At 50.6% G+C, this 70,317-nt stretch overlaps 2 protein-coding genes across 4 annotated transcripts; one reads left to right on the forward strand and one right to left on the reverse strand.

Annotated features, from left to right (window-relative positions):
• Positions 1–4,151: 4,151 nt before the first annotated feature.
• PRODH (proline dehydrogenase 1) lies at positions 4,152–28,085 on the forward strand. 3 transcript variants are annotated; one of them, XM_031656489.1, is made up of 14 exons: positions 4,152–4,458; positions 9,200–9,408; positions 14,731–14,765; positions 15,275–15,424; positions 17,406–17,470; positions 17,652–17,768; positions 18,182–18,261; positions 19,251–19,332; positions 20,879–20,971; positions 21,093–21,239; positions 22,189–22,364; positions 23,734–23,832; positions 27,333–27,421; positions 27,497–28,085. In XM_031656489.1, the coding sequence occupies exons 1-14, from the start codon at positions 4,186–4,188 to the stop codon at positions 27,682–27,684; spliced, it is 1,803 nt and encodes a 600-aa protein (XP_031512349.1). In that variant the 5' UTR covers positions 4,152–4,185; the 3' UTR covers positions 27,685–28,085. The 3 variants fall into 3 exon arrangements, with proteins under 3 accessions (XP_031512349.1, XP_031512351.1, XP_031512350.1); XM_031656491.1 differs by lacking the exon at positions 4,152–4,458 and adding an exon at positions 4,907–5,398; XM_031656490.1 differs by lacking the exon at positions 4,152–4,458 and adding an exon at positions 7,584–7,746.
• A 670-nt stretch (positions 28,086–28,755) lies between these two features.
• On the reverse strand, positions 28,756–34,484 carry DGCR6 (DiGeorge syndrome critical region gene 6). Its single transcript, XM_003905203.4, has 5 exons — positions 34,231–34,484; positions 33,991–34,151; positions 30,502–30,602; positions 29,754–29,894; positions 28,756–29,300 (listed from the first exon to the last, which is right to left on the reverse strand). Exons 1-5 carry the CDS (start codon positions 34,338–34,340, stop codon positions 29,151–29,153), a joined length of 663 nt encoding a protein of 220 aa, XP_003905252.1. The 5' UTR covers positions 34,341–34,484; the 3' UTR covers positions 28,756–29,150.
• Positions 34,485–70,317: the final 35,833 nt, after the last annotated feature.

The raw sequence follows: 70,317 nt of genomic DNA on the forward strand, positions 1-70,317 counted from the left end.
GCCACTCGGGAGGCTGAGGCAAGAGAATGGTGTGAACCCGGGAGGCAGAGCTGCAGTGAACGGAGATCACACCACTGCACTCCAGCCTGGGTGACAGAGCAAAACTGTCTCAAAAAAGAAAAAAAGAAAAAGAAAAAGAAACAATGCTTATCACTGGCTTGCTGTCAATAAATATGTGGGTAAATCTCTGTTAGAAGCTCTCAGCTCTGAAGAGTGTGAGACCCCTGATTTCCCATTCCACACCCCTATATTTCTGTGTGTGTCTTTTTTTTTTTTTTTTTTTTTTTTTTTGAGACGGAGTCTCGCTCTGTTGCCCAGGCTGGAGTGCAGTGGCACGATCTCGGCTCACTGCAAGCTCCACCTCGAGGGTTCACGCCATTCTCCTGTCTCAGCCTCCCAAGTGGCTGGGACTACAGGCCCCCGCCACCACGCCCGGCTAATTTTTTTTGTATTTTTAGTAGAGACGGGGTTTCACTGTGTTAACCAGGATAGTCTCGATCTCCTGGCCTCGTGATCCACCTGCCTCGGCCTCCCAAAGTGCTAGGATTACAGGCATGAGCCACTGTGCCCAGCCGTGTGTGTGTCTTTAATTTCTCTAGCACCACTGGGTTAGAGTCTCCCCAACTGAGCTGGTCTCAGCAGGAAACAATCTGGTAGGGATGGGGGTGGTGTCTAAATACCTTTCCTCACACGTGCATTGAAAATGATTATATAAAGTGGTGAAGTGTTATTGCTTTCACATAAACAGTGGCGTGTTCTGGGATCTAGCAGACAATCTTAACTTCAGGAACTGCAATCACATTTTACTAGCTTTGAGAAAAATGAATAAACTGACATAGCTAAATAGAACTCAAGTAGGATCTGTGAACGGCAGTGTGGAGTGGTTAAGGGGAGAAAGTACCGATGAGGGAATTTATATACCCAGCGGCCCAGGTTTGGTGCAGCAGATAACGGAAGAACAAGCCCCAAATTAAACAAATGGGAATGAATTCCTTTGCCTGCAGACAGAGCAAATATATCAGTAAAAGTGGCCACAGGGCAAGCAGCAAAAATGCAACAAATCAGAATGAATGCAGGGAGCCCCGTTTCCGGCAGAGAAACAAATATTTCAGGAGTCCAGGTAAGACGCACATGGCAGAAAAAAAAAAAAAAAAAAAAGACTTTGCCAGAGCTCCTATGTCATGCTCACGGCTGAGGAGAAACAATGATCTTACTGGGAATGAGTGCAAGTGGCAAGTGGGGGAACAGAAGGAGTCCTGAGCGGGGCTGACTGCAGTGTCCCCAGGGGGCCGAATGGGCAGCACAGCAGCCTCTCTACCCTCAAAAGTCTGTTTCTTGTCTGCTTTCTCATTGGGAGTGGCAGGCCCTGGTGACCGGCCCAACCTCGGGGGCGCCCAGCAGCTGGGTCCCCACCACATGCCCAAGACTGGCCCCTCAGATCTGCCCATCTCCTGAGCTGGAGAACAGAGCCCACCCCTCTGTCCCCGGCGCTCACCTCCCACCCAGCCCATCTCCCTGAGGACCCCCCGCCACCGACTCCCACCTGGATCCTCTGGCCCTGGTGGGGCATCATTCTTTCAAAATAATCCACGACTGGGCGCAGTGGCTCACGCCCGAATCCCAGCACTTTGAGACGCCAAGGTGGGAGGACTACTTGAGCCCAAGAGTTTAGATCAGTCTGGATAACACAGCCACACCCTGTCTCCACAAAAAAATATTTTAAAAAAATTAGTTAGGTGCAGTCCAGCTCGTAGTCCCAGCTATTTGGGAGGCTGAGGCAGGGGGATCACTTAAGCCCAGGAGTTCAAGACTACAGTGAGCTGTGATCACACCACTGCACTCCAGCTTGGGCAACAGACAGAAAGACCCTGTCTCTTAAAAAAAAAAAAAAAAGCCATCAGCTGGCTCAGGGTAGCCACCTGCCAGGAGTCCCCAGCTGAGCATAAGACTTGCTTCCTAGTTGTCTCACATGTCTCCATATGATGAGACCACCAAACAGGCTTTGTGTGAGCAACATGGCTGTTTATTTCACCTGAGTGCAGGCTGGTTGAGTCTGAAAAGAGAGTCAGCAAAGGGTGGTGGGATTGTCATTAGTTCTTATAGGTTTTGGGATAGGCAGTGGAGATAGGAGCAATGTTTTGTGGGCAGGGGGTGGATCTCACAAAGTACATTCTCAAGGGTGGGGAGAATTACAAAGTACCTTCTTAAGGGTGGGGGAGATTATAAATAATCTTCTTAGGGATGGGGGAGATTACAAAGTACATTGATCAGTTACGGTGGGGCAGAAACAAATCACCATGGTGGAATGTCATCAGTTAAGGCTATTTTCACTTCTTTTGTGGATCTTCAGTTGCTTCAGGCCATCTGGATGTATATGTGCAGGTGACTGGGGATATGATGGCTTAGCTTGGGCTCAGAGGCCTGACACTAGTGTTTACAGAGCTCCTGTGAATCTCAGTTGTTTCACTGATTGTCATACGCAACCAGTGACTTTCAGGCCAGCCTTGTTCCCACAGGCGCCCTCACAGGTGGGCTCTCCCATGGGCCTGGGCACCCGGCGCTAGGCCTGCCCTGCTATGGTCTGGACATGAGTGGCAAGCTCTGTGATCCCTGCACCCCTCACCTCTCCCGCTGCCCTCTCTGCAGCCCGGCCCCTGGCAGCCCCTGGCAGCCCCTGCCCACCTTTGCCTCTGTGCAGGGCCACAGGCTTCCTTGAAGCAAATGCTACAACTTTGCTTTGTAAAAAAATATAACAGCTTTATTGAGATATAATTCATTGTACGATTCATGTATTACCTTTTGCACTATACCACGGAATTTTTCCCATTTCAATGGCACAATTGAATGGTTTTTCAGTGAATACACAAGGATGAGCAAACATCACCACTCTCTAGTCCCAGAGTATTTCCAGACCCCAAAGAAACTCCGCAGGCCTTGACAGCCCCTCCTACTCCTCCAGTCCCCCACCTCCAGGCACTCACCAGGCTACCCTATGGGCTTGTCTTCGTGTGACTTCTGTCTGTATGGGTTTGTCTACTCTGAACTCTTCATATAAACCGAACCATACAACTTGTGGCCATTTGTGTCTGGAATCTCTCTGTCTTTAAAAAAAACAAAATTCACTGGGCGCGGTGGCTCACGCTTGTAATCCCAGCACTTTGGGAGGCTGAGGCGGGCGGATCAGGAGGTCAGGAGTTCAAGACCATCCTGGCTAACACAGTGAAACCCTGTCTCTACTAAAAGCGTAAAAAATTAGCCAGGCATGGTGGCGGGCGCCTGTAGTCCCAGCTACTGGGGAGGCTGAGACAGGAGAATGGCGTGAATCCGGGTGGCGGAGGTTGCAGTGAGCCGAGATCTCGCCACTGCAGTCTAGCCTGGGCGACAGAGCAAGACTCTGTCTCAAAACAAAACAAAACAAAAATCATTTTTATTTTTGAGACAGGGTCTCCTTCCATTGCCCAGGCTGGAGTGTGGTGGCATGATCATAGCTCACTGTAGCTTCGACCTCCTGGGCTCAAGCAATCCCCTCACTTCAGCCTCCTGAGTAGCTGGGATTACAGATACACACCACCATGCCTGATTAATTTTGTATTTTTTTGTAGAGATGAGGTCTTATTATGTTGCCCAGACTGGTCTGGCCCCTCCTGGGCTCAAGTGATCCTCCTGCCTTGGCCTCCCAAAGTGCTGGGATTACAGGCGTGAGCCACCACACTCGGATATTTTTATTTTTTAGTTGACACATAATAATTGTACATATTTGTGGGGTATGTAGTGGTGTTTCTATACATGCAATGTGCAGTGATCAGATGAGGGTAATTAGCATAGCTGTCATCTTAAACATTTATCATTTCTTTGCATTACGAACACTCAATAATCTTCTAGCTATATGAAAATACATGATTTTTCTTTTGTTTTGTTTTGAGACAGGGTCTCACTCTGTTGTTGTCTTCATGGAGAGCAGGAGCAGAGGCTTTGGGAAGCCAGTGGGCCTTGGCCTCAGCCCTGCCGGCAGAGGGTCCCCACCATGTAAATGAAGTGCCGGCGTGCTTGTCAAGTCTAAGCCTTTGGCATTTGTGGGGAATATCGGGCGAGGCCTCCGGGGGCGGGGCGGGGCGGGGCGGGGCGGGGCGGGGCGGGACCAACAGCGCATACTTAAGCGGCCCGGGCCGGTACCGGCCTCCCGCCATGGCTCTGAGGCGAGTCCTGCCGGTGCTGCGCCCCTACATTCCCCGCTTCGCCCCATTGTCCACGGCGCCGGCCGTCCGCGAGCAGCCCGCCGCGGGCCCAGGAGCCCTGCCGGGACGTGGGTCGGCCAAGGCAGTGCGGGCACCGGTGCCCGCCGTGGACTTCGGCAACACGCAGGAGGCGTACCGCAGCCGGCGAACCTGGGAGCTGGCGCGCAGCCTGCTGGTGCTGCGCTTGTGCGCCTGGCCCGCGCTGCTGGCGCGCCATGAGCAGGTGCGCGGGGTGCAGGCGGGGGCGCGGGGCTTCTGCCGGTCCCGGGAGCCTTTATGGAGCTTCCTGGCGTGAAAGGGGTGCCTCCCAAGCATCTCCTGGAGCGAGGGAAGCCAGGAAGGGAGGCGTTTCCTGCAGTGCCTTTCGAACCTCGCAAATTTTCCTACTTGTCGATGTCTACCAACTAAAAACAATTATCGTTTTAATATTTACGATATATACCACTTGTGGAAATACAAAGTTATCACTTGGAATTTAAAATGGAGTATTCTTCATGTTGCCACAAGAGAAGCCTGGTGTAGGACTCCAGAGTTAAATCCACGGGACCCAGCCGCTTCCCAGACAGGGCCACTCTGAGCACACTGTTGGGGAAAAAGGGAAGCCCCTCAAACGCCCAGCTTTGAACTCACCCATGGTAACTTTAAAAAGTGTGAGGACTTTTGGTGGGGGTGGGGGCGGGGGCAACAAGCAGAACGCTGTTGTAGCCGCATCGGCCTAGGGGTATTAGAGATGAGGATTATCTCCAAGTGACCCTGGGAAGAGGTTGCAAGTTTCGTTCCCTTTGTTGGCGCTGGGGTTCTGGTGGTGTTGATTTCTCAGATGAGACTCGGAGGTCGGGGGCTGCACCCCTGGCCTCACCAGGAGGCGGGGGAAGGCGGGGAGTGGTGTGAGATGAGAAGCACTGAGCCACACTTGAGCTTAGGTGAGGCCTCGGCGGGTGCGAGGTGAGGGCAGAGGTTCACGAAATCAGAGTCAGATGCTGTTGGCCCAAATCCCATGGGGAGCGCCACGGTCAGCCGAGGACCAGTGGTGGCAGGGGTGCGGAGGATGGTGGAGGAAGAAGGAGCTGAACTGGACAGACAGTGGCCTCTGAGAGGCCGTTTCTGTGCTTGTGTGCATAAAGATGCCTTAAGGTCAAGCCGTGGCCGTGGAGAGCAGGAAGGTGAGAAGGGACATCCCAGGTAGAGGAACGGGCAGGGGGAGGGACGGTGATGTGGAGGCTTTGGGGAGTGCCCACATCTAAGGGGCATCCAGAAAGAGCAGCCAGTGCTGGTGGTGCTGCAGTAGGAGGAGGAGGCAGCAGGGCAGGAATGCCAGGGGAGGGAGTGGCCAGTTACAGGTCCCTGCCCAGGGCAAGGATGGGCATCCTAGGTGGCAGCTGGGGCCAGCTGTACAGAAGCCGTGCCCACCTTGTGGCCGAGATGGAGAGAGGGCTAGGAAGGCACCAGGTCAGGTTTCTCTAGGCACAGCCCTAAGCTTTTTTGTCTAGACCAGTTGTTGCACAGAGAAGCCAGAAGAGCTGGGTGTGGGGTTTGGTGCCCAGTCCGCTGAGGGGAATGCCAGGTGCTGTTCCGTGACCGTGGGAGGAACGTGTCGGCTCTGCCGTCTCTTGGGTGCCTTCTTAAGGCAAGTGCCAGGGCTCAGGGATGGTGCTGTGGGTACCTGGAAGAGGCAGGGCATCCAGAGGCGACCTCTCCCAGGCTCCCCTAGGGTCCTGCCTGTGCTCTGGGAAGCCCCTCGGTGGGGTCTGTGCTGTTGTCTTGTTAGTGGTCCCGTGGGTGTTGGCAGCCTCAGCACTGGAAGAAGGCAGAGGCCAGGTCCTGGGCTTGTGAGCTGCTCACTAGAACCTGGTCCTGCGGGTAGGCCAGAGCAGGGGGGCCTGCCCTCACCCTCTGGGCTGTGGCTGTGGGGAGATTCCTTCTGCTGAGCCAGCACAGGTCTGTGAGGCGCCGGGGCAGTGGGGCCATCACACCTGCCACAGGAGTGTCAGGTTGCAGGAATTGATCTTTGAGCTGCTGCCTTGGATGCGGACGGCGTTGGGGCCCGCCCTTGCCTGAAAGCAGGGCTTTTTGAGGAGGGTTTAGGAAAGTCCCGGGATTTCCATGACAACAGCACTGAGGTTAGGTGTGCCCTCACAGAAGGGACAGGACCCATGGTGACGGTGGTTCCCTGAGGAGGGGGAGGGGAGAGAACTGGCTCTGCCAGTGTTGCTCTGCACACATCTGATCGAGTCTTTCACAGGGGGTACAAGTGTATATGTTACTGGTGCAGGTTTCTAAATCCTCGAAGGCCCTCCTCACCTGAAGGGGCTGCCCTGGTCTCAGGTAGTGCCATACGGGGGCATCAGTGACACCAGGATAGTGTTACAGTGGTTGCTTTGCTCTGCTCATACCAGCCCTAGGCTGGGCATGGTGGCTCATGCCTATAATTCCAGCACTTCAGGAGGTCAAGGCAGGAGGACCACTTAAGGCCAGGAGTTCAAGACCAGCCTGAGCAACATTGTGAAACCCTGTCTCTACAAAATATTTTTAAAAGTTAGCAGGGGCCGGGCGCGGTGGCTCACACCTGTAATTCCAGCACTTTGGGAGGCCGAGACAGGTGGATCACCTGAAGTTAGGAGTTCAAGACCAGCCTGGTCAACATGGAGAAACCCCAATCTCTACTAAAAATATAAAAATTAGCCGGGTGTGGTGGTGGGCACCTGTAATCTCTGCTACTTGGGAGGCTGAGGCGGGAGAATCGCTTGAACCTGGGAGGTGGAGGTTTCAGTGAGCCGAGACTGTGCTACTGCACTCCAGCCTGGGCAACAGAGCAAAACTCTGCCTCAAAAAAAAAAAAAAAAAGTTAGTTGAGCTGGTGGTGCGTGCCTTTAGTCCCAACTACTCTGGAGGCTGAGACAGGAGGGTCACTTAAGCCCAGGAGTGAGACCCTGCCTCTAAAAATAAATAAATAAATAAATAAACTTGCCGGCCCTGCCTGTGCTTCTGTAGCCCTGTGCAGGGAGCTTTCAGCCTCAGCCCGGACCCAGTCCCTCAGCCCCCCGATCTTTTGAAGAAGCATCCCTGGAACCAGTGCAGCCTGGAACCAGCTCCCGCCTCTTCATTTAGTGCTGGCTGTGCAGAGGCGAGCGGTTAGGTAGAGGGAGACCGCGTGGCCCTGTGAGGCAATCGTGCCAGCCCCTGCAGCAGACAGTTGCCCACCCTCCCTCCTGTTGGGTTTCTGATGGTTCTCTCAGAGCGGATGTGGATGAGCTCAGTGATGGTTTTCAGGTCCCCAGTTCTGCCCCGCCTGCCACTTGGGTGTTCTTTGATATGTTTCAGACCCATCCTGTTCTCCCAGCTATCCCTGGGTGCTGCCGGCAGGAATGAGGCCTGGCTCCCAGCTCAGGCTCAGGCTCAGTGGGAGACGGAGAACATGTCAGCATGTTCATTTTCCAGTTTCTAATCCTCTTTATGAAAGAACAAAACGCAGTAAAGTCAGATTCTGTGTGGAGGCTGCAGGAAGGCAGGGGTGAGTGCCTGGGAAACCCTGGTCCTTGGGGCTGCCCCATGGCGTGCCCAGGGGTGATGGTCAGGAGGCATCTCCATGGGGCACCAATGTTCAGGGTAAGGCTGTGGGGCCATGTCTGCCTGTGGGCAGGTGTGTGGGTGCTCAGGGCTGGCTTGGGTATAAGTGTTTGACTCGCTAATGCTTTTGTTTAGACTAGAAGTTGTTCCTGAAACTATGGTTTCAAGAGATGCTTCCCACAAAAAAGGAGTTCTAGTTTCCATCGGGTTTGAGAAATCTCAGGCTCTTCCTGTGTCGGTGCTGAGACGGCAGGGGTGGCAGACACGGGGCAGAGGTGTGCTTCTGAGTATCACACTCGGCCCTCCTCTCCCAGTAGCCTCTTGTTGTCCCTGTCTTTTCTGCCCTGGCTGTCCCCCGTGCTGGAGCTCCCCCAGTTCTCCATGCCGTCTCCTTGCCTTGGCAAGCCCCACTCCTGGGTCTAGGTTAGTAAACACCTCTGCCCCACCGTGCAGGCACTGCCCCATCCCCTGTCCTGAGTGACAGGCAGAGTCCCTCCTTCCCCTTTGGGGTTCGTTTACCACCAGGATGTGAGATCCTTGTCAGTTTCCTTTGGTTGTTTCCAGTCTATAAAAGGTGCTTGGTGCATGGGAGCTTGGGACATGTGAATGAGCGATGTGGTGAAATATGATTGGAGGAGACAGCCGAGCAGTTCCCGGGCAGCGTCCGTCAGAGTGACTGGTCAGCCCCAGATGACCCTGCAGAGCCTATGGGTCATGGGGAGGGAGTCATCTCACAGGCCTCTGTGGACTGTCACCTAGCTCATTGTCCTTGTCGCCAGGGCATGCTTCCCTCCAGCTGGACACAGACTCAGCCTGAGTTTCACACGTTTGTTATTTAGCATCCGTTCAGGGGCCGGCCTCGTGCCAGTCACACTGTTTTAGGGACTTGGGATAAGAGGGAACAAAACATTGAAAAATCTGGGCAGTCAAGTACTAGAAAGTCAAGTTAGATCCTCCTCTTCCCCCGCAGAACTGCCAAGATGTGGGTACAGAGGATGGTCTCACAATGCCCGCTGCTGTCCCCACAGAGGCCGGCCATTCTCCTTTTTCTCCACCAAGCAGTGGTCAGGCACCCACCGTGTGCCACTGGAGTGACTCATGGGTGGGGCCCTGAAGGGGCAGAGTCCAGGTGGGAACAGTGTGCCCAGGCCAAGCAGGCGGCACCTCCTGTGGTCTCTTTGTTCTGGATGGGAACTGGAGTGATGGACAGAGTGGAGAAGCAAGCGGCTTCGGCTGGTCTTCACCATGAAATCGACACTGGAAGCCCAGTCACCAAGAGACCATATCAGGGACCCACGGCTGGGGTTAAGTGTTGTGGTCGGGGATGAGCAGCGGGGCCCTGCTTGGGGAAGGGGAGTTCGGGCAGCCCAGGACAGCGGCTTCCCTTTGCCTTTCAGCTGCTGTATGTTGCCAGGAAACTTCTAGGGCAGAGGCTATTCAACAAGCTCATGAAGATGACCTTCTATGGGCATTTTGTAGCCGGCGAGGACCAGGAGTCCATCCAGCCCCTGCTTCGGCACAACAGGGCCTTCGGTGTCGGCGCCATTCTGGACTATGGAGTGGAGGAGGACCTGAGCCCCGAGGAGGCAGAGCACAAGGAGATGGAGTAAGGCCTGCCCGGTGTCTGCGGGCATTCTGATCATGACCCGGGAGCACCCAGTGGGAGCAGGTGGGACGTGTCCAGCTGCTGGGCTTCAGCCTCAGCTGGGCGGAGGCCAAGCCTAGGAGAGCTTGGTCAGCCCAACTACCGACGACCCTCCTGGGTTCTGCCTGGAGTTCTTGCATTTTTGCTTCATGTAGATGACAGCTCTCAGCTTTCGTGGGAGGCCTGGTGTGTGTGAGGCCTGAGGAAGCCGAGCACAGAGTGGCCCTTGGCCCTATCTAGGCCACTGCCTGGAGGGGCACAGGCACCAGCATATGGACCAAGCACTCTGCAAAGAGTGGTTGGTCTTGCCTGGATCTCCCATGAGCCAGGGACTGCTCCAGGAAGTGGAGAGAAACATGGTCTTGTTCTGTCCTGATGCCCAGGAGGGCGGGTCAGGGTGGTACCAACTGCCCTCTACACTCACTGCCCAGGGAAGGGGCTCTGTGTCGGGTTAGTGACCTCCAGGAGCCGACTCCAGGCCGGCCTGCCACTCTGCTCCTGGCTTCAATTCCCTTCTCCACTGACACTGGGGCAGGGGCCAGGCCTGGGAGGTTCCACACCTGCAGGGCAGGCTGAGGCCAGGCAAGGGTCAGGCAGTGGGACCCGCCTGTGGGTCAGGAATCCCTGCAGAAGAGAGGCTGTAGCAGAGCCTCCCCCATCAGGTCAGCAAATGTTTGTGTAAACAGCCAGGTGGCACAGACTCTCAGTCTTGGGCCAGACCCTCCCTGCTACAGCGGCTTCACTCTGCCTCAGTAGAGCCATGGTAATTAGAATTTCATATAATTTTCTTGTGTCACAAAATATTATTCTTGTTTTGATTTCTTTCAACCATTTTTTTAAAAGTAGGGTCTTGCTGTGTTGCCCAGGCTGCAGTGCAGTGGTGCCATGGTTCACTACAGCCTCAACCTTCTGGGCTCAAGTGATCCTCCCATCTGAGCCCCTAAGTAGCTGGGACCATAGGCATGCACCATCATATCTGGTTAATTTTTAAATTTTTTTTTTGTAAAGATGGGATCTCCCTGTGTCTCCTTATGTATTTGGGTCCCCTGCACCCAGACAGCAGCTGAGCCTGGCCCACATGAGGCTTGGGACAATCCCTCTGTGGACCTTGTCAGGTCTTGTTTGCTATGCCCCTCCCTGGTGGCTGGCCTGGGAAGGGGAGGGAAAGGCAGTCACATGAGGCCTCCAGCCCTGGGAACGGAATGTCTGTGCCTTGCCTTAGCATGCCGGCTGCCAGTTGCCCGGAGAGAGAAGCCCAGCCCCTGCCTTGTGATTGGCTGTTTTGAAGGTGGGGTGCTCCAGCCCCAGCACCCCACTGTGTTCCTAGCAGGCCCTGTGGGCCTCACAGCTGCCTGAGCCCTTGGCTGCAACCTTTGCTGAGCTGCCTGTTGAATAACCAATGGCCTGTGTGTTCTCAGAAGGAGTCTGGGTGGGGACTTGGTTTCACAATGGGGTTTTCTTCTCAGGCACCTCTGGTATGAAAAGACTCCTTTCCCTGGGTGGTCCTGCCTCGCTTCCTCCCTGCCCTGCAGGCTGTGTGTCTGGAGGTGGGCTGGCCTGCACTCTGCCAGGGAGCTGGGCACCCGTCCCCTTAGGAGCCTGAGTCCCTTGCCCTGCAAGGGCTGCGCCTCTCTTGCTGCTGGTGGCTGCTGTCTGCAGGGGCCCTGCTCCAGCTCTGGGAAGTGAACAGGGTTCCCTCCTGTCCTCACGGGGGTGCATGGTGAGGACACCTACCCAGCTCAGCTGCTCTGTGCCTTCAGAGGGGCCTGAGCCATGGGGATAGGGCTGGGTCTGCAAGCACTGATCTGATGTCCACACGGCAGCATGGCCTGCCTGGCCGGGAATGACCAGTTATGCAGACCCTAGTGCAGGGAACTGCTGAAAGATCTGTATTCCTAACCTACCTTCCTGTCACAAGGGCCATGAGCTCTACTCTGGGGAGAGACGCTGAGGCCACCGCCCCACATGAAGGCCATGGCGGGTGGTGCTGGCCTAACCGTGAGAGGCCCAGGGAGGATGGAGGCGTCTGAGTGCATGGCGAAGCGAGTCCCAGCAGTGCTCTGGAGCACGAAGGAGGAGGTGGGAGGCTGGAGGTGCAGGACAGCAGCGCCCACACAGAGGAGGGGTGGGACCATGCTTCCCAGAGGCCAGGGCCCCACCTGATCCCAGGAGAGAAGTCCCAGGGATCCCCTAAGCAGGCTGAGGTCTTAGGGATGGGGAAGGGGCCAAGCATCTTCCTGACGATTGGGCTGTGAGGGGACACCTAGCGGATGGATGGGGGCATCAGTCGGGCTGTGCAGGCCCAGGGCTGGCTGGAGGCGGGGTCTGGGCCTTGGTCTCCAGGCTGGGGCAGCTCACCTGGGATATGTGTGCAGTGTGTGTCCTGAGCGAGGGGCTGGGGAGGCAGGGGCTGGGGGAGCTGGGGAAGGGGGTACAGGTAGGAAGGGGCTTGCCAGGCTTCCCTCCAGGGGAGAGTTGGGCAAGGGCAGGGCGTGGACCCCTATGCTCTGCTTGTTTCAAACAGGCATCACGTCCCCAGGAACAGCTACCCAGAGCTGAGCTCGGTAGAGGCTGAAGGGGTGGTCAGGGTCTTCCTGCTGTCTCGGAAGACCCCCTGGGGACTCGTGCTTGTCCTCCTCTGCCCCATGTCCCCTTGTTGCTCTTCCCTTCTCTGTGTCCCGGGCCGTGCCCATGTGTGTGATCATGTGCCCTTCCATAGACTATGCCCTGGGCATGATGAGGGGTGGGGCTGGGGGAGCACAAGGCGGGTCCCGGCTTTAAGCAGTCATTGGGATGTGGTCCCCACCCTGATCAGGGCCTCACATCCACCAGTTCACCCTTCCTCCTCTAACACCCCACAGTTGCCAGTGCCACGTGCCCCCCTCTTCCCTGTGGTGCCTTGAGCCATGATGTGGCAGCGTCCCAAGTGGGGAAAGCCAGATTTCCCATGTGGCACCGGCAGTTCTGAATCAGCTGCTCTGAGGGTGCGTTCTTCCTCCCCTCCAGTGGAAACAGGACCCTGACCTGCCTGGGAACCACCATTTGTGTCTCCTTGTGACTAACCCATGATGCCTGTTGGAGAGTGTGGCCCTGTCCTTGCCATGTAGCTGTCCACTCTGAGACCTGGTTGCCCCTCTGGCCACTGCACATGCTATGCGGTCATCTTGGCCACTGTGCTTGGCTGTGTCAGCCTGGTCTGTGCTCTGGAGGTTCACGGAGGGAAACAGGGGCATTCTGTCTATGGTGTTCTGCCTCTGAGCGTGTCAGAGCAGGAGAGGGAGCGGCCCTGGCTTCCCCAGCCTCTCCTGCCGGGCCCACCTCGGAGGATGAACACAACAGCTGTGGGAATGCTTAGCCGGAACTCGTCTGCCCGGGGACCTGTCAGATAACGATCCTGTTTCATGAAGGCAGGCTGCCTCACAGGCAGACACCTGTCTGGTTAAGTCTCATGTTATCCAAACTGTGGGCTGTGTGGTTTCAAGATGGGATCTTCTCATCAGGGTCATGGAGGCCCCTGAGGCCCCATCCCCACTGTCTGCTGTTCCTTGCCATGAGGGTTTCTACCCTGGGCGGGGCTCTGGCTGCCGCCCCAGCCTTGGCAGAGTGAGTCCCCCTTGGAGATGGCTTTTGCCTGGTTGTACCCGAACCTCGGCGTGAAAGTCCTGGGATTGACCTCATGACTGGTCTTGAGGTTCCCAACCCAGGGACCCGGGAGCTCCCTGTCGAAGGCAGGGGGTCACATGCTGCCTGCCTGTTCCCTAGTCACAAGATGACATTCCACCTTCTTCTGTCACATCTCTGTCAGCACAAGGCGGCCAGTGCATATCTGCCTGCCAGCTCCCATCCCTGGGCTGCAGCCTTAGAGGACCTGGAGGCACATGAGGAGTCCCTGGCCCATGTGGGGCAGCCCAGGAGTGGGTGGGAGGGAAGGCCTCCTGGTGGGGGCTCCTGGCCCAGGGCTTGCTCCTTGAGCAGGTGGAAGGTAGAAAGCAGTCAGCTGAGGCTCCTTGATGTGGAGGCCTGTGGGATGTGGCTCACTGACCACTGCTCTGCCTTTACCCTTCCCGGCACCTGAGGGGGACCCTGTCCTTTCCTGTGAGTGTGGACAGAGCTGCCCCCCGAGGGTCCGAGCGCCGCCTCTGGGGAGCTTCAGGAAGGCTCTGGATGCTGTTGGTTATGCAGCCAACCTCTCCCCATGGTCACTGACTTAATCAGGCTTTGAATATAAAGTCAGATGACCACAGAGCTGCTCCCGGGGCCAGGGAGAGACCATGGTCACTTTGTCACAGTAGACTTCACAGCCACAGCAACTCTTGCTAGCCCTAATGACACAGCACCGAAACCACGTGCCAGGAAGCAGACTGTGGCGTGAGGAGGAGGAAGAGGAGGGTGTTCACAGTGGCTCTGGCAGGGGTGCAGGGCTGGTGGGGGAGGGGAGCCAGGTACCCTAGAGGACGGAGGGGCCAGTGGGAATGGGGGTGCAGGCCAGACGGGGATGGAGAGGCACCTGCAGGAAGGACAGGGGCTTGGCTGGGCAGAGTGTGGCCAGCCTAGCGGGGGACAGCCAGCATCCTGGCCTCACTGGTCTTGAGGTTCCCATGCCAGAGGCCCAGGATTTTGGGTATTACTGGGAAATGATGGGAACCTGGAGCGGGGTGGCATTAAACAAGATGAGATGGTAAGATCTGCTTTCACTTTAAAGGAACATTTTTGGTTGTTGCTTGGAAAAGAAGTGTCGGGGCAAGAATGCTGCAGGAGGGCCGGCCTGGAGGACAGGGTGGGACTGCGGGCTGGCTGCAGGACTGCGGGTTGGCTGCGTGGGGGCAGGAGCCTGCACTTGCATCAGGTGCCTGGGAGACCCTGGCTCTGGGACAGAGGCCTGAGTAAGGGGGCCTCGTTGGGGATTTAGGGATCTCTGTGTGCTTGTGCCTTCCCACCTCCATTCTTCTCAGCCCTGACTTGGAACCAGGTAACTACCTTTATTCAAGAACTTGCTGCAAGGCCTGGGCTGTTCTGAGAACTCAGGCATATCGTTCTGATTTCTCCACCCACAAGGAGCCCCGGGCTTCCTGAGCCCTTGGGACACAAAGGCCCCATAAAGTGTTGCCCCTCCCAGGCCCAGGTGTTCTCCCCAGGCTGGGGCGGGGCTGGGGCTGCACCTTGGAATCTACCCTCCACCGGGGTTGTGGTGGGGCCCTCTGTGCAGCCTCAGTGGGAACTTGGCTGTCACCTGAGGCTCAGGTGGTGTGACAATGACCTTTGCCTTCTCCCTCCTTCCCACAGGTCCTGCACCTCAGCTGCGGAGAGGGATGGCAGTGGTGAGTGAGAGGCCGCCGCATGTGAACAGACGCCCTCCCCACTCCACGCACCCCCTGGTTTCTAGGAGAGTCTAGGCTGGAGCACAAGTGGGCCTTGGGGTGATGTCGGAGTCCGGGATCCTCCCTATGTCCAGGGCCCTTGCTGTATCCAGGGCACCTGCTCTGTCGCTCTGGGCTCTGACATACTCGCAAGCGTCTGGGGAAAGCGATTCTTTGCTTCTTTTTCACGGCCTCCTGGTGGACCCAGGCTTTTGTTGAGGAGGCTCTGCGTCCTGGCCTCATGAGGAGGTTTCGCCAGGGGGATGCAGCACTGCAGGTGGAAGAGCTGCAGTGCAGACAGGAGGGTGGGTTTGGGGATGGGAACCATGGGGCAGCACAGTGCCCAGGCCAGGCTGGCATGGCCACTACGCTTGGAGCCCTCCTGAGGGTAGGGGCCCTGGGGCCTTGGCGTGTGGGTGGTGGGAGTGGGTGTTTGGAGCTGTGCTCAGGCCGTGCATTCACCATTCCAGGGACAAATAAGCGAGATAAGCAATACCAGGCCCACCGGGCCTTCGGGGACCGCAGGAGTGGCGTCATCAGTGCCCGCACCTACTTCTATGCCAACGAGGCCAAGTGCGACAGCCACATGGAGACATTCTTGCGCTGCATCGAAGCCTCAGGTGGGGCCCCCTCTTTGCTAGCTATACCCCCGCCATGTCCCAGTGGACCCCTGGGCTCATGGAGGTGCTGGTGGGTGAACGCCAAGCTGGGGCAGGAGCCAGAGGGCTGGGTTCTGGTCACACTTGGGTGCCTCACTGTTCGGGCCCTTCCTGAGGGGTCCCACTGCCTCCCAGAAGGCATCTCCTGCCCCCGCCCCAGCCCCCTGTTCCCTGATCCCACCTCATGCTCCCCACCCTTCTCCCTGGCTTGGGGCCAGGACCAGGAGCTGCAGGAAGTTGGTCCATGTCAGCTGCTGAGCCACCCTTAGCCCAGGGTGGAGGTTCCATTCAGGGAGCTGGTGTCGCATCTTCTGCCTGGGAATCCCTCCCTGACACAGCCTCTGGGGGCCAGAGGTGGGGGGAGCAGGTGCTTCCAGGGCTAGAGAAGCCGGAGGTCACCAAGGCCCAGTGTCCTTCAGTGTTAGAAACACCCGAACCTGCAGCAGGTCCCAAGCCTGTTCATATTTTTGTTTGTTTGTTTCAAATGAGACTGGATCTTACTCTGTTGCCCACGCTGGAGTGCAGTGGTGTGATCATAGCTCACTGCAGCCTAGACCTCCTGGGCTCAAGCCATCCTCCCACCTCAGCCTCTTGAGTAGCTGGGTCTACAGGTGCACGCCGCCACACCTGGCCAAGTTTTTGTTTTTGTTATTATTTTTGTAAAGAGGAGGTCTTACACCCAGGCACAGTGGCCCACGCCTGTAATCCCAGCACTTTGGGAGGCCGAGGCGGGTGGATTGCCTGAGGTCAGGAGTTAAAGACCAGCCTGGGCAACATGGTGAAACCCTGTCTCTACTAAAATACAAAACATTAGCCAGGAATGGCAGCAGGTGCCTGTAATCCCAGCTACTTGGGAGGCTGAGACAGGAGAATCACTTGAATCCAGGAGGCAGAGGTTGCAGTGAGCCGAGATTGTGTCACTGCACTCCAGCCTGGGCGACAGAGTGACTCCATCTCAAAAAAAAAAAAGAGAGATCTCACTATGTTGCCCTGGCTAGCCTGGAACTCCTCCTGGGCTCAAGTGATCCCCCCACCTTGGCCTCCCAAAGTGCTGGGATTACAGGTGCACACTACCACACCCAGCTACTTTTCGTATTTTTTTGTAGAGATGGTGTTTCACCATGTTGCCCAGGGTGGTCTCAAACTCCTGGGCTCAAGCGAACCTTCCACTTTGGCCTCCCAAAGGGCCAGGACCACTGCACCTGGCCCTTCCAAGCAGTGCTTGGAAGCCGCCTCCTGACTAGGGCTGGGGGTCAGAGTGGCCAGCTGAATGCTGGGCCATCAGGGTGAGGGGCGTCTTCTCGCCCATTGCCTGTTCTCCCGGGGCAGATGGAAGGGGAAGGCCCTGCATTGGGGTGACATTAAACAAGATGAGATGGTAAGATCTGCTTTCACTTTAAAGGAACATTTCTGGTTGCTGCTTGGAAAGAAGTGTCAGGGGGAAGAATGCTGCAGGAGGGTCGGCCTGGAGGACCGGGTGGGACTGCGGGCTGGCTGTGTGGGGGCAGGAACATCAGAGGTGCCTGGGAGACCCTGGCTCCGGGGCAGAGGCCTGAGCAAGGGGGCCTTGCTAGGGTGTCTCTGCCTTAGCCATGCTCGGTGTTTCTGGATTCTGTGACCCACGGGTGAGCAGCCTATGGTGCTGGTGGCACAGGGGAGGAAACTGAGGCAGGGAGCCTGTGGGGGCTGCTTGGCAGGGGACAGGCAGCTCCTGTGCCCACTGCTGTCCCGCACCTGCATGGCAAACACAGACCCCGCCACGGAGCCCCCTTCCATCTCTACAGGACCTCCAGAGCGCCATGTGCGGGGACTTCATGGGTGGGGGGGGGTGGGGTCAGGAGCCTGCTGTAGGCTGGTGAGGTCCCAGCCCTCCCTGTCCCACCCTGCACTGCCTCCATGCACCTCTCAGGGCCGTCATGGCTTTTCCTGTGGCTTCTGACAGGTAGAGTCAGCGATGACGGCTTCATAGCCATTAAGCTCACGGCATTGGGGAGACCCCAGTTTCTGGTAAGTGCTAGAACCTTCCACCTGCAGAGTCTGGTGCTGTGCGAGTCCTCAGGACAGCTGTGGGCATCCACTGAAAGCACAGGTGCCTGTGCCTTAGAGGCCTGAGCTGGCCACAGGGGCTGCATGGGGGACTGGGGCGGGCAGGGGCATGTGCAGATGGCATTCAGGCCTGTGTTTGCAGCTGCAGTTCTCAGAGGTGCTGACCAAGTGGAGACGCTTCTTTCACCAAATGGCTGCGGAGCAAGGGCAGGCGGGCCTGGCTGCCATGGACACCAAGCTGGAGGTGGCTGCGCTGCAGGTGGGGCAGCCCTCCCCTTCCCCACTCCCGGGGCTTGTGAGGGGGTGGGCACCGTGGGGGCGCACAAGGGGCGTGGTGGGCAGTGGTCTGAGGCGGTTTGGGGAACTCATCCAGGGCATGTGGCTCACTCTGCAGCTGCTGGGGTTGGCCTTGTGGGGAGGAGGAGGTCAGAGGGACGCTGAACAGAGGAGGGAGATGCTGGTGGGAGGGCTGGGGACCAGCCCTGCAGGGCATGGGTGAGCATCAGCAGCAGGGTGGGAATAGACCTGTCTATGCAGTAGAAACAAACCAGAAATGGATCCCGTTTCTCGCTAATGATGTAATAAAGCCAGAAACAGCACCAGAGGCCAATGGGTGGGGGAAGGATAAAATGTGAACGAATGGGGCTGATCCAGGCCTTCTCACTTCTCAAGGAAAGTGTTGCAAAGATGGGCATCACATCCAAGGCTGAGATTGAGGACTGGTTCACGGCGGAGACCCTGGGAGTGTCTGGGTGAGAACAGCCCCCAGGCTGAGAGGACACGAGCATCAGCCATGGTTCCAGCCAAGCCCCAGCGGTGTCTCCCAGTCCTGGCTGCCCTGCCTGAGAGGGTGGGCCTTGGGATGACAGTGCTGAAGGACCTGCTTTTCACACAGCAGGACTTGATGGCCTCAGGTCCCTGAGGCCCCCATAGAGGGCTCTTTATAGAATTATCTGGGTCCAGAGCAAAGGTGGCACTCTCAGCCCCCCTGGAGCCCACGCTGGCAGGTGAAGGATCAGAGCCCCACGCCCCATCCTTGGGGTCAGGGGCTGGGACCGAGGGCACCAGGAGCCCCCAGTTGAAGTGGGGAGGTGACTGGGGTGGTGCAGTAGTCAGCCGTCCCCTCACATACTGTCAGCCTTGCCCACTGTGTCCTCCCTGGCCCCCAGAGCTGTGTCCACCTCCCGCCTGGCTGCCTATGCTTGGCCCCTCCACAAGCCCAAAACAGCCCTAGGGTACTCAGTGTTTTCAGAGCCGCCTAGATACAGGACTGTTTGTGTTTTGGTTTTAAATTATTTTAATTAATTTATGTTTATAGAGACCAGGTCTCACCATGTTGCCCAGGCTGGTTTCAAACTCCTGGGCTCAAGTGACCTGCCCACCGTAGCCTCCCATAGTGCTAGGATTACAAGTTTGAGCCACTGCACGCCACTGGTTTTAAATTTTTAAACAGAGAACAGTATTTACATTTTCTCTCTTTTTTTTTTTTTTTTTTTTCCGAGACAGAGTCTCGCTCTGTCGCCCAGTCTGGAGTGCAGTGGCACGATCTCTGCTCACTGCAAGCTCTGCCTCCTGGGTTCACTCCATTCTCCTGCCTCAGCCTTCTCTGTCTTTTAAAACTGCACACCGAGGTGGGTTTTGTGGTGGTTGGTGAACGGACAGGTTTGGGCCTGGATCCCCCACCCGACCCCAGCACCCACAGGTGGGGTCGCCCCCTCTGCTGATGCGCCTCCTCCCTCAGCACCGTGGACCTGCTGGACTGGGGCAGCCTCATCGACAGCAGGACCAAGCTCTCCAAGCACCTGGTGGTCCCCAACGCTCAGGTAACACCTCCGCTCCTCGGTGAGGCCCTGCTCAGCAGGGCGCTGGGCTGAGAAGGGAGTTCAGCCTGCCACGCGTGTCTCTGGTTGCCCACCCTGGGAAGTTAACATGACCAAGATCACTGCACACTATGGCCCCACAGACCCCCTGTGGTCCAGGGGGAAGGAGACAAACCCACTAGTGCCCACAGAGTGCTTGGTGGGACAGAGACCCACGCAGAGCCTTAAGACACCACAAGGAGAGGGGGTCTGGGCCTTCCCCAAGTCATCTGTCTTGTGCATCAAGTCACCCCAAACTTCAGAGGCCTGAAACACAGCAGTCACTCTGCTTCTCCCTCATGGTTCTGGGGTTGACAGGGCTCAGCCGGGCAGTCCTCCCTTGGGGTCTCCTGGGTAGCTGTACTCACAGAGTGGTGGGCTGGGACCTGGTGGAGGCGCCCACTCCCATGTCTGGAAGTTGGTGCTGGCTGTGGCTTGGGCTTTTTCCCAACACGGCAGCTGGGCTTTAAGGGCCAGTGTCCCCTGAGACGTGAGAGCCAGGCAGAAGCTGGGTGACCTTTTCCTGCCTCACCTCAAAAGTCACACGGTGTCTTTTCTGCCGAGTTCTCTTTGTTAGAAACATGTCACCAGGCCAGCCTGTACACAGCGGGGAGAGGAATGAGAGTCATCTGCCTGTGGGAGGGGGGCCCAGGACCTGGCAGAATGCTTGAAACCACAGCCTAAGCTGGGATTCGAAGAAAGAACAGAAGCACCTTCAGAAAACATCCTGCAGAGGCAGCTTTCCATGACACATCCAGCCCCAGTCCACTAAGGGCCCAGCCTCAAACTTAGAGAGCTCGACCCAGAGCCTCGGGGCGCCGTGTGTACAGAGCGGCTGTGCACCAAGGCCACCAGCTGCTGGAGACTTTAGCATGGTGTAGCAAGGGCTAGAGGGGTACTGTGTGTGCTCAGTGAGGCAAGGCTGCTGGGGCAGCAAAGGGGTGAGTGGGAGGCCCTGCAGGATGGGTCCCCATGGCCTCTGAGCACCAGCTCCTTGAAGGCCTCATCCTGGAGGTTGCCCTGGTCCCCAACCATGTGTCAGCATGTGCTGCACGACCGCCCTGTCAGCCTGTAGCCAGGGGTTCCTCCTCCTGGGTCCTCTCCCTGCTCCGGGCGGAGCCCTTCTGTTTGACGATTGGGTGGTCAGTGTTCACTTCCTCAGTGTCACATGGGAGCTGCAGGGGGCCCTCCCACAACAGTGGGGCCTCTGTGGGAACTGGGGAGGCTACTAGAGTACACACTTTGGGGTGCAGGCCTAGACTGAGCCTGGGGCCCACGGACATGGCCAATGAGCTCCCTCATGGTGCCACCAGGCCCACGTAGGGCAGTGCACTGGCTGCGTTGGAGGTTCCCGGGCGCTGTGTTGCTGTGTCCAGGTGGCCCTCCCGGCCCTGCATGGGCAGATCAGAGGGTTCCCGTGGGCTGGGAACACTGAGAAAGGTTTAGCCTGGGCCTCAGGGTGGCACTTTCCAGCCCTCGCTTGTGGCCTGACCATGTGCTGCACCCCCAGACAGGACAGCTGGAGCCCCTGCTGTCCCGGTTCACTGAGGAGGAGGAGCTACAGATGACGAGGATGCTACAGCGGATGGATGTCCTGGCCAAGGTGAGCTGCCCTGCTCGGGCAGAGGGCTGGGGCCTTGAGGACCTGGGACTCGTGCAGAAGAGGGCACCTGCCTCACCTGAGCAACAGTTGCTCCCACTGCCCCACCCTCTGCACCTCTCAGAAAGCCACAGAGGTGGGCGTGCGGCTGATGGTGGACGCCGAGCAGACCTACTTCCAGCCGGCCATCAGCCGCCTGACGCTGGAGATGCAGCGCAAGTTCAATGTGGAGAAGCCGCTCATCTTCAACACGTACCAGTGCTACCTCAAGGCAAGCTCCCCGCTCAGCCCCTCCCTGCCTGCCTTGGGGCTTGGAGACCCCACAGGCGGGGCTCCTCTCTTCTGAGCTCCCTGGCATTTGCCTGGCTCTACACTCAGCACCCGCCAGGGAGCTCACGGGATGGAGGAGGGAGTGGGCCATGCCCCCAAGGGATTGCTGGGGTCTTCTGCAGCACAGCTTACCCAGGGCGGGCCCTGGGGTACAGAAAAGAGCCCCTTAGGTGGTGGCCACAGCCAGGCCTGCAGAGGAGGCCGAGGCCGGGGTGACTGGCTCAGAGTAGGAAGAAGGGCCCGCTGCCCGCAGCCTCTCCTGTGGTTCTCGGAACCCGCCGAGTGTCTAAGGAGCAGGAGGAAGACAGCGATCTCTATGAGGGTCCACTAGATGTGCCCGACGCCCCAAACGTGGAAGGCGCCACACGACCATTTCCTCCAGCGTGTTTTCAGTTCAACGCCCCTAAGAACTGGATGAAAGCTTTGGGCCCTCCCCGGAAAGACTCACCCAGGATGTCACATGTATTCAGGGACCCCACCCTAGCCTGTGGGTCCCAAACTGCTCAGGGATGTTAACAGGTTCAGAGCTCTCAGGGGTGAGCCGGGTGCCCGGAGGACACAGGGCGGCATGGGGAGGGGTCCAGGCAGGAGCCTGCAGTACACACCCATCCCCCCGTCAGCCTGGGAGTCTAGGGCACATGATGGCTGCTGGTGCCTGGGCTGCTCCCACAGGGCTGTCCACGGGCCACACAGGAAGCTGCAGACATCCCCATTGCCATTGCTCCTTGGGGACAGATCCTCACCCACATGTGCTCCAGGTGCCCTGAGCTGCACCTCCCCAGGCAGCTGCTGCCCAGCCCTGGTGACTGCACCTGGGCCCAGGAAGGCCCCATCCTGCTGTCACTTGGGCTTGCCCAGGCTCCCTGCGACTTTTGGCCCTGGCCCCACAGGATGCCTATGACAATGTGACCCTGGGCGTGGAGCTGGCTCGCCGTGAGTGCTGGTGTTTTGGGGCCAAGCTGGTGCGGGGCGCCTACCTGGCCCAGGAGCGAGCCCGTGCGGCAGAGATCGGCTATGAGGACCCCATCAACCCCACGTACGAGGCCACCAACGCCATGTACCACAGGTGTGCAGCTCTCCCGTGCCTCCATCTTCCCAGGGCAGGGCGCCAAGAAACCGGGCCTGAGGGAGAGGCTTGGAGACTGACCCTGTCCCACCCTGCTGGGGCCAGAAGACCCCAGCAGGAGCGGCAGCCTCGTGTGTCCCCAGGTCAGAACTGGTATTTCCTCTGCTTTTGTGTCATGTGTTGCTTTTTCAAAAACATTAAGGTTATTCTTTTACAAATATAGAAAAGCCCATTGAACAAAGCAAAATAGGCCACAGTTCCCTGAGCCGGCTCCTGCAGACACTTAGATCCAGAGATGTGCATGAGCACCCGGCCCTCCCCGCCCCGCAGGCTCAGCCTGTTTGCTTTTCAGTTCACACAGTGGGATCGCCCATCAGCTGTTCTGCACCTGCTTTTACTGCTCTAGTTTCCTGGTGATCTTTTCACATAGCACAGGCTGGCCAACCATGAGCTTTTCCTCTTAGAGGCGTGTGTGCTGCAAATTCAGAGACCCCAGGTGTCTCCTGGTTGGCTGCAGCTCCCCTCCTGCCACCGCTGTGCCCATCGTGCCGCAGCGCACACATCTCCGCCATTGTTGTTTGCGTTGTAGTGTGTTCTCTGCCCAATGTGCTTTTCATTTCGCGTTCCATCTGGGTCCCCTTGTGTGGGCTTGCAGAGTGGCGCTGTTACCAGCCGGCATGGGGTGCCCGGGACTGTGTATCCAGCATCTTTGATCTTACTGGTTTCAGTCTGGTTATTATAACAGGGACTTGCTGGACACACCGTCACCCTCTGTGGTACACACAGGCCATCAGGGGTTTTGTGTCTGAGGATGCAGCTGTCCTAGGTTCCTGGAACTGGAATTGCTGGGTCAGAGAGAATGTGCGCGTGGTCAAGCCTGCTGTGTCCTCGCTGCAGGAGGGTGGTACTGCTCGGGCTTCCTGGTGCACCGGGATGCCCACCCCCACTGTGCCCTACAGGGACCTGCTTCCCTTTTACTTCCTTGCAGGGCCGAGGGGCACTGTAGGATCCCTCCCCAGAAGCAAAGCTGTGTCTGTCATGAGGCTCATGGCCATGTTTGGGCTGGTCCCCAGCGTCACGGCACGTTCGATGCAGGGACGCTGTACCCCAGCTGGTTCTGCGTGAATTGTCTGGTCCCAGACATCGCTCACTTCTTCTTGGTTGCTGGTCTTTCTTTTTCATGAGGTGCTGGGAGGGGCAGATGCTGCTCCTGTTCCTCCTGATCCTGTGGGATCCTGTGGACACCCTTGGAAAGAGCCAGCTCACTGGATGACCCTGGGCCTGCCCTCGGCCTCCTCTCTGTGCAGCTGGTAATGAAAGGCGCAGGCGACCACAGGCTGGAACTGGGCTCACGTGGCACTCTCCACAGGTGCCTGGACTACGTGCTGGAGGAGCTGAAGCACAACGCCAAGGCCAAGGTGATGGTGGCCTCCCACAACGAGGACACAGTGCGCTTCACGCTGCGCAGGTAGGTGCGCCCCACCCTGCACCGACACCCCACCCGAGCCGTTGGCTCCTCTGGTTGGGGAGAGGTGGCAGCAGCGCAGAGCTCAGGGTGGGCAGAGCAACCTGCTGGGTGCAGGCGGGCGGTTGTGGGGAAAGGTTGGTGAAATGAACTGGAGGGCAGCTTCAGTGCCCTGCAGGCCCAGGTCTGCTGGCCTTCTGGACATTGGACTGTGAGAGCACAAAGGCTCTTTGCAGTTACGTTGGTTTTTAAAATTAACATTTTTTTTTTTTTTTTTTTTTTTAAGATAGAATCTCGCTCTGTCACCTCGGCTGGAGTGCAGTGGCATGGTCTCGGCTCACTGCAACCTCCACCTCCCAAGTTCAAGCAATTCCTTATGCCTCAGCCTCCCAAGTGGCTGGGATTACAGGTGTGCACCACCATGCCTGGCTAATTTTTTGTATTTTTAGCAGAGACAGGGTTTCACCATGTTGGTCTCAAACTCTTGGCCTCAAGTGATTCTCCCTTCTTGGCCTCTCAAAGTGCTGCAATTATAGGCATGAGCCACTATAACCAGCCTTTTAAAAATTAACATCTGACTTATTAAACTTCACAATTAAAAACCTAAGTTTCATTAGGGGATTCGGAAGGCTCCTGAAAGGTACAGATGCAGTGCTGGAGCCCAGTCCCTCAGGAGGCCTCCACAGCGCCGCCTCATTTATAAGCAGTTCCCTTAACATTTTAACTACATCTGGAATGTAACGGTCTGTTTTCCCTTTAAACATGTGTCCCATGGAGCACAACTTTGGTAGAATTCTAACAAGTCAAATGCAGCAGTTAGGTGAAGTCAGTTCTTGGATATTCCAGTACTGTCACCCCGGTTTTATCTCATGCCTTAGCCCAAGCTATGCACACAATGGGATCCTAGGTCCCCCTCCCCTCCCAGATTCCGCCTTCCCAGGGATGGGACCCCTAGAACCCTCGGGGGCCTGGGCAGTGGCCTCGCTGCCTCTCACCTTCCTAGGAGCTGAGCAGAGGTTCCACTCCACAGCAGGGCAGGGTGTTCCAGATCCAGGGCTTGTGGCACGAGGGGGCTCCCCAAGGAGCTGTGAAGCCACAGGGCCAAGCTTGGGGCCAGGGCTGCAGCCAACAGGACACATCCTGGTGCTGCTCGGGGAGCTGACTCACGGCTCTGAAATCATTCAGTTATGTCCACATTCGGCCTTTGTTCACGATGCTGCTGCTTTTTCATGGCCTGAAATCGCAGCACACCCACTTTTGTGCCCTGACCCTCTGCTAATTGTCATAGATGGGACAGACTCACTGTCTCCACACGCACAGGCCTGGCGGCCAGCAGGAGCCAGCACTCAGGAGCTGGTGGGTCCTCTCAGCTTGTAATCAGGACTCCCAGCCTCTGGGTGGACTCTCAATGCTGGTGGGCTCACAGCCTGACTAGACACATCACCATCCAACTCCAAAAGGACAGCCTGCCCTCAGCAGGGCTTCCTCTCTCCAGCTTCCCCCTCACACCTGTCTGTCCCTACTGTCTTGCTGTGGCGGTGGCTTCCCTACTGGACACAGCTTCCCCCTCCCCTGAGTGGCAGCTGGGCTCTCTCCTCATGGCCCCAAGGGCCGTGTGCCAGGTTCCCCCAATACCATGCTCACAACCCTGCCTGAGGCTGGACCCCTGCAGGCTTCAGCTCTGTGCCCCTGCTGTGGGTGGCTGGGGAGCTCTGGGGAGCTGGGGTCCCCTCCCCTGAGTAAGTGCTTCTAGACTATGGCAGCTGCTCTGTCCTATGCCGGGCCCAGACTGCCACACCACCTACCCTCAAACAACCCGAGTTGGCTTTGGCCGAGGAGCCAACCAGCCCCAAACTTAGAGGCTGAAACAGTGGCATGTTCTGCAGGCCTGGGCGGGCTGGCTCAGCTGATGCTTGTGCTGCTGGTCGTGCCTGTGTCCCTCCTGCATCTGTGATCTGGGGCCGGTGGGGCCTAATGAGCTCATTCATGGCTGGGGCAGTAAAGGAGGCTGTACCCAGGTCCAGTGTCTCACAGGCCAGCCCAGGCTTGGGCATGTGGTGGGCTCAGGCTTCCAGAAGGCCTGGAGAGGGCAAGCCTCTGCTTGTGTCACCTTTGGTACCTCCCTGTTGGCCAAAATGCCTCATGAGGCCAAGCCCAGATGCCAGGCAGAGTGAGTTGCTGCCCGGCGCTGGGGGGAGCTGCAGTCACATGGCAGAGGCCATGCACACCACAGGGGAGGGGGCAGCCAGCAGTGGCAGCCCGGCTCTCGGGTTCTTGTCCTGGGGTTGAGGGAGACACATGATGGAGACCAGGGCGATGTGGCAGAGACGGGTGCCTGCTTTAGACTGGGTGGTCCCGACACTGGAGCCCAGCCCAGCGATGGAGGGAAAGGGCCTCTGGCTGATGGGTACTCTGGGAGCCAGGGCTGGGGCGGGGAGAGAACAGGGGAGGTGAGGCCCTCGGGGAGGGAGTGGGAAGCACAGCACAGGCCCCGCCAGTCACCCAGGTGATGTGTGAGGAGCGGGCAGAACTCAGCCCAGGGTGGGGGCCCCAGTGCTGTGCAGACCGGCTAAGTCAGGATACCTGGATATAGGAAGCTGGAGATGAAACGTGAGAACTGTCACTGCATGGATATTTCAAACCCTGAGAATCTTTGTAAGACCCTGTCAGGGGTGGTGTGAAGACAGGACAGAGTTGAGGGCCCCACCCCAATATCTGAGCAGTGCTAACAGATATATAATGCAAGCCACATCTGTAAAATTTTTTAGTAGCTACATTAAAAAAGATAAAATGAATTTCAAGAATACATTTTAATTAACCCAAAATATACAAAATATTACTTCAAATCGTATTCCAGCTGCTTTTAGAAAAGCAGCACAGCATTGAGTGTTATGTTTCTACAAAGTCTCCTAAATCCCGTGTGTATGTGACATGTGCAGCACATCTCGGTTCAGGGCAGCCGCCTTCCGAGGACTCGGGGGCTGGTGGCAGCTGTGTGGGACAGAGCAGCTGTGGGGATGGGGCAGAGGAGCAGCCCACAGAGGGCCAGGGCAGGGCCAGAGACCAGTCATACCGCAGAACCCCGGAGGGGCTTGAGGAAGGGATGGCAGGAGAGCTGAGGAGCTTCCCTGCCCTGTGGGGCAGGCTGCTGGGTGGGTCAGGGCCCCAGGAAGGGCTGCACCTCCAGGAAGGGAGGTAGAGGAGAGGTGGCAGAGGGGAGGGTGGGGAAAGCAGGAGGAGGATCTTGTTGGCTAAGGGCTGACGCCTCCCCAGGGAGAAGAGTAGGGCAGCCCAGCAGAGTCCTGCTGAGAAGAGACCTCACTGGGGCAGGGCCAGGCAGAGCCCATACCCCAGCCCCACCTTGCAGGGGATGAAGTCTGGAGAGTGTAGATGGGGAACCTGGGGTAGTAGGACGGGCTCAGAGCTGGGACAGGAGCCCTGTACCCCTGCACCGGGGACAGTGTCCTGGAGCTGGCCCTCAGCTCCTGGCTCCACTTGCATAGGATGGAGGAGCTGTGCCTGCATCCTGCTGACCATCAGGTGTACTTTGGACAGCTGCTAGGCATGTGTGACCAGATCAGCTTCCCGCTGGGTGAGTGGGGCCCTCCCTGGTGTGATGGGGTGCGGTGCTGGGCCTGGACCTCATGGCATATCTGCCCCCTTGCAGGCCAGGCCGGCTACCCCGTGTACAAGTACGTGCCCTACGGCCCCGTGATGGAGGTGCTGCCCTACTTGTCCCGCCGCGCCCTGGAGAACAGCAGCCTCATGAAGGGCGCCCGTCGGGAGCGGCAGCTGCTGTGGCTGGAGCTCTTGCGGCGGCTCCGAACTGGCAACCTCTTCCGTCGCCCTGCCTAGCACCCGCCAGCCCACCCTCGGCCTCCAGGCCCCCCCGCGCCCACCCCAGGCCTAAACCACAGTTGTAACCAACCCCATCCTCACATAGACTCACCTTTTTTCACTCCACACTTGCAGAGCTGCTGGAGGTGGGGTCAGGTGCCTCCCAGCCCTGCCCAGGGTCTGGGCACTCAGGTGTGGGCCGAACCTGCTACCTGCCTGGGATAGCCGCTGGGAACGGTTGGGAACTCTCCCTGGATGTGTGGGCCCCAGGCCCCTACCTCTGTGACCCCCATGTCCTTGGGCCTAGAGGATTGTCCACCTTCTGCCAGGGCCAGCCCACACAGCCTGAGCCCCTTGGGGAGCAGAGGCCGGGCTGGGGAGGCCCTGCCTGGTCAATAAACCACTGTTCCTGCAGCTGAGAGCCCTTGCCCTCACACAGGGTCAGCTCTGGGCAGCAAAGAGGGAGTGGCTCAGACAGGGTCAGAGAAGTCTCACCCCAGACTCTGGCTTCCAGCATCATCTGTTCCTGGAGGCCAGGCCCTGCGCAGACCTGGACACCCCCAACCCTGACTCCACAAGGACCCAGCAGGGCCCATGGGCCCAGGCCAGCATGGAGGGGACTCATGCAGATGCAGAGGCCAAGCTCTCTACGTGGGCCTGGCACGCCTTCCCCCGGGGCTCCTCCTCAGGCCATTCCTGCCACCCGGAGTCCTCTACCCGTGACCTGCATCTGGTGCCTCCTAGTGGTTCCCACAGGACACTGACCAGGCTGCGGCAGGCGCACACCTGCACCCCGGGCCTTCTCCCACGCTCTCCAGCCCCCAGCCCCACAAAGCAGGCTGGATGTGGTCCTCATGCCTTGGGGCTTGGATGGGGGCCCTGTGCAGATGGCAGTGACAGCATCCTGGGACCAGGGCTGGGGCAGGAAAGGCTGGAGGGTCCCAGTCTCCGTACAGGGGGAGGGGTGGTGGGCTGGGCACACAGCCCAGGAAGGGGCCCCCAGGCAGAGGCCTCTGCTGCGGCAGAGGCGGGGGCCCTACTGGGGCCCTGGTTATGGCAGAACCTGCAGCTGTCACACAAGCCACACGCGGGCCACACTGAGGCATCTTTATTTCTCTGGGTCACACAGAGCTTGGGCCTCGGAGCCTCTTCTGTATGGGGGCTGCAGCTGCCAAGGGAGCGGCTGAGACCAGAACAAGCGCTCCGGTGGCCCGCGGTGCAGGCTGGGATGTGCCCCGTGGAGTGAGGAGGTGTGAGAACCCCCGGCCTCACTCTCTGCCGGGCCCTGAAGCAGACAGCGGCAGGCTGGGCCGGCCTTCCTTTTATGAGACCAACCTAGTGTTTGGCAGCAAGTCCCAGACGCAGGGGGACAGGCAGCCGGGTTCCACCCGCCTCTCCTCAGCAGGGGACCCCTGTGGGCAGCTGGGAAGGCAGTGGCCAAAGGTCAAGAAGATGAACTCTGCCCAGACTTCTGCTGCCTGTGGCTATGGTGGGACAGGGCTGCCTTTCTGGTCACACTGGGCAGCAGGTGGCTGCCAGGGACCTCCCAGTCCCAGGGCTGCCTTCCCTGCCCGGCAGCCCCTCTGCTGCAGCTTCCGGATGAGTTCCAGCAGGTTCATCTGCAGCATCAGCTCCTGGGATACAGAGAGGCACCGTGAAGGCCAGAGTGACCCCCGGGCCCCTTTCACCCCGGCCCAAGGATGCCAGGCAGTGAGCCCACAGGGCGGCCATGCCTGTGAAGCCTGGTCATGGCCTGCCAGGACAGGGTAGAATCTGAGCCTCTGCCCCCAGCAGGGCCACTCGGAATGGCATGTGGGAGGGGAGCAGAAGAGGGCCCTGTGGGGCACAGCAGGCCTGGGGAGGGTGGGCAGTGCCCCGTGGCTGGCTGGCTCACCCTCCTGTGGGGAATGGGCCTGGCCTCCGTGCTGGGAATGGCAGAGAAATCCTCTCCAGAGTCTCAATCCTTCCACTTCACCCCCATACCCTGAGCCTGGCTCCCCAGGGACCAGCGGTGAAACCCCAGATGGAATGGGGTCTGTGGGGCCCAGGGGCACTCGGGCTAGGGCGGAGCAGGCCCAGACACTGACCTGTGGGTTGGTGGTCACATAGAAGCCAGCCACCCCCGCCTTCTCCAGTGTGCTCTGCTGGTCAGCCACCTTCCGGTCCAGCTCCAGGACGATCTTCCGGTCCATCGCCCGCTGCTCCTCACGGATCCGGTGTTCCACCGCCTGCCGTGGGGGGTGGGGCGGGAGGGGGAGGGCAGTTCAAACACATGCTCCTGCTGCCGTCCCCAGCAGCACCAGCTCTGACACCACCGATGCATCCTCAGCACACCCAGGCCTCTCCTCGGCCATGCGAACTCCTGAAGGGGGCCCTAAGGGGCTTCCACAAATGCCCTAACTTGGGGCTGCCTTGGGACCACACAAACGTCTCCGCAGGCACACCCTGCCCCATGGCTTGTTGGTTACATGCCAGTCTCTGGTTGTCCCTGTGCTCCCTGGGAGAAGGATGGGCCCCTTCCTGGCTGGCCCCATCACCCCACCATTGCCCTTGTACCCCCTCAAGGCCACCTGCTCTGCGGAGGCCCCAACCCACGAGGAGCTGCTATCCAGGGGAGCAACGGTGGGCCCTCACCCTCCACCCAGCCCCAGCACACCTGGCACCCTCAGGGAGGAGCCACCTGGTGGGACTTACTAGGCCTCCAGTGGCCCACTCAGGCCCAGGGTAGCCACCCACGCCTGAGGCCCCCACACCCCTTCAGCTCAGCCCAGTCAGCAGAGCCAGGTGGTGCCCACAAGAGACCTGGGCCGGCCACCCTGCCTGTGCCCCCCATACCTGTAGTTCTTGCTGCTGAGCCGCCTGAAGCACAGGCAGGTTGTGGGGCCGGCAGGCCTGCTGGGCTTCCTGGTGCTTCTGCCGCAGCGCCTGCCTGAGCACTGGGAGGGATGAGAACCAGTCAGCAGGCGGTGGGACCTGCCTTGCCAGCCCAGCGGAGCAGCCAGGCCAAAGGGTTATCTGCACTGGGGACGCCGGCCTCCTCCATCCTCCCACCCCACTGTCACCCAGGGCCGGGCCCTCCAATGGCAAGTCTCCAGGGGACTCCAGAAGGTACGGGTGGACTGAAAGAGGGTGGGGTGGGGAAGACTGGCGGGGTGGGGCCAAAGCTGCAGCCCCAGACCCAGGGCAGCTGGAGGAGGCGGGTGGGAGGGAGGCTGCAGTCTGAGGGCTTCAGGGCCCCTATGGCCACAGGCCATGGGACATCTACTCAAGTGTCAGAGACCACCTCAGACAAAAGCACAGGAAAGGAGCAGGAGGAGCGGGGTCGCTGAGCCTGAGTGTGGGGCCTCTGCCTACCAGGGGTATGCTCGGCCCCTCCACCCTTCAGGGTGGGCAGCCGCCTCCCCCATCTGCAGCTCCCAGCCCCTGCACAGCGCCAGACGGAGAAGGGTGAGCTGACCTGGCAGGCCCAAATTTGGGATGAACCTGGGGTGCCATAAGCCTGTGCGGCTCTGGGTCAGGGAGTCTGTGTGGCTTTGAGGGGCTCACCCTCGGCCACCAATCAAAGCTCCACGGTCCCTGCTGAACTGTGCACAAACACAGATGTGTGCAAACTGTCTAGTCTGAGGGGAATGTACAGAGGAAGTGATCATGGGACATAAACCATCATGGCAAAAATGGAACATGCAGCACCCCGCAGCTGGCGCCAGTGACCAGTAAGTGCCAAATGGCTACAGCTCCCCAGGAAGGAGGGGTCCCTGGCCACAAGAAACGTGAAACCCAACACTCTGTTCCTGGGAAGAGCCCTGATGTTGCAGCTCTTCTCTGGTGGCAAGTTTCCAGGGAACTCCAGGGTCCCTGAGGCTCCCCTGCAGGTAGCCTGGCTTCCACTGTGCCTGCAGCCTTCCCCGATCTCCTGTTTCTTGGCATTCTGTACACACCTCAATGATGGCATTTATCACGTGAAATATGTTTCAAACCAAGAGCTCCCTCGAGACATCTCCATAACACAGGGAAGCAGGGAAATGTCACCTCCTTCACTCTACTGATCAAACATTGCTACAAGTGCCAGGCCCACTACCAGATTCCACTAGGTAGGCAACCAAAAGGCAAGAAGAGAGCCACGCCGGCTGCCTGTGTAGAAAGGGCCTGGCCTTAGACATGCCCAGGGAACACAAAGGAGGCAGGAGCAGCCAGTCACCCCTGCCAAATCAGAAAGGAGAAGGAGAAAGTCAACGCAGGCATGCCTGCTGCTGGTGGAACCAGGGCCTGGCCCAAACCTGAAGCACAAACAGCACTGGGCCCAGGCAGTTACTGAAACTCCCCATCCTGCTAGAAGGAACCACAGCTCTATGGAAAAATGGCGGATTCCAGGACTGAGACAGGGAGAAAACAAGAAAAGATGAGCATGAACATGTACCTGAACCAGAAAGCAAGGAAGTACTCACAGAATGATGGGGAGGCATCTAAAGGAGCCTGGAGCGCCCCCACTGGCCACACATGGCACAGTCTGAGCAATAAGGAATAATGAGCCATGCCCTTGGGATTAAACTGTATGCCTCTTACAGCTCAATAAAAAATTTTAAAAAGACAAACGCCCAAACATTTAGGGGAAGAAGTAATGCCAATTACACACAAACTCTTCTGGAAAACTGAAGAGGAGAGAACACTTCCAAACTCATCCTATAAGGCTGGCAAAAACCCTGATACCCAAATCAGATATTACATGAAAACTATAGACCACATTTTGTCATGAACATAGACAAAAAAATTCTTAACAAGATTTTAGCAAATCAAATCCAGCGTACATAAAGAGGATACTACAGCACAACCAAGTAGGATGGAATTCAAGTAACTGTAATTCACTGTAGTCATAGAAAATGATTCACCACGTGATCATCTCAAGAGCTGCCAAACAGGGGTCTACCAAAATCCGACATCCATTCTTGATAGAAACACGAATCCTGGAGCAGATGGACAGCGCCTGCCTTCTGGGGAAGGGCGCCTTGCTCCGCTAGGAGGAATTTTTGCCACATTAAACCTGCTTCTAATCAGGCTTCTACCAGCAGTCCAGTGTACAGGAAACCCAGAGAGTGGAGAAGCAGGTTAAATGCACGAGGAAGCAACCTGATAGATCCACAGCAGGGCATTTGCCCTGGACTCTACACAAAGTCAATGCCATGATAAATGCTGGGGACTGTTCCAGAAGCAAAGAGACCAAAGTAGCCAATTGTAGTATATGAACTTGGACTGGATCCTTACTTATACATCAACAATTTGCCACAAGTTAGGTAGCATGATGTGGCCGTGCACTGAAAGTCAGGAGTCACCCGGAACAGTTAATTTCTCAGGGGGCTACCCTCGGCAGCTGTGTAGGAGACCGCTCTTGTTTTAGAGAACTCGCTCCCAATCCGAGGCCAAGGTTGACCCACCCCTCGGTTGTCTGGAGGCATTCTTGGTTTTCCGGACTAGGGAGGGTACCCCTGCCATCCTGCAATGCGCAAGACAGCATCTCACCATAGACTTACCCAGCCACAAATGTCAACATTGCTGGGTTGAAAATCCTGGTCTCCAGGAACGCTGAAGACTCTAGGTGAACCGCTATGCTGTCACATGCACGCATTTTGGGATATCAAGCACTAGAGCAGAACGTTCACTACTGAACTTTCAGCGGCGAGCACAAGCGCACGCAGTAGACTATCTTTTCAGCTTTTCTAAATGTTTCAACTTTTAAAAGAAGTTTGGGAAAAATAAAATAGCGAAGGTTGAAATCTGATGGTGCAGGGGGACCTGGCCTATATAATTTGCAGGCAAGGACTCCCAAGCGCACCAAGCATGCGGCTCAAGTGGGAAGCTCTTCGGGTTTGCGAGGGCGCCACAGGAGACAGTGCTTAGGAATTTGATGTGCAACTGGAATGAGGCCCTGCGAGGCCTGAGAGGGAACTGACCCTGAAGGGCGCTGCACAGCTGTCAACAGACCTCCAATTACGAAGGGCAACCAGTCAGAGCCACCACCAGAGTCTGCCTGTAGGCCAACCAGGCACCGAGGCCTAGGGCCGTCCCGCCTGGAAGGGGTTGGGGCACAGGGAAGCCCGAGCAAGGAGTTTCTGCTAAGAAGTGGGGGCTGCAGCAACTGAAAACAAAACTAGTTGGACCCACTGGTCACTAAAAAGGCACTGTCTCAGTCTCCGCGCCCATGGGTTTTGTCAATCTCGGGGGCCTTTTCCGAACACTCCCAGGGAAGGAGCCGATCTGCACAGATACCAAGAGCTGCCGGGAGGCGCCGACCCCAAGGAGGAGGCACCTCGTCCCGCTGCCCCCGCGCACCTCGGTGCTCGTTCTGCAGGCGCAGGCGCTGGTTGTATAGGCTCTTTTCAGTGAGGTGCTGGATCTCCAGTAGCCCCTGCACGATTTCGAACACGGTGCCGTCGAGAAGCGCCAGGGCCAGGTCGCTGAGCGTGGTGTAGGACAGGCGCTGCTGGAAGGAGCTGCGGGGTAGGGGGGCGCGGTGAGCCCTGGAAGGACCCGACACCGCCTCGGCAGGCCGCCGCCCGCCCGCCCGCGTACCTGGGCAACTCCTTCACAAGGCTCTGCAGCGCGGACAGCAGCTGGTAGTGTCGCTCCTGCTGCCGGGCACCGTCCGCCACCTCCTCCAAGGCGCCCGCATAACGCTCCATGGCGCGAACGCCCGCTAGCCGCCGGCAACAGCGACAGCGCCCCCAGCTTCACGTCATCCCGAGCGCGGCGCGCCCGCCCCTTTTACGACAGTTCCGAACACAGCGCGCCCCGCCCCTCTTACAGCAGTCCCGAGCGCGGCGCGCTCGGCCGCGTGCCCCGCCCCGCGCCCCACCCCCTGCGTCATTCGGGAGGAGAGGGGCCCCGCCCCTCCGCGGAGGCTCCTAGGAGGGTTTCGCTCAGCCCAGCCTCGCACCTGCCTGCTGCCGCGCGACCCTAGAGGCGAGATTCCGCCGCCTGGATATCGCAGGACCATGGAGAATCCCACCCCTCCCTGAGTCAGTGCGGGCTGAGGTCCCGGCTCCGCACCGGCGCGCCTGCGAGGTGGACTCCTCCCAGTCACCGGCCTTCCCCCAGAGTGGGGGGCTCCGGCCAGAGCCCACAGGACCTGGGTCTAAGGCACCATCCGCGGCCGAACAGTGGCGCTGGGGTCTGTCTGCGTCCTCCCCGCCCCCGGGGTGAGACAGACAGGACCACCCTAGAGCCTCTGGGCCAGGACGGTTGGAGCCGGAGTCCCCATCTGGGCCTGTATGGTCGCCCCAGGCTGCCCGGCCCCCAGCGCGAACTGTGAGCCCAGACTGCGCTTTCCCTGTTCCCAGGCCAGCTGCTGGGCCGGGGCTGGGGGGCTTCTGGTGGCTGGGGCTGAACCGGCTAGGAACAGGCTTTAATAGGAGGGGCTCGGGTGGAGGAAAGGCTCCTGCAAAGGTTCTGCCAGTATCAGGTCAGGTGGATGGACGAGAGGACCGGTGTGGCCAGGCTGCGGAAGCCAGCGCAGGAAACAAGGGCGGGGGCTGCTCATTACAGAGGCTGCTGGAGGCTTGTCCGAAGAGCAGCAGGCGGCACGGAAAGGCTTGGGGACACAGACACGCTCAGACTTGGCGTTTCACCAGGCATTCTTTAGCTGCCTGCGGGGTGGCTGGGCTGTGTGGGATGACCTGCTTTCACCAGGTTAGGAATTATGACTGGTTTCCAGAGAGAACATTGGTTAGTGATTGGCTATGAGGGAGAGGGGGCGCTGAGCCAACTGGGGTCCCCCTGAAGCGCCAGCAAAGTCTCTGGTTTTCTCCAGCATCTGTTTCCTCAGTCCCTGGCAGGATTGGCTCCGCTGCATGCCATGTCTGTGTGATCCCTTCCAGCCAGAAACCAGGAGTGAATAAAGTGAATAATGACAAGCGCTCAGGCCACTGCCGTGGAGGGCGGACCACAACCCAGAGCTGCTCATGCGCCGGGCACCCTGGCCTCCAGGTCCCTCGGAATGGCAGGAGCTGGAGGTGGGAGTGGAGACTGTGGGAGCTGAGCCTGCAGTGAGTGGCCAGGAGCCAGCTGGGGCTGGGCCTGGTCGGTCACTGTTAACCTCCCCCGGAGGTCGTCAGTGGGATAAGCACCTGGGTGAAGACGCCTGCCTGTTTCACCAGTGTCCCTGCCCTCAGTCCTCCAGTCCATGAAGGGTATCTGTATGAAGACTGGGGGATATAGGGCAGCGCCATGTGATAATGATACATGCTGTGGCCAGCTGGGCAACGCTGTTTTCAGCTCCACAGTCTGCCAGGGGGGGTGGGGGCTGTGAGCCACAGCAGGAGCGAGCCAGGCCTGGGTTTGGACACCTGCTGCTCTGCCTCGTCCGGGTGCTGATGCAGGAACGCCCCTTCTCCCACCCTTGGTGCAACATCTGACCTGAACCAGCTTCCCCAGCCCAGCAACACTGCTCCCCTAATGTGGATGTCAACCTAAAGAAACTGAACCACAGTTCATATAGAGAGTTTGTCTGGGCCAAGGCTGAGAGAGCTGCCCAGGACACACCAAGTTGCCCTGGGAGTGCTTCCTTCAGCCTTATCACAAGCAAGTTTTTAAAGACTGAAGGGGACAGGGAGTGGGCTGATATGAAATAAGCAGGAATTCTGACTGCTTTCCAGAGAGAACCTTAGTGACTGGCTATACAGTGTTGGACTACAGGGTTATGGTGTTCAGCGCATGGCTTTTTATGTCTACTTGGCGTGTTTGGAACTCACAAAGGATGTGGCTTCAACAGGTCTTTAGCTCAAGTGGGAGTGGGATGTGACTGCTGTTTCATTCCAGTGCCTCTGTGAGCCAGATAATTAAAGGGGGCTCCCATTCCTCAGATAAAAAGTTCCTTTTCTTTTTCATGGACATGAGCAGTGGGTCACTCAGGCATGAGGACTCCTGGGCCACCTGTGGGTCTTTAGGGAGGGGTCTCATCCTCCAGAGCCCCAGGGATGGGTGATGCGTGTGTAGGAATGGGGGAGCTGGTGCACAGACGTGCGTGTCCCCTGTGTGTGTGGACACGGTGGGCGCCATGGCTCTTCATGTCGGGTGCTATCCACCGAAGGCCTTTGCTCTGCGGCCACTGTCCACCTCCATTTGGCCTCCCAAGTCCTCCAGGCTGGCTGGTGACACCTTGGGTTAGTGTGGGGTGACTGGTGTGTGTTGGGGAGCTGCAGGTCCCCTGTCTCTGACACAGGTGTGTCTGGGCAAACACCAAGGTTTGAAGGGATGGGCACCTGTGTGTATGTGTGTGTGCACGTGTGGCAAAATGCTTTGCTGCGTGGCTTTTGTGTGGGTCTGTCTTTGAGTGTCACATGTGCCTCTCTGTGAGTTTCCGTGTGTCAGGTTGTGTGTCCGTTGTGTGGGCGGAGAGACAGCTCTGCCGTGGGGCCCTGAGCCATTGCAGGATCCCCACAGGCCACGCAGAGGTGCGCACAGCAGCTGACCTAAGCCTGCTCCTCCCAGAACATCAGGCTGCACCCAGGCCACCGCTCACTCCCTCTGTCTCCCGAGACTGCTCCTCACTGCCTGCCTCGCTGGCCCTGGTGAGGGGGAGGCTGCCTGCCCCCGGCCCCCACAACAGAGCCACAGATGAGGATGCCACCCGGCGCAGTCTCCAGGGGCTGCTCCGCAGTGGGTGTCCCGCAGCGCGTGCTCTCTGACCCCTTTTGTTTCGGTGCTGTCCTTTTTAGTGTGTGGCACCAGGACGGCAGGGAGCTGCCACCTCAGGCTTCTCTTATTTTCACTCTGTGAGTAATCAGCTCCGAATGAGAGGGGCTCATTGTGTCTTTACTGTCCAATCAGTCAGGCCTTGGCCTTGGCGTGTCTTGCGTGTGCTTGACCAATGTACTGCCCGTGGGGTCTGGTGGAGGCACAGCACCCTTTTGGAAGACAGGGTCTGTGCAGACCAGTTACGGGTGATATTTCCTGGGCCCAGCTTTTGCCTAAGTGGTGTGGGATGGGAGGAGGGCAGGGCCTCCCACTGTCCCACCAGCAAAATGGGCAGTGTGGCCAGCTCCTCAGGACCCCAGAGCATTTGCTCCAGGTAGATAAAATGTTGCAGTGTTGGGTGCAAGAGTAGGATTGAAACCAGTCACCCAGTTGGTGCTTTGTTACCATCAGAAGTGTTTGCTGAGTCAAAGCAAATGGCCACTCAAAACCGAGTGGGCTGAGTGTGGTGACTCACACCTGTAATCCCAGCACTATTGGGAGGCCAAGGTGGGCAGACGGCTTGAGGCCAGGAGTTCAAGACCAGCCTGGGCAACAGGGCAAGAGCTTGTCTCTACAAAACGTTTAAAAAATTAGCTGGCGTAGTGGCATGTGCCTGAAGTCCCAGCTACTTGGGAGGCTGAGGTGGGATCACTTGAGCCTGGGAGGTCCAGGCTGCAGTGAGCCGAGATTGCATCACTGTACTCCAACCTGGGCGACAGAGCAAGAACCAAATAATAAATAAGTAAGTAAGTAAATCCATCCATCCACCCCAGAGTGAGTCAGCTGGGGCTGAGAAGGCATGCCTGCTGCTGCGTTGCTTCTCCCTGAACGACAGGATTCCCTGGTTCCAGCCAGGAGACGATGGTCAACAGCCACTGCTATAGTGGTGCCCAGTTAAAACTCTTTAGTTCCTGTTTCTGTAAAAAAAAAAAAAAAAAAAAAAGTGCCTAATTGCATCTGGGTACAAACCTTGCAGTGACGAGAGAAAAAAAGATGAAAGCGACCTGTGAGGGAGGCTCAGGTTGGCATGCGGCAGGTGCTCTGTGAGTGTGGTGGGTGTCGGTTTGCGCTGTAGATGCTCAGGAAGTGAGGAGCTGTGGAGTGCTGACTGTGTACATGACGCCTCCACTGGCTGACCCAGGAGAGTTTCATGAAACAATGTTGGTGGACTCAGCCCTGAATCCCTCAGGCAGTCAGAGAGCAACCTCTGTCTTTTTTTTTTTTTTTTTTGAGACAGAGGCTCGCTGTGTTGCCCAGGCTGGGATGCAATGGCGTGATCTCAGCTCACTGCAACCTCCACCTCCCGGGTTCAAGCAATTCTCCTGCCTTGGCCTCCTGAGTAGCTGGGATTACAGGCGCACACCACCGTGCCCGGCTAATTTTTTTGTATTTTTAATAGAGATGGGGTTTCACCATGTTGGTCAGGCTGGTCTTGAACTCCTGACCTTGTGATCTCAGCCTCCCATAGTGCTGAGATTACAGGCTTAAGCCACCACGCCTGGCCTTCTCTGTCTATTACAAAGTAAAGAACTTTAGGCCCGGAGTGGTGGCTCACGCCTGTAATCCCAGTACTTTGGGAGGCTGAGGTGGGCAGATCACGAGGTCAGGAGATTGAGACCATCCTGGCTAACATGATGAAACCCCATCTCTACTAAAAATACAAAAAATTAGCCAGGCATGGTGGCAGCTGCCTGTAGTCCCAGCTACTCGGGAGGCTGAGGCAGGGGAATGGCATGAACCTAGGAGGCAGAGCTTGCCGTGAGTCGAGATCATGCCACCGTACTCCAGCCTGGGGGACACAGCGAGACTCCGTCTCAAAAAAAAAAAAAAAAGAACTTTGGGTTCCTCATGCCAAATCGGCAACTCCTGTAAAAGTAGGTGTGTTTGTTTTGCAGAAAAGAGGTCACGTGCCTCGGACAGATCCATGCTGTTGGATCTTTCATCTCCTCTCTTGGAGATTGATCCCATCATAGTGCTCTTTGGCAAAATGACAGGTGAGACCCTGCAGGCCAACCAGCTAGGTCGGAAGCAGAGCCCTGGTGGCAGCATGGGCCTGGTTGCTGAAGTGTTTGGTGATGAGGGGCCGAGGGGTCTTTGCTGTGCCAGAGACCTCCAATGAGTCACACTGATGGCTAGTTAGAGATAATGCAGAGAAGACCCAGAAAGCTCAGGAAAGCCGTCCACAGTTGCTGCTCATCGTCTGCGCCACTGGGAAAGTGAGATTGCTTCCTTCTGCCTGGTGGGTTGTGAACATGGATAGAATTCTCCTTAGACCCCATGGGCAGTCAGTAATACATGCACGTTCTGAGGTTTGCACTTAGAGCCAATGAGAAGAGGAATGTTGCCGACGGGCTTGGGCAAAAGCCCAGTGAGACTCCAGGGGGCTGGTCCTCTGGCTGGCACATGCAGGATGAGAAGGAGTGAATGTCACTCAGGTGCCCAATGGCCACCCCCATGTCCCAAGCTGGCCAGGCCATGACCACTATGCCAGTGATGTGAGCGTGAGGAAAAACTTGCAAAGACCCACCAGGACTTGTGCAAAGGGTCTTCACCTCCACAAGGGAACCCTGACCTGCCCAGATTTGTTTCCTCATCTGCTTAGTGCCACGGACAATACGAGGGGCAGCTGTATCTTCCCAGGCCACTAGCGGTTATAGTGGGTTCCATTCGGTTTAGAATGGAAAACATGCCTGCCCAGATGATGAGATGTCACTGTGTGTGTGTGCGTCTATGGCTACCATTACAAAGGACCACAGACAGAGGCCAACAACAGGAATGTGTTTTCTGACAGTGCTGATGGCCAGAGGGCTGAGATCAAGTTGTTGGTAGGGTTGGTTCTGTAAACCAAAAATAAAATTCTAAGACCCCTTCTCTTGGCCAAGGGCATTCCAGAGTTAGCCTGAAAAGCTAGTTCAGGCAGTGATGAGAAGCAGAGGTTGGACATGTCTCATTTTACCCTCCTCCCTTTTGGAATTCAGGAAAAGCTGACCAGCATTAACATCAATATAGACCTTAAGTCTGATCAGAAACATATACAATCTACTTTCTCTGAAGCCTGCTACCTGGAGGCTTCATCTGCATAACTTTGCTCTCCATAATCCTTCATCATCGTAACCCAGACATTCCTTTCTATTGATTCCAGGTCTTTAGATAATAACTTAACTCTTTCAACTAATTGCCAATCAGAAAACCTTTAAATCTACGTATGACCCCAAAGCCCCCTGCTTTGAGTTGCTCCGCCCTTCCAGACCCAGCCGATTGTAAATCTTACCTGTACTGATTGATGTCTCATGTCTCCCTAAAAAGTATAAAAGCAAGCTGTACCCGACCACCTTGGGCATGTGTCATCAGGACCTCCTGAGGCTGTGTCATAGCTGTATCCTTAACCTTGGCAAAATGGACTTTCTAACTGGATTGAGACCTGTCTCAGATACTTCTGGGCTCACAGTTCCTTCTGAGGGCTGTAAGGGAAGGATCTGTTCTAGGACTCTCCTTGGTTTGTCGATGGCTGACGTCTCCCTGTGTCTTCACAATGTCTTCCCTCTGTGTGTCTTGTTAAGAGATAAATTTCAGCCAAATTACATTTAAAAGAGTTTGAGCAAAGAACAATTCATGAGTTGGCAGCCTCCCAAGCCAGAGTAGGCTCAGAGACTCCAGCGCAGGCATGTAGTGAAAGATTTATGGACAGAAAAAGGAGAGTGACCTACAGAAAACAGAAGTGAGGGACAGACACAGCCGGATTGGCTACGGCTCGGCATTTGCCTTATTTCTACACAGTTTGGACAGTTAGACATATTTAATTGGCCAAAACTTAGTGATTGGCACAAAAGTAGGCTAGAGTCTGCTTACAGTTCCATTTAGGTTATAGTTTACAACGTGCAGAGAAATCTTTAGGCTGAACTTAAAATATGTAAGGAGGTAGTTTTAGACTAAACTTGATTTAACAGTCTGTTTCCAAGTTTATTCTGATAAAGACACCAGTTATAGAGTGGGATTAGGGTTCGCCCCAATGACCATGAGGTCATTTAACGTAATTACTTCTGTAAAGAGCCTATCTCCAAATACAGCCACCTTCTGAGATAACTGGAGGTCAGGACTTCAACATATGAATTGGAAGGGGAGATGAAATTGAACCCATCACAGTCACGAGGGTGAGATTGACGAGTTTGTTCTATCAGTACCTCCAGGCTGTTGGGGAACATGAATCTTCTCTTGGCCCCATAGTCAGCCTTTGGGAAACTCTTCAGTTCCTGGCAACAAGCTCCTGGAGTGGAAGACTAGACCCAGGCCAAGGGAAATGCCCTTCTGTGTAAGGCAGAGAAAAGGACCACAATGGAAGATCCAGACTAGGCTGGAGGACCCTGTGGGCCTGGCTGTGATACCAGGGTATTCCCACAGAGATCGGTGATCTGCCCACAAGGGAGGTGCTCTCCCTCCCAGGCCACAGAAGGATCACACATTTAAAGATCCCCATCTCGGCCAGGCGCGGCAGCTCATGCCTGTAATCCCAGCACTTTGGGAGGCCAAGATGGGTGGATCCCCTGAGGTTAGGAGTTTGAGACCAGCCTGGCCAACATGGTGAAGCCCTGTCTCTACTAAAAGTACAAAAATTAGCCTGGTGTGGTGGCGGATGCCTGTAATCCCAGCTACTCGGGAGGCTTAGGCAGGAGAATTGCTTGAACCCAGGAGGCAGAGGTTGCAGTGAGCTGAGATCATGCCATTGCACTCCAGCCTGGATGACAAGAATTAAACTCCGTCAAAAAAAAAAAAAAAAAAAAGTAAATAAAAATAAAGATCCCTGTCTCCCTTGGTGTTTTCTGGGCACTATCAGAGGCCTGGAGTCCTAGACCCCTCCTGAGGCCTGTGCTGCTCTGACTGGTGGCTGCCCATCCAACACCTTCACACCTCCCTCCCCAGGCCTGAGAACCAGGGGAGCAGATGTGGAAATGCCAGTCTGAGGGCAGGAGAAAATGAGATGAGATGTTCAGCCCCAGTAGTGAGGGAGGGAAAAGGGAAGTGAATTCTCCTTCCCCAGCCTTTGTTCCACTCAGGCCCTCAGTGGATTGGGTGATGCCCATCACACTGGGGAGGGCCGTCTGCTTTACCCACTGGCTCACATGCTAAGCGCACCTGGAAATGCCCTCACAGGCACACGTGGAACAGTGTGCAGTCCGGGCACGCCGTGGCCCAGCCAGGATGGTCAACATAAAATCAACCATCGCAGGACCATGGGGGCTGATGAACGATCTCTGAGCTCACTGGAGAGAAACCTCCAGTGAACAAAGAGGAGGCACCGATACTCGAATTCTGATTTGCTTGCTCAAGTATTGGCGGCAGCTCACGCCTCACCCGGAGACTTTGCTCAGCTCATTACATAAGATCTTCTAAAAGGCAGCCACTTTTGCGTGGCAATTCAGCCAATAAGCCTAGAAACCATCCAACAGGCCATGCGTGTGGCCTTTGTGCTCGGCCCGGGCCTGCTGTGCACTGGCTGTGCACCAAGCCTGGTGTGGGAGGGGGTTTCTCCTGTCAGCCCCACCACGTAAAGCCTTTGTTATTGCCTGTGGTCAGGACTAACAAATCACACACAGGAGCCGGGCTCAATTATGACACTATGTGACACGTGGCATTACAAATAGTCAAAACTAGGGACACAGACCTGAGACACATTACACTGCTATATAGCATACCTGTTGTGAAAGCAGATAAAATGTAAAAGCTGCTGGGACCCCCCAGACACTTTGAGCCTTGAGAGAGATGTGACTGATCTGAGCCACGTAAGCGGGTAGCTGCAACTTCAGCTTCTCAGATCATACATTCTCTCTTCCTCACTGTTCATGTTCTGTAAATGACCAGGGGAAACCAGAGACCAGGCCTCCCCTCCTAGTCACAGGTCTTTGTCATATTTTATTGTCCTTTATTGTCCTGTACCTAACTCAGACGAGACGGTACAAAAGACCACATTCTCCTTTTCACATCTTTTTTTTTTTTTTTTTTTTTTTTTTTTTGAAATGGAGTCTTGCTCTGTCGCCCAGGCTGGAGTGCGGTGGCGTGATCTCGGCTCACTACATGTTCCGCCCCCTGGGTTCACACCATTCTCCTGCCTCAGCCTCCCAAGTAGCTGGGACTACAGGCGCCTGCCATCACGCCCAGCTAATTTTTTGTATTTTTAGTAGAGACGGAGTTTCACCATGTTAGCCAGGATGGTCTCGATCTCCTGACCTTGTGATCCGCCCGCCTCGGCCTCCCAGAGTGCTGGGATTACAGGCGTGAGCCACTGCGCCTGGCCGTGAAATGTTCAATATTCCTTTCCCATAAAGGAATACTGCCTTGACTCATCAGATTACTGTAGCTGCATGCTAGCCTTGAGGGAATATGTTGAAACCCTGCTAAGCTTCCCAACCCTCATTTATGTAAATGAGCCCCAAAACTTCTCCACTTTGGGGCACTTGAATTCCATTCTTTGGAATCTGTGTTCCTGGGTGGCTGTCGCCAAGGTTTGTGCTCAAATAAACTCTACATTTCACCATATTTCCTGAAACTTGCTATGTAAGGTTGACAATATCATATGGCAACCAAGAGATGGCCTGCAGATGTGAGTCACATTATATCACTGGATGACTTATTTTAATTTTCTTATTTTTGAGGCAGGGTCTAGCTTTGTTGCCCAGGCTGGAGTGTAGTAGCACAATCTCGGCTCACCGTAGCCTCTGCTTCCTTGGTTCAAGTCATCCTCCCAGCTCAGCCTCCTGAGTAGCTGGGAATGCAGACACACACCACCACGCCTGGCTAATTTTTGTATTTTTAGTAGAAACAGGGTTTCACCATGTTGCCCAGGCGGGTCTTGAACTCCTGAGCTCAAGCGATCTACCCACCTCAGACTCCCAAAGTGTGGGGATTATAGGTGTGAGCCACCATGCCTGGGCCACTGGATGACTTATGATATCATATGTGACATTGTGACATCATGTGAGTCAGGGATGTATCCCATTCTCAGCTGCTATATGCTGTTACACTGACAGAATGAGAGCGAGGAATGTGTCCCACTCGCTCAGCTGTTGTATCATACAAGGTGCAGGGACTAAGTGTGTCAGCTGTGTCCTTATCCTACATAGCATGTGAGAGCAGAAGATAGGATGCAGATCTGAGGAGCGTTACACGCCTAGGCAATAAAGGTGCCAGCATCAGCTGAGAGCACAGACAGACCTCAGTCACATTTGTCGCTATGTAACTAAAAATACAAAATTAGCTGGGTGAGGTGGTGCACACCTGTGGTCCCCGCTACTCAGGAGGCTGAGGCAGGAGAATCGCTTGAACCCAGGAGGCGGAGGGTGCAGTGAGCTGAGATTGCACCACTGCACTCCAGCCTGGGGGACAGAGTGATACTGTATCTCAAAAAAAAAGAAAAAAAAAAATCTAGGACAACCAAGAGAGGGACTCAGATTCACCTTACTCTATGTCACATATGGTATTTAACACTTGAGGGGGACACACACTTGTCACTTTGTATCACTGTGTCCTATATGATAGCCAATGATAACCCAAGAGGGGGAGGCAGCCCTGTTCACACCATGTCACCATGTCACTTATGATATTCTATGACATCAAGGAGCCCAGACCTCAGTTGCATTATGTCACTATGGCACATACAGTATCATACAACAACTGACAGAAGAGATGCAGGTCTGATTCACAGTGTATGTGAGTCACAAATGTCACTATGACATCATACAGCAGGTGAGGGGATAGTCATTACCTCGGGGCACACTGTCACACATGATACCATATGATAGCAGAGGGGCGATGCAGAACTGAGTTGTATTATGTCACTATGTAACCTGTGACAGATGACAGCTGATGGGGGTGAAGACCAAAGTCACATTTTGTACCACATTATATGAAATACACAACATGCACAAGGGAGATGCAGACACAAATCACACTGTGTGCTGTGTCCCATATATGTGTTTAATTCCTGTGTTGAAGAGAGCCGGGTTCATGAATGAACTTAGTCACTCACCTTGTATGAGATAACACAGCAGCTGAGAGTGGGACACATTCCTCCTTCCCATTCTGTCGGTGAACGACCACACACTGTGTTACTGTCTGAGCCACTGTGTTTAGCCGTGTATAGCGCACGTGGCACACTGTTCACTGATACATATTTGCTCCGTATTGAAGTGAGGCAGATGCGTGAGTGATTGCGAATAATGCTACCTTTGTGAAGCATTGCATTCAGAAGCATGAGGTTCATGTACTACCATCTTCTATGATACACATTTAAATGTTAAGTTTAACAGGTCTACCATGAGTGAGCCTCACATTATCTTTGAGAATCAATGTGTTTAGCAGGGTGTGGTTCATCTAATATAGCCTTCTTTAATACATGTTCACCATCTGTGTTTATTAGAAATAGGTTTGTGAGTGACTTAGCATAGTGTTCTCCCTATGAAACCCTGGGTTTTTTTCTCTTTTTTTTTTTGAGACGGAGTTTTGCTCTTGTCGCTCAGGCTGGAGTGCAATGGTGTGGTCTCGGCTCACTGCAACCTCTGCCTCCCAGGTTCAAGCAATCCTCCTGCCTCAGCCTCCCGAGTAGCTGGGATTACAGGCATCTACCACCATGCCCACCTAATTTTTGTATTTTTAGTAGAGACGGGGTTTCACCATGTTGGCTGGGCTGGTGTCAAGCTCCTGACCTCAGGTAATCTGCCCGCCTCAGCCTCCCAAATCGCTGGAATCACAGGCATGAGCCAGCATACCCAGCTGAAACCCTGTTTTAAGAAGCGTGTGGTGGCCGGGTGTGGTGGCTCACGCCTGTAATCCCAGCACTTTGGGAGGCCGAGGCTGGCAGATCATGAGGTCAGGAGATCGAGACCACCCTGGCTAACCCGGTGAAACCCCATCTCTACTAAAAAAATACAAAAAATTAGCCGGGTGTGGTGGCAGACGCCTGTAGTCCCAGCTACTCGGGAGGCTGACACAGGAGAATGGTGTGAACCTGGGAGGCGGAGCTTTCAGTGAGCCGAGATCGTGCCACTGCACTCCAGCCTGGGTGATAGAGTGAGACTCTGTCTCAAAAAAAAAAAAAAAAAATGTATGGTGCAGGTACTACATTCTTTGTTGTTCCATGTTCAAACCCTGTGTTTAATAGAGATAGGTGCAAGATTGCCTAGGTGTAGTGTTGACTCTTGGAACTACTGTGGTTAGCATTGTGTGTTTTCTGTAGTATCGTTTTTCAGTGATGCCTGTTTAGTTTATCAGATCTAGGGACTATTGTTATCTTAGTGAAACACTGTTTAGCTGCATGTGATGCATGTAATACTTCTTCGTTCATTGATATTTGTTTAAATCAATCAGTGTGTACCAGAACTAGATACGTGAGTTACTGAGAATAGCCTAATCTCTGAAAATGTTTTCCAGCATATGGTGCATGGTAATATGCTCTTCTATGGCACCTCTTTCCAATTTTTTTTTTTTTTTTTTTTTTGAGATGGAGTCTAACACTGTCGCCCAGGCTGGGGTGCAGTGGTGCGATCTTGGCTCACTGCAAGCTCTGCCTCCTAGGTTCACGCCATTCTCCTGCCTCAGCCTCCTGAGTAGCTGGGACTACAGGCACCTGCCACAATGCCTGGCTAATTTTTTTGTATTTTTAGTAGAGACGGGGTTTCATTGTATTAGCCAGGATGGTCTCGATCTCCTGACCTTGTGATCCGCCCGCCTTGGCCTCCCAAAGTGCTGGGATTACAGGTGTGCGCCACCGTGCCCAGCCTCCAATTTTTTTATCGTGGCAAAATATACATAACAGATTATACCATTTTTAAGTGTAGAATTTAGTGGTAGTAAGTATAGAGAGAATCTTGAAAGCAGCAAGAGAAAAGTGACTTCTCATGTGCAAGGGAGCCTCTACAAGATTATTAGTGGATATTTCAGCAGAAACCTTGCAGGCAGGTAGGTGGTGGGATGATATATTGAAAGTACTGAAAGAGTGAAGCCTGCCAACTGAGAATACTATATTTGACAAAACTGTCCTTCAAAAGTGAAGGGTAAATTAAGACATTCCCAGATAAATAAAACCTAAAGGAGTCTATTACCACTAGACCTGACCAATAAGAAATAATAAAGGGACCGGGCACAGTGGCTCATGCCTGTAATCCCAGCACTTTGGGGGACCGAGACAGGTGGATCGGTCAGGTGTTCAAGACCAGCCTGACCAACATGGCAAAACCCTGTCTCTAATAAAAATACAAAAATTAGCTGGGTGTGGTGGCACACACCTTTAATCCCAGCTATTAAGGAGGCTGAGGCAGAAGAATCACTTGAACCCAGGAGGTGGAGGTCTCAGTGAGCCAAGATCACACCACTGCACTCCAGCCTGGGTGACAGAGTAAGACTATCCCAAAAAAAAAAAAAAAAAAAGAAACAATAAAGGGAGTCCTTCAAGTTGATATGAAGGGATGCTAGACAGTTGCTCAGCCTGATGAAAATATAAAGGTAAATGCATAAAGATTAAAACCTGTATTATTGTAATTTTTATTCATAACTTAATTTTTAATATTTTAATGGAATTTAAACCACAAAAGCATAACAATAACTATAAATCTATGTTAATGGATACAAACAATACAAAGTTTAATTTGTGATATCAGTAACTTAATAGTGGGGCAAAGATGTAAAGAGTATAGTTTTTGTATGTGAATGAAGTTGTTATCTGTTTAAAATAATAAGATAACTTTACAATGTTCCGTGTAATTCCCATAGTAACCACAAAGAAAATACCTACAGCATATATGTAAAAGGAAATGAGAAGGAAATCAAAGCACAGCACTACAAAAAAATCAACTATAACACAATGGAAGACAATAAAGGAGGAAAGAAGGACAAAAAGGCTCTAAGACATACAGAAAACAATGATCAAAATAGTGATAGTAAGTCCTTCCTAATCAACAATTTCATTAAATGTATATAGGTTAAACTCCCAATAAAAAGACATAAATTGGCTGATTAGATTTAAAAAAACAGGACCCTATACATGCTGTCTACAAGAGACTCATTTGAAATCCAATACAAATGGATTGCAAAATGAGAGAATGGAGGATATTCCATGCAAACAGTAATCAAAACAGATCAGGAATGGCTGTACAAGTATAGACAAAATAGATTTTAAGTAAAAAACTATTACAAGAGAGGGTTCTGGGAAGAAAGTGGAGTAGGAGGCACAAGGAATTCATCTCCCCACCTAGGAAATAATCACACTGGCAGAATCTGTCTGATACAACTATTTTGGAACTGTAGGCTCTATCAAAGGAGGCTTGCAACCTCCAAAGGAAGGGTTAAACTATAATTTTTACTTAACTTTGGTCAATTTCAGCTCTTAGCTCAGCAGTGGCTACCCATTCCCCATGCCCCAGCTTCACGGCAAGCAGCTTTGCGTGTATTCCTGAGGCAGCTTGTACCAAGCTTGTGGGAACAATCGTGGGCAATAAGCACTCTGTCCTCCAAATGTTGGGATCTGTGTTCTGGCTGTTGATTGCTACTTTTGATTATGGAAGTGCAAACACAGAGGCAGGCAGCCATTATTGCTCACAACTCCCTACTCCATTGTTGCAAGCCCTTACCAGACTGAAGCAACTTCTAGGAGATAGAAAAGGCCAGAACCCCATTTCCCTTCCCCTTCGTTGTTCTCTTTTCCACTTTTGGGAGCCAAACATTAAAGACTAGGACATTCAAAAACAATGGCATACACAGAGGAAATTAAAGTTACCGCACATACTTGGAGAGAAGAGTGTGTGCCCAGGGAAAGGAGCAGCTTCAGACCTGAGAAGACCTTAAGTTTACAACTCAGGTTGATCCTCAGCATGGAGACAACCTACGACAATGTAAAACATAACAAAACCTCCAAAAGAGCAAACCCTGAGGAAGAGGAGAGCCTCATCTCCAGAGTTACCGAATTATTAGATTCAAATATCCAGTTTTCAATAAAAAACACAAGGCACATTCCTACCTCAAAATAATAAGAGCTATTTATGACAAACCCACAGCCAATATCATACTGAATGGGCAAAAACTGGAAAAATTCCCTTTGAAAACTGGCACAAGACAGGGATGCCCTCTTTCACCACTCCTATTCAACATAGTGTTGGAAGTTCTGGCTAGGGCAATCAGGCAAGAGAAAGTAATCAAGGGTATTCAGTTAGGAAAAGAAGAAGTCAAATTATCTCTCTTTGCAGATGACATGATTGTATATTTAGAAAACCCCATTGTCTCAGCCCAAAATCTCCTTAAGCTGATAAGCAACTTCAGCAAAGTCTCAGGATACAAAATCAATGTGCAAAAATCACAAGCATTCTTATACACCAGTAACAGACAAACAGAGAGCCAAATCATGAATGAACTTCCATTCACAATTGCTTCAAAGAGAATAAAATACCTAGGAATCCAGCTTACAAGGGATGTAAAGGACCTCTTCAAGGAGAACTACAAACCACTGCTCAGTGAAATAAAAGAGGACACAAACAAATGGAAGAACATACCATGCTCATGGATAGGAAGAATCAATATCATGAAAATGGCCATACTGCCCAAGGTTATTTATAGATTCAATGCCATCCCCATCAAGCTACCAATGAGTTTCTTCACAGAATTGGAAAAAACTGCTTTAAAGTTCATATGGAACCAAAAAAGAGCCCGCATCCCCAAGACAATCCTAAGTCAAAAGAACAAAGCTGGAGGCATCACGCTACCTGACTTCAAACTATACTATAAGGCTACAGTAACCAAAACAGCATGGTACTGGTACCAAAACAGAGATATGGACCAATGGAACAGAACCGAGTCCTCAGAAATAATACCACACATCTACAGCCATCTGATCTTTGACAAACCTGAGAGAAACAAGAAATGGGGAAAGGATTCCCTATTTAATAAATGGTGCTGGGAAAATTGGCTGGCCATAAGTAGAAAGCTGAAACTGGATCCTTTCCTTACTCCTTATACGAAAATTAATTCAAGATGGATTAGAGACTTAAATGTTAGACCTAATACCGTAAAAACCCTAGAGGAAAACCTAGGTAGTACCATTCAGGACATAGGCATGGGCAAAGACTTCATGTCTAAAACACCAAAAGCAACGGCAGCAAAAGCCAAAATTGACAAATGGGATCTAATTAAACTAAAAAGCTTCTGCACAGCAAAAGAAACTACCATCAGAGTGAACAGGCAACCTACAGAATGGGAGAAAATTTTTGCAATCTACTCATCTGACAAAGGGCTAATATCCAGAACCTACAAAGAACTCAAACAAATTTACAAGAAAAAAACAAACAACCCCATCAAAAAGTGGGCAAAGGATATGAACAGACATTTCTCAAAAGAAGACATTCATACAGCCAACAGACACATGAAAAAATGCTCATCATCACTGGCCATCAGAGAAATGCAAATCAAAACCACAATGAGATACCATCTCACACCAGTTAGAATGGCGATCATTAAAAAGTCAGGAAACAACAGGTGCTGGAGAGGATGTGGAGAAATAGGAACACTTTTACACTGTTGGTGGGATTGTAAACTAGTTCAACCATTATGGAAAACAGTATGGCGATTCCTCAAGGATCTAGAACTAGATGTACCATATGACCCAGCCATCCCATTACTGGGTATATACCCAAAGGATTATAAATCATGCTGCTATAAAGACACATGCACATGTATGTTTATTGCGGCACTATTCACAATAGCAAAGACTTGGAATCAACCCAAATGTCCATCAGTGACAGACTGGATTAAGAAAATGTGGCACATATACACCATGGAATACTATGCAGCCATAAAAAAGGATGAGTTTGTGTCCTTTGTAGGGACATGGATGCAGCTGGAAACCATCATTCTTAGCAAACTATCACAAGAACAGAAAACCAAACACCGCATGTTCTCGCTCATAGGTGGGAACTGAACAATGAGATCACTTGGACTCGGGAAGCGGAACATCACACACCGGGGCCTATCATGGGGAGGGGGGAGGGGGGAGGGATTGCATTGGGAGTTATACCTGATGTAAATGACGAGTTGATGGGTGCAGCACAGCAACATGGCACAAGTATACATATGTAACAAACCTGCACGTTATGCATATGTACCCTAGAACTTAAATAAAAAAAATTAAAAAAAAAAAAAAAACACAAGGCATACGAAAAACAAGAAAGTATGGTCTTTCAAAGGAAGAACAACAGAAACCATCCCAGAGAAAGACCAGATGGTAACCGACTACACAAACACTTTTAAAAAACTTTCTTAAAGATGTCAAGGAACTAAAGGAAGATGTGGACCTAAAAAGAAAAATAAATAAATAAATTCTGGAGCTAAAAGTGTAGTAATTGAAATAAAAGTTCACCAGAGGGATTCAAAGGCAGATTTGAGCAATAGAAGAAAGATTCAGCGAACTCGAAGATAGGACACTTGAAATGATCAAGTCAGAGGAACAGAAATAAAAACGATTGCTGAATAGCAAGCAGATATGCATTGTGGAAGTCCCAAAAGAAGACAGAGAAAGGGGCAGAGAGATCATCTGAAGAAATAATGGCTGAGGCCGAGTGCGGTGACTCACATCTGTAATCCCAGCACTTTGGGAGGCCAAAGTGGGTGGATCACAAGGTCAGGAGTTCGAGACCAGCCTGGCCAATACGGTGAAACCCCATCTCTACTAAAAATACAAAATTAGCCAGATGTGGTGGTGCATGCCTGTAATCCCAGCTACTTGGGAGGTGGAGGCAGGAGAATCGCTTGAACCCAGGAGGCAGAGGTTGCAGTGAGCCAAGATTGTGCCATTGCCCTCCAGCCTGGGCAACAAGAGTGAAACTCCATCTCAAAAAAAAAAAAAAAAAAATTAGCTGGGTGTGGTGGCACATACCTGTAGTCCCAGCTACTCAGGAGGCCGAGGCAGAAGAATTGCTGAATCCAGAGGTTGCAGTGAGTCAAGATCGCACCACTGCATTCTAGCCTGGGCAACAGAGCGAGACTTTGTCTCAAAAAAGCAAAAAATAAAATAAAATAAAATAAAATAAAATAAAATAAAAGGCTGAACACTTCCCAAATTTGAAGAAAGACATGAAAATAAATATCCAGAAAAGTCAATGAACTCCAAGTAGGATGAACTAAAAAAGACTCATACTGAGACATTATAATTAGCCAGTAGGGACTCTTGAAAGCACCTACAGAGAACCAAGTAGTCACATGCTAGGAATGTGCAATAGGATTATAGGTAGATTTCTCATCAGACACTTTGGAGAACAGAAGACAATGGGATGACATATGTAAAGGGCTAAAAGAAAAACAACCACTGCCTCTCAACCAAGAATCCTATATCCAGCAAAACTGTCCTTCAAAAGCGAGGAAGAAATTGGGAAATCCCCAAATAAACCAAAGTTTAGAAGTTTGCTACCATTAGACCTGCCCTGCAAGAAATCTTAAAGAGAATCATGTAGGTTGAAAAGAAAGAACACTAGATAGTAACTCAAAGCCATATAAAGAAATAAAGATGCCAGTAAAAGTAAATATATGGGAAAACATTAAATCTAGTATTATCATAACTTTGGTTTAAAACTCCATGTTTTTCTTTCTACGTAATTTAATAGATGAACGCATTAAAAACAATTATTAGTTTATGTTTATGGACACACAATGTACAAAAATGTAGTTTTGTGACATCGATAACTGAAAGAGGAGGGGCAAAACTGTGAGGAGAGATTTTGTATATTATTGAAATTTAGCTGGTATAAATTCAAATTAGAGTGCTATAACTTTAGAATGTTAAGTGTAATCCCTATGGTAACCACAAATAAAATAATCGTATAACATACAAAGAGCAAAGGAGAAGGGAATTAAAACACTTCGCTACAAAAACTCAACTAAATACAAATGAGATCATGCAGGAAATGGACAAAAAAGGTGTAAGGCACATAGAAAATGAATGGCAAAATGACAGAAGTCAGTCCCCCCTTATCAGTAATCACTTTATTACTTTTTAAACCATTTTGTTGCAGAATGATTTACATAAAAACTGTATATATTTAATGTATACATCTTGACAAATTTGTACCATAAAACCATTACCATCATCAAGCCCATAAACATATCCATCACCTTTTAAAATTTCCTTCTGCCTCTTTATTACTGTTTAAAAAATGATTTTAATGGCCAGGCGCAGTGGCTCACGCCTGTAATCCCAGCACTTTGGGAGGCTGAGGCGAGCGGATCACCTGAGATCAGGAGTTCGAGAGCAGCCTGGCTGACATGGCAAAACCCCATATCTACCATAAATACAAAAATTAGCTGGGCATGGTGGCGGGCACCTGTAATCCGAGCTATTTGGGAGGCTGAGGTGGGAGAATCGTTTGAACCTGGGAGGCGGAGGTTGCAGTGAGCCGAGATAGCACCATTGCACTCCAGCCTGGGCAACAAGAGTGAAACTCTAAAAAAAAAAAAAAAAAGTTTATAATTAAAAAATTTAAGAATATAGGCCTGGCACAGTGGCTCACGCCTGTAATCCCACACCTTGGGAGGCCGAGAGGGGCAGATCATGAGGTCAGGAGATCGAGACCATCCTTGCTAACCCAGTGAAACCCCGTCTCTACTAAAAAATACAAAAAACTAGCCGGGTGAGGTGGCGGGTGCCTGTAGTCCCAGCTACTCGGGAGGCTGAGGCAGGAGAATGGCGTAAACCCGGGAGGCGGAGCTTGCAGTGAGCTGAGATCTGGCCACTGCACTCCAGCCTGGGCGACAGAGCGAGACTGCGGCTCAAAATAAATAAATAAATAAATAAAAGAAATAAAATACAGTTTTGTTGTTGTTGTTGTTTGAGACGGAGTCTCACTCTGTCACCCAGGCTGGAGTGCAGTGGTGTGACCGCGGCTCACTGCAACTTCTGCCTCCCAGGTTCAAGCGATTCTCCTGCCTCAGCCTCCCGAGTAGCTGGGACTTGTACAAGTCCACACCACCATTCCTGGCTAATTTTGTGTATTTTTAGTAGAGAAAGGGTTTCGCCAAGTTGCCCAGGTTGGTCTTTAACTCCTGACCTCAGGTGATCCGCCCATCTCAGCTTCACTCCCAAAGTGCTGGGATTACAGGCATGAGCCACCGCGCCCAACCAAGATACAGGTCTTTCAATCAAGGATCAGCAGAAAGAAAAGAGATCACTTACTGAAAGCTCTTAGCCTCAATGTGTCAGGCATGGTGAGATGTATGTCATTTAATCTTCATAAGATCGCTTTCCAATAGATATTATCTCCATTTTTCTAGTGAGGAAACCAAGATTCAGACTGGTTAAATAATTTGTACAAGTCTGGGCACAGTGGCTCATGCCTATAATCCCAGAATTTTGGAAGGCCAAGGCTGGTGGATCACCTGAACCCAGGAGTTTGAGACCAGCCTGGGTAACATGGCGAAACCTTGTCTCTTCCAAAAAACACAAAAAGTTAATCTAGTGTGGTGGTGTGTGCCTGTGGTCCCAGCTACTCTGGAGGCTGAGGTGGGAGGATGGCTTGGGCCCGGGAGGACAAGGCTGCAGTGAGCTGAGATCGCGCCACTGCCCTCCAGCCTGGGTGACAGAGGGGAGACCCTGTCTCAAAAGTGAAAAAATATACATTTGGCATTGCACATCTAAAAGGAAAACTTGACCCCAGGACAGAATGTTTCCTTTATTTCCCTGTTTGAACTATAACCAGGAAGACTGCTAAATACACTAAATAATGTTTTCAGAAAGTGACCATGGATAATCCTGTTTTATTAACTGGGAAGGCTATGGACCCTGGCAAGGCTATGGACCTGAGGACTGCCCATGGGGGATTTACCGATCAGATCCATGCTCCAATCAAGTCCCCTCTTTCTTTCAATGACACCCAGGTAAACCTGGATCCAAGAAGCCAGTGAAGACCATCCTGAAATATTTTTTCTGAGAACCTTGTAATGTCTCAGCCCCACTCCTATCCATCCAATTACTATTACCTGCAAGATTATAGACCAGGCTCACTATGGATGCATTCTCACAAGGGTGAGACACAATAAATAGCTATTGAAGCTGAGACAGGATATTGCTTCTGCACTGCGAGCTCTCCTCCTCTCCTGGCTCTGGGTACCTTTCTGCTCTCCCTCCAATTCTACCTCTCCTTCCACATCTTCTGTGACCCTCTCTGAGGCCAACTATTTGATGGATCAATAGCTCTGCTCCCTGCAGACTATCTGCGTGTCCTTTGATTATACTGTCTTGTTCTGCCCTCTGATATTTATTTACTCCTGATTTCTGCTGATTAATTGGCCTTTGTCTTACTGCTGCTCAAACTCTTGCATTTCTTGTTGTGGCCTTGTGCTCTCAGACCCTCAGCCTGCTGCCACATTTAACATAACTACTGTCTCTTTCTAAAATTCTATATAGGCAGATCCAACATATACTACTTGGAACTAGCTTCCCTTCAGGCCTACTACAATCCAAAGCCATTTATTGAGACCAGCAATACAGCCGCCACTGCACCCGGCTAATTTTTTGGCTAACATGGTGAAACCCCATCTCTACTAAAACTACAAAAAAATTCGCTGGGCGTGGTGGCAGACGCCTGTAGTCCCAGCTACTCAGGAGGCCAAGACAGGAGAATGGTGTGAACCCAGGAGGCAGAGCTTGCAGTGAGATGAGATAGCGCCACTGCACTCCAGCCTGGCAAACAGAGCAAGACTCCGTCCAAAAAAAAAAAGATGGAGATGCATAGTCCAGCTGGACGGTAGAGCCACAAATCCAGGGAGAGGAGCAAAAAGAACAAGCAGATGAAGAGGAATGGGAACAGATTTGTGGTTCATGACTGGCCTGCATGCACCATCCAGGGGTGGAATGGCAACAGTCAGCCAAATTTAAAGAAATGAAAAAACAAAACAAAGCAAAACAATCTCATCCCACTGAAAACCAAAGCTGAGTAAGCCTTGTCTGGAAACTTCTTTTGAGGATAATTGCGAACTTCTGGGAACTTGAGTGGAGAACGTGGGGGTGGAACAAATACAGTTTTTCGTCAGAGATGTAATGTTTGGGTAACACACGTTTCTCCAGGCCAGTCTAGTGTGGCAGCACAATTGGATACTTCGGATCATAGCAGCCCTTTCAAGGAGGTCATTAACACCACAGGTGCCTTCTGTATCTCTCAAGGATATACAGAGGTAGGGGAAGCCTCTTCTGCACTTCTGAACGGCTACTTCCTGACTCCTATCACCAGCCACATCCAGCGTGCAGTCACTTCTCTGCTAAAGTAGAGATACTTTCCCTCCACCTGTTCTACAATCAACCCACAAAAAAGACTGACTTTGGGCCTTCTTTCCTTGGCTGCCTTTAAACGTACGGCACTTTTTTTTTTTTTTTTTTTTTTTTTTTTGAGGCCGAATTTCGCTCTTGTTGCCCAGGCTGGACTGCAATGGCGCACTCTCAGCTCAGTGCAATTATTATTGATAATAATAATAATAGAGTACCTCAACACTCCACTATAATCAACACTCCACTGTCGTCAACGGGCAGATCATCCAGACAACAAAAAATCATCAGTTAAGCTGTACTACTCTATACCAAATGGACCTAACAGAAATGTACACAGCTTTCCACTCTACTCAGTAGCACATGGATTATTCTCCAGGACAGACTATGTGTTAGGCCGAAAAACAAGTAACAACACGTTTTTAAAAACTGAAATCGTAGCCGGGCGCGGTGGCTCAAGCCTGTAATCCCAGCACTTTGGGAGGCCGAGGCGGGTGGATCACAAGGTCAGGAGATCGAGACTATCCTGGCTAACATGGTGAAACCCCGTCTCTACTAAAAATACAAAAAACTAGCCGGGCGCGGTAGCGGGTGCCTGTAGTCCCAGCTACTTGGGAGGCTGAGGCGGGAGAATGGCGTGAACCCGGGGGGCGGAGCTTGCAGTGAGCCAAGATCGCGCCACTGCACTCCAGCCTGGGAGACACAGTGAGACTCCGTCTCAAAAAAAAAAAAAAAAAAACTGAAATCGTATCAAGCATCTTTTCTAAACACAGTGGAATACCACAAGCGATCAGTAACAGCAGGAACTTTAAAAACTATATAAATACATGAAAATTAAAATACATGCTCACAAACCAATAAATGAAAAAATTAAAAATTCATTGAAACGAATAAGGAAAATCAAACATTCATTGAAACAAATAAGAATAGAAACATATCATAAAACTTGTGGGATGCTGCAAAAAGTGTAAAAGGAGAAGTGCATAGTTATAAATGCCTACATCAGAAAAGTACAAAGATCTCAAATAGCCAATCTGACAGTACTCTTCAAGTAATGAGATAAATGCTAAAGTTCGCAGAAAGAAATAAATTATAAAGATTAGATAAGAAATTTCAAAAATAGAAACAAAAACATTACAAAAAGTCAATGGAACAAAGAGCTGGGTTTTTTTTGAAAAAAAAAATCAAAATTGACAAGCTATAATGAGACTAGGAAAAGAGGAAGAAAACTGCAATAAAATCACAGATGAAAAAGGAAACATTACAATTGATAACAAATACAAAAGATCATAAGAGATTACTAAAAACACCTATATACAAATTGAAAAATCTAGGAGAAATGAATAAATTTCTAAAAATAGCAATTTGACAAGATAGAATAAAGAAACAGCAATTTGACAAGCTGAACAGACTAATAATGAGTAATGCAATTAAAGCAGTAATAAAAATCTCCCATCGAAGAAAAACCAGAATTATGGTTTTACTGCTGAATTCTACCAAACAATTTTAAAAGAGGTAATACCAATTTCACTCAAAATATTCCCCCAAAAATGAAGAAGAAGGAATACTTCCAAGCTTGTTCTAGGAGGCCAGCATTACCCTGCTACAAAACCAGACCAGGACACAACACAAAAAAGAAAACCGCAGGCAAATATCCCTGATGAACACAGATGCAAAAAATCCTCAACAAAATACTTAATGAAAATTGCATTTGACAACACAATAAGATCATCTGCCATGATCAAGGGGGATTCATCGGAGGAATATGAGGATGGTTCAATAAACACAAATGAATAAATGTCATCTATCACATTCAGTGAACCAAGAAGAAAAAACATAATCATTTCAGTAGATACTGACAAAAATAAAATTCAACGTTCCTTCATGATAAAAACTCAAAATGAGTACAGAAGGAACACAGCACCATAAAGGCCATATATAACAAACCCACAGCTAACATCGTAATAAATGGGGCAAAGGTAAAAGCTCTTCGTCTAAGATCTTGAACAAGTGTGGCTACTTTTACCATTTTTATTCATCATGGTACTGGAAGTCCTAGCTAGAGCAATTAGACAGGAAAATGCAATAAAAGCCATCCAAATTGGAAAAAAAAAAAGTCAAACTGTCTCTGTTTGCAGGTGACATGATCATATATACATAGAGAAACCTAAAGATTCTATGAAATATCTATTAGAAATAATAAATTTAGTAAAGTTGCAAGATACAATATCAATATACGAAAATGAGTAGCACACACATGCACCAATAGTGAAACACATAAGAAAGAAATCAAGAAAGTTATTTCATTACAGTACCTACCCACAACCCCCCGCCAAAATAACGACGCCTAGGGAAAAACTTAACCAAAAAGGTGAAAGATCCTACAATGAAAACTATAAAACATAAATCAAAGATATTAAAGCAGACACAAGTGAATGGAAAGACATCCCATGTCCATGTACTAGAAGAATATTGTTAAAATATCTGTATCACTCAATGTGACCTACAGAATCAATGCAATCTGTGTTAAACTACAGATATTCTTTATAGTAAGGAAGGAGACCACTACTACTCCTGCTGCCCTCCTCCCCCCACCTTGCCTAGTTCACAAGACAGGAGGAAAGTGAGAAAGAAACAAAAGTAAGATAAATAGCCAGACAACCTTGGTACCACCACCCGGCCCTAGGAGTTAAACAAAGTAATAATAACATCAACCCCTGGCCTAAACTACTTGTGTTATCTGTAAATTCCAGACACTGTATGAAAAGAGCATTGTAAAACTTTTTGTTTTGTTAGCTGATGCATGTAGCCCCCAGTCACGTTTCCCACGCTTGCTCGATTTATCATGACCCTTTCATGTGGACCCCTTAAAGTTGTAAGCCTTTAAAAAGGCCAAGTATTCCTTTCTCGGGGAGCTCGGCTTTTAAGACGCAAGTCTGCCGATGCTCCCAGCCGAATAAAAAACCTCTTCCTTCTTTAATTCGGTGTCTGAGAAGTTTTGTCTGCGGCTTGGCCTGCTACAATAGAAACAAAAAAAGAGATTCTAAAATTCACATGGAAATGCTAAACACCTTAGACAAAAAAACTTTAATAAAAAGAAAAGCTAGAGACATCACACTACCTGACTGCAAAATATACTACAAAATATACTACAAATCCATAGTAACTGCAAATCTATAGTATAGTATCAAAACAGCACGGTACTATCAAAAAAAGGGGCAGGGGAGAGACAGAGACAGACAAATGACAGACATAAACAAATGAAACAGAATATAGAACTCAGAAATAAATCCACGCATTTACAGTCAACTCATTTTTAACAAAGGCACCAAGAACACACCTTCCGGAAGGACAATCTCTTCAATAAACTGTGCTAGGAAAACCCAAAACCCACATGTAGAAGAATAAATCTAGACCGTTATCTTATTATATACAAAAATCAACTCAAAGATTTAAATGTAGGACCTGAAACTATGAAACTACTAGAGAAGAAAACATTGGATAAATGCTTAATGAAATTGGTTAGGACAAGGAATTATCAAAGAGACTTCAAAAGTACAAGCAACAAAAGCAGAAATAGACAAGTGGAATTAAACTAAAAAGCTTCTGCAAAAGAGAAGCAGCAATCAGTAGAATAAAGAAACAATCCAGAGAATGGAAGAAAGTATTTGCAAACTATGCATCAGGCAAGCGGTTAATATACAAAATATAGAAAGCAAAACTACTCAAAAGCAAAAATACAAATAATCTAATTTAAAAATCGAAAAAAGATCTGCCCAAAACCTTCGTCCCCCACCATTATTTCCCCACCTTCTTTTCCAGACTGCCATCGCCCCCCTCCCTCTCGCCACTCTTTTTCTTTCTCCATCTACCCCCAAAATTTTTCCCCACCATCTTTTCGCAAAGCCCTCTCTACTATCCCGCTCACCACCCTTTTCCCCACCATCTTTTCCTCCTCAACCTGGCCACCCTCTTTCCTTCCTCACGCTCTCATCACCCTCTTTTACTCCTCCATCTACCCAAAAACATTTCCCCTGTCTTTTCCCAAAGCGTTCTCCCTACTCCTGCTACCCACCACCCTCTTTTCCCCCTTCATCTACCCGAAAACTGATTTTCCCACCATCTTTTGCCCACCCTCTTTCAGCAACACCTTCTCCTGCTCGCCATTCTTTCTCCCCTTTGGCACTCACCACCTGCTTTACCCCGCTATCTACCCCAAAACTATTTTCTCCGCTCCTACCGCTCCCACGGCTCCGGTCTTAGTGCAGTCTCCGCCACCATCTCTGCTCCTACAGCTCCAGCCTCACTGCAGTCTTTGTCACCACCACCAACCGCCGCCAGGCAAGGCGAGACGGGAACTGCAGTGTCGCTGGCTCCAGCCTCCAGCCTGCAGAAGGTAGCTTCCTAAGCTAGCACGGAACAGCTTGGCTGGCAGACACAAAAAAGCCCGGAGGGCTGGGCGCGGTGGGCTCACGCCTGTAATCCCAGCACTTTGGGAGATGGAGGCTGGCAGATCACGAGGTCAGGAGATCTAGACCATCCTGCTTAACACAGTGAAACCCCTTTTCTACTAAAAACACAAAAAATTTGCCAGGCGTGGTGGCGGGCACTTATAGTCCCAGCTACTCAGGAGGCTGAGGCAGGAGAATGGCGTGAACCCGGGAGGTGGAGCTTGCAGTGAGCCCAGATCGCCCCACTGCACTCCAGCCTGGGCGACAGAGCAAGACTTAGTCTCAAAAAAAAAAAAAAAAAAAAAAAAAAAAAAAAAAGCCTGTAGTGTTCCGACCTCAGCATGCTTTACATACTGAGGTTAGGCGGTGGGGTTTCCTGGACTACATGTTCTGATTGGATAAGATGAACTTCTAGGCTTATGCTGATTGGACTTTATTTTCATGCTCTGATTGGTTGTTCTAATACTTACTCTTATCCAATCAGAACATGATAAAGTCCAATCGGAGTAGGCCTAGAGGTTTTTCTCTCATCCAATTAGAACATGTACTCTAGGAACCTCATTTGCATAACCTCAGTATATAAACCATGCTGAGGTGGGGAATCAGGCCACTCCAGGCTTTTCTGTGTTTGCCCACCCAGCATTTCCATGCTAGCTTAGGAAGACTGCGAAAGCAAAATGGTTAGTATTTTATTTTTTCCTAGGTAATTAGAAAAGGACTTGCATTTAAAAAGAAAAAGTTTCTATAAGAATAAATAAAATTCCCCATTAAACAGTGCTTTAACAAAGATGTGTGAGAGCATGCCTAGTGTATACAATTATAGTTTTTAAATTGTTCTTAAAAAGTACATATTTTTTAGGAGGATTTCAGGCCGGGCGCAGTGGCTCACGCCTGTAATCCCAACATTTTGGGAGGCCAAGGCGGGCAGATCACAGGGTCAGGAGAGCGAGACAATCCTGGCTAACATGGTGAAACCCCCTCCCTACTAAAAATACAAAAAATTAGCCAGGCGTGGTGGCAGGCACCTATAGTCCCAGCAACTCAGGAGGCTGAGGCAGGAGTATGGTGTGAACTCGGGAGGCGGAGCTTGCAGCGAGCCGAGATCCCGCCACTGCACTCCAGCCTGGGCAACAGAGCGAGACTCCGTCTCAAAAAAAAAAAAGAAAAAAAAGATGTAACGCCACTGTAAACTGAAGAGAACCTGTACTGTGGGCTGAAAATCCCTATTCTAAAATCTGACGCTTCAAACACTGAAACGTTTTAAATGCAGACATAATTTTTCTCAATAGCCAGACAGAGTATCAGTATTGATTAGAACAATTTTTCTCTGTTAGAGTGGTTTCTGTTTTATATTTATTGATTAAAATATATTTTGAATAAAATTTTATGTCATGTCGGAAAAAATTAGTATATTTAATTGTAACAACTGGTAAGACAGAATATTTTCAATTTATACAATAACAGGTAGCATGTATGTCAGATATTATTCCCTGCTTAGGCAAATTTGTAATAAGGCCAGATTATGTCTCATGAAAAAATAAAGCAATGTAAAATTGAAGATTGAATTCTTCTGCAGACTAGAAAACTCATTCTGAAGCATAAGATCAATGAGAGTTGGCTGGGCACGGTGGCTCACGCCTGTAATCCCAGCATTTTGGGAGGCCGAGGCAGGCAGATCACGAGGTCAGGAGATCGAGACCATCCTGGCTAACACGGTGAAACCCCGTCTCTACTAAAAATGAAAAAAATTAGCTGGGCGTGGTGTCAGGTACCTGTAGTCCCAACTACTTGGGAGGCTGAGGCAGGAGAATGGCGTGAACCTGGGGGCGAGCTTGCAGTGAGCTGAGATCGTGCCACTGCACTCCAGCCTGGCCAACAGAGCAAGACTCCGTCTCAAAAAAAGAAAAAAAATCAGTGAGAGTCACAACAGTCAAAGAAAGCTTCATGAAAATGGAAAATGTGCACACCAAGTCTGAATGAATGAGGATAAACAAAAACTGAAAATGCAGGAACAGCACGAGGAAGGCAGAGAGATAAGGAAGTCAGCCCAATTAACTAAATATAAAATCCAGTGGCAGAGAAATAAAAACATGGGTCCACACAATAACTTGTAAATGAATGCTCATAGTAGCATTATTCATAATAGCCAAAAGTAGAAGCAACCTAAAGATCTATCAACTCATGAATGAATAGCTGCTGTAGCCATGCAATAGAATATTATTTGACAATAAATAAAAATGAAGTACTGATATGTACTACAAAATAGATGAACCTTAAAATCATTACGCTAAGTGAGAGAAGCCACTCATAAAACACTACAATGACTCCATTTATATGAAATGTTCAGAACAGGCAAATCTATGATGGTTGCCTAGGTCTGGGGAAGGTGAAGAAACATGGAAGTGGGTGGTGGTGGACTAACTGATGTGAAGTTTCTCTTTAGGGTGATGAAAATGTTCGGAAATTGGTTGTGGTGATGGTTATACAACTCTGTGAATATATTAAGAGACCCTGAGTTGTACAATTTAAATGGGTGAACTGTATGATATGTGAATTTTATCCCAGTAAAGTTCTTTTTTAAACATCCAATGGCAGTATCAAGATAATTTCCTTTATTTTCTAATTTGAATATGCATACTATACATGATCTAAATATTTATATGTTTACACAATATATTTCTTGAAAATGAAAGGATTGCCCAGCTATTCAAATACTGTGTATATTAACCAAAACATTTGCATTTTGTTGAATAGTATAATGTCCTTGGCCTCCATTCACAAAAGTAGAGTTAAGAAATAAGATAATTTTCTGGAATATTCCATTAAACATTCTTCTCTGATTAAATATGGCTTGCCTCACCATGGCAACATAAACCACTGAAAAATACTGTTTATCCGAAGAATAGTCTCTCAACTTGTGGGATAAATGATGCATAATTCTTAACAGTATTATTATGAGAAAAAAACGTAATTATAAGAAAAACATAGCAGAATGACAGTCACAGTTTTAAAAATAAGCATATTATAAAGATAATAAAATCATAATAAAACTAATTATAATGAACATATAAAATAAGTCTTCCAAGGAAATTAGTATCATAAAACAATTTATATTATTTAACCAGCTATAGATTCACTGTTGGCATGTTACATTTAATACTTACTTGACTTTTGATTTGAAATAATTTCATTAAATCTGGTATTTCATCTTTGAGATTAATGTGATACTGTGATGTAACCTCTAGTGAAGCTTCAGACACACAGTTTATTGAGATCAGCCAATTTTTTTAAGTTGTCTCACAATGACCTGACATGTTTGTTATTGATTTTGTAAATCATCTTACCAAATTAACATTATTTACTTTCAAAAATATCCCCAAATATATTAATTCACCTTATTTTCTTTATGTGTACACATTCATGCTTATTACTGAATCCACTTAAGGACACAAGAAGGTGTTATCTTCCTGCCAGACTGGTCCTCTCTTACTAGACACCAGATTCATCCCACTAGTCATTTGTCCCCTAATGAATCTGCAATGCTTCACAACCTACTGAAGTCTCAAAAAAATATGTGGGCGGGACTAGTGGGGGTAAATTCTACACAGTGGAATGAATGCTTTCCTTCTTTTTTATTAGCAACACAAATCAACATCCCAGTTCCTCACATATTCAATCACCTGCTGAAATGTTTCCAATAGATTTCTATCTCCAAATACAAGTATTTTTGCTTCAAAGGCTTTAGAGGCCCCAGGTAACCTGGTCTCCATATCCCTCCTGGCCTCAGCTGCTATGTTTCTCTCCTCTACTCACTTCTTTTGTGCTATACATGAACCCTGCCACACCCCGTGAATTGAAAAATGGGGATCCAATGCAAAGTTAATAAATCACAGATAGCTACAATGATCTTTCTCTGGGACAAAGTTCTATCCACATGATAGTCTTTGAGCCTTGAAATAGAAATTATGAGCAAATTATTTGTAACAATATTCAAAGTAAATTATAAATACCAGTGGGATGATTAAATCAAATTTTGATATTACTAAAATTTACTATATTTGTCCTAAGCTATTATTTAATAAAATGCAGATGCCTTTAAAAATTGAGTGGTCATAACAATACATAATTTGAGATTCAAATATGTTCAGATTTAAGTCAAATTGACATAAATGAAAATAAAATTCTACCAACTAAAATATATAAAAAGTTACTGAAAAAAAGTATTATTACAAGATGCAGAAATGTACACTTCAAAATATACTTCAAATACACTTCAGTTCCTCTGGAAAATTTAGAACTAACTGTCAAAGTAAATTGCTGAATTGAATCTCAATTTCAAAATACGCATTCCTGATATGGGCATTCCCATTTATCTGCTTCACTGTGGTCATACAATACAGCCACAAAGAGACATTAAAACCTTTATTTCAGCAGTATAAGCCAATGTCATTAATGTTAATCTATTAAAAAATCTTTAAACTCTTAAAATTTCATCAGCGACACAATGTCTGTACTCAAAGTAAAACATCTCTCGGCTTTAACTTTCATTTGGTGGAAATGAGGCATGTTTCTAAGCTGATACAGGAAATACATTTATCATCTATATATGTATTCAACTAGATTCAGCATTTAGCCAAGGCCAAACATGACTTTAAATTTTCTTTCAGAAAGGTTGAAAAATATTTATATTTTTTGATACTTCTCTTTCTGCTTTCTCTTTTTCATATCGATATATACCTTCTTTTAAATGGTTACAGTCATTAAATACTTCCTCATTTTTCTCTTTTAGGAGATAATGTTGCTTTTTCCTTTCAAGAAACCGAATATTAATTATTATCTTGCTTTTGTTATGTTATCAGCTTTCTTATGCACATGAACTAATTGCTGTCGAAGCTGCATTTGACACTGTATTCCACTTAGGTCTCTTTGTGCATCTTTTAAAATCAATGTATTTTCTCTTAGAGCATCTCCTGCATAATTGAGATTAAGTTTTAGGCTTTTGGAATTCCTTTGAGCTTCAGAAAGTGGTTGATGAAGCTTCTAATTGTTATATATTATATTATTCATATCAGCATTCATTTTTTCTTGCACATGAGCATCTCCTGCACTCTGGAAAGCAAGTTCTTAGTTTTTTCTTTTTTTTTTTTTGAGAGGAGACAGCATCTGACTCTGTCACCAGGCTGGAGCACAGTGGCACAATCTCAGCTCACTGCAAGCTCCACCTCCCAGGTTCAAGCGATTCTCCTGCCTCAGCCTCCTGAGTAGCTGGGACTACGGGCACGTGCCACCACACCCAGCTAATTTTTATATTTTTAGTAGAGACAGAGTTTCACCATGTTGGTCAGGCTGGTCTCGAACTCCTGACCTCAGGTGATCCACCCGCCTCGGCCTCCCAAAGTGCTGGGATTATAGGCATGAGCCACCGCGTCCAGCTGGTTTTTTTGATGTCATACTTGGGTCATGGTCTTGTATAGCAGAAGCCAGTCTAGGATGGTATGATTCAATTTCTGTCTCCAGCATTTCTTTGTCTTGTTTTTCCCTCAATTTAGAAGTGAGCATTGTGTTCTCAGCTGTCAGAACTTTAAGCTGCCCACTATACTGAGATGCCCTTTTTGTTAATGTTTTTTCAATTTTAGGATCATTTGAAGTTAGGCATTCTTTTCTTTTAAAATATTAATGTCCTCAGAGTATTTATTTTCCTTCTCCTGTTGATGTTTTAGTGTGTCTGTTTCCAGTTTTAGCTAGCAATTTCCTTTTCCAACATGCAGTTTTCATGTAAGATCATTTTCATTTTCGTAAGTATAAAAAACCTAAATAAAACAAAATAAACTTTTAGCTAGCACTCAAAAAATGACATATCATAGTTCCTCTGAAATTAAAAAATAACTTGTATATTTATACAATGAAAGGGTTTCCATATGTAGGTATCAGCTGAAGAACCATTGAATCAAAACATCAAATGCTACAGAGCATAAATTCCCCAAAGTTTAAACATTTATTTGAAGACAGTGAATTCATAAAAGTAAAAATAAACGACTAGAGAATTTTTAAGAGCCTCAGAATTGAAAAACATTTTCCCTGAATTACAACAAACTCAAAAGCATAAAACAAAAGACTAATCAATTTGGCTACATACGCAAATTGGGTTTACACTCTGATGTCTAACCTATACAAGACCCCGTACTAACAGCCTTAGTGCTGCATATATTTAGACAGATAAAATTTCCTGAAGCTCTTTCAGTTCCTTTTTCCTGAGAATATTCTATAGATATTCTATTTTAAAAAAATAGGGTTAATTTTAAGAATTATATTTATGAATGTTTGATAAGTTGGGTCACTGTAACAAGCACTTTTAGTTATCATAATTCTGAAAGGAAAAGATTAAAAATATAAACAAGTTGTAGGATTTTCTCCAGGTCTTCTGAGTCTACATCCAGTACTTCTCCACCAAATCCAGTTAATTCTACTAGATAAATATGTACATATAAAAGAAGTCTCTTATTTCAAAACAAAAGTGATAAAAAAGATAAAATTTAGAGAACCCTACTTAGAAAAACATGAGCTTATTTACTATGGCAATAACTTTTGTTTCCTCTTGATAATGTTTGAGTCAGTATTAAATGTTAAATAGGAAAAATACACTAAACTATGTTGCTAGGAAAAAAATACTTACCAATAAATTATCACTAAGTATATGGTGGGGATTCTTGTTGTTTTCAAAAGCTCTTTGTATTGAAATAAGATGCTGCTTGGATACTATAATTTATAATAAATAACAGTAGCTAAAAATGTAACAGTTAATTTTAAGACAACATTTTTTGTTTGATTTAGACCTGAATAATACATACAAAATCAAAGGGATATTAAAAGTAATATTAGTAAATTTAAAGTAAATTAATCACTTTTAATTAGAAAGTTAAAAGTAATATTAGTAACAAAAACAAGATGGTACTGGTACCAAAACAGAGATATAGACAAATGGAACAGAATAGAGACCTCAGAAATAACACCACACATCTACAACCACCTGATCTTTGACAAACCTCACAAAAACAAGCAATGGGGAAAGGATTCCCTATTTAATAAACGGGGTTGGGCAAACTGGCTAGCCATATGCAGAGAGCTTAAACTAGATCCCTTCCTTACACCTTATACAAAAATTAACTCAAGATGGATTAAAGACTTAAACGTAAGACCTAAAACCATAAAATCCCTAAAAGAAAACCTAGATAACACCATTCAGGACATAGGCATGGGCAAAAACTTCATGACTAAAACACCAAAAGCAATGGCAACAAAAGCCAAAATAGGCAAATGAGATCTCAATAAACTAAAGAGCTTCTGCACAGCTAAAGAAACTATCATCAGAGTGAACAGGCAACCTACAGAACAGGAGAGCATTTCTGCAATCTATCCATCTGACAAAGGGCTAATATCCAGAATCTACAAAGAACTTAAACAAATTCATGAGAAAAAACAACCCCATCAAAAAGTAGACAAAGGATATGAACAGACACTTCTCAAAAGAAGACATTTATGCAGCCAACAAACGTATGAAAAAGTGCTCATCATCACTGGTCATTAGAGAAATGCAAATCAAAACCACAATGAGAAAAAAAAAAAAACACAATGAGATACCATCTCACGCCAGTTAGAATGGTGATCATTAAAAAGTCAGGAAACAACAGATGCTGGAGAGGATGTGGAGAAATAGGAACGTTTTTACGTTGTTGGTGGGAGTGTAAATTAGTTCAACCATTGTGGAAGACAGTGAGGTGATTCTTTAAGGATCTAGAACCAGAAAAAGCATTTGACCCAGCAATCCCATTACTGGGTATATACCCAGAGGATTATAAATCAAGGATCTAGAACCAGAAATACCATTTGACCCAGCAATCCCATTACTGGGTATATACCCAGAGGATTATAAATAACGCTACTATAAAGACACATGCACGGCCGGGCGCGGCGGCTCACACCTGTAATCCCCGCACTTTGGGCGGTCAAGGCGGGTGAACTACAAGGTCAGGGAATCGAGACCATCCTGGCTAACACGGTGAAACTCCCTCCCTACTAAAAATACAAAAAAATTAGCTGGGTGTGGTGGCGGGCGCCTGTAGTCCCAGCTACTCGGGAGGCTGAGGCAGGAGAATGGCGTGAACCCGGGAGGCGGAGCTTGCAGTGAGCCGAGATCATGCCATTGCACTCCAGCCTGGGCGACAGAGTGAGGCTCTGTCTCAAAAATAAATAAATAAATAAAACAAAGACACATGCACACGTATGTTTATTGTGGCACTGTTCATAGTAGAAAAGACTTGGAATCCAAATGCCCATCAATGATACACTGGATAAAGTAAATGTGGCACATATATACCATGGAATACTATGCAGCCATAAAAAAAGGATGAGTTCATGTCCTTTGCAGGGACATGGATGAAGCTGGAAACCACCATTCTCAGTAAACTAACACAGGAACAGAAAACCAAACACCGCATGTTTTCACTCATAAGTGGGAGTTGACAGTGAGAACACATGGACACAGGGCGGGCAACATCACACAGCGGGGCCTGTTGTGGGGTTGAGGGGGCTAGGGGAGGGATAGCATTAGGAGTCATACCTAATGTAGATGACTGGTTGATGGGTGCAGCAAACCACCATGGCACATGTATACCTATGTAACAAACCTGCACATGCTGCACAGCTACCCCAGAACTTAAAGTGCAATTTTAAAAAGAAGTGAAAAAAAAGTAATCTTGATGAAATAAAGTTAGAAATGTAAAATTTTTACGAGAGATCGATTTACCTGATTTGAATTGCTTCTTACAGTCTTCAATTCCATATCTTGTATTCTGAGAGTCCATTCAAGTTGCTGTTTCTCTTCTCTTTCCTATGTTGCTCTTCGATTCTTTTTTTTTTGAGGCCGAGGTCTCATCACGTAAGCCAGGCTGGAGTGCAGTGGCTGGATCTGGCTTGCACTGCAAGCTCTGCCTCCGGGTTTCATGCATTCTCCTGCCTCAGCCTCTCCCGGTAGCTGGGACTACAGGCTAAGCCACCTGCAGCCCGGCTGGTTTTTGTATTTTTTAGTAGAGACGGGGTTTCACCAGGTTAGCCAGGATGGTCTCGATCTCCTGACCTCGTGATCCGCCCGACTCGGCCTCCCAAAGTGCTGGGATTACAGGCTTGAGCCACCGCGCC

The sequence above is a fragment of the Papio anubis genome, chromosome 16 (assembly GCF_008728515.1).
Source record: "Papio anubis isolate 15944 chromosome 16, Panubis1.0, whole genome shotgun sequence".
In the NCBI taxonomy this organism is placed as follows: Eukaryota; Metazoa; Chordata; class Mammalia; order Primates; family Cercopithecidae; genus Papio; species Papio anubis.

Excerpts from the sequence above, each read along its gene's own strand:
- PRODH (XM_031656489.1), top strand. The coding sequence starts at position 4,186 with ATGGCTCTGAGGCGAGTCCTGCCGGTGCTGCGCCCCTACATTCCCCGC. Across the intron at positions 17,769-18,181 it reads TGGAGGTGGCTGCGCTGCAG|GAAAGTGTTGCAAAGATGGG; the intron begins GTGGGGCAGCCC and ends TCACTTCTCAAG. Across the intron at positions 19,333-20,878 it reads TGGTGGTCCCCAACGCTCAG|ACAGGACAGCTGGAGCCCCT; the intron begins GTAACACCTCCG and ends CTGCACCCCCAG.
- DGCR6 (XM_003905203.4), bottom strand. The coding sequence starts at position 34,340 with ATGGAGCGTTATGCGGGCGCCTTGGAGGAGGTGGCGGACGGTGCCCGG. Across the intron at positions 30,603-33,990 it reads CCTGCAGAACGAGCACCGAG|TGCTCAGGCAGGCGCTGCGG; the intron begins GTGCGCGGGGGC and ends CATCCCTCCCAG. Across the intron at positions 29,895-30,501 it reads CTCAGCAGCAAGAACTACAG|GCGGTGGAACACCGGATCCG; the intron begins GTATGGGGGGCA and ends CCCCCACGGCAG.